At 38.1% G+C, this 71,870-nt stretch overlaps 4 protein-coding genes across 5 annotated transcripts in view; 2 read left to right on the forward strand and 2 right to left on the reverse strand.

The window, feature by feature from the left end:
- Positions 1 to 3,431: 3,431 nt before the first annotated feature.
- On the forward strand, positions 3,432 to 12,632 carry LACTB (lactamase beta; the record flags this gene model as incomplete). Of its 2 annotated transcripts, XM_084293189.1 has the most annotated exons (7): positions 3,432 to 3,686; positions 4,225 to 4,291; positions 6,544 to 6,734; positions 7,075 to 7,420; positions 8,991 to 9,156; positions 10,439 to 10,529; positions 11,996 to 12,632. In XM_084293189.1, 7 exons carry the CDS (start codon positions 3,432 to 3,434, stop codon positions 12,068 to 12,070), a joined length of 1,191 nt encoding a protein of 396 aa, XP_084149315.1. In that variant the 3' UTR covers positions 12,071 to 12,632. The 2 variants fall into 2 exon arrangements, with proteins under 2 accessions (XP_084149315.1, XP_084149314.1); XM_084293188.1 differs by having other exon boundaries at positions 10,439 to 12,632.
- A 2,158-nt stretch (positions 12,633 to 14,790) lies between these two features.
- Positions 14,791 to 18,066, reverse strand: RPS27L (ribosomal protein S27 like). Its single transcript, XM_084293192.1, has 4 exons — positions 17,999 to 18,066; positions 17,763 to 17,871; positions 16,048 to 16,158; positions 14,791 to 14,966 (listed from the first exon to the last, which is right to left on the reverse strand). Exons 1-4 carry the CDS (start codon positions 18,002 to 18,004, stop codon positions 14,938 to 14,940), a joined length of 255 nt encoding a protein of 84 aa, XP_084149318.1. The 5' UTR covers positions 18,005 to 18,066; the 3' UTR covers positions 14,791 to 14,937.
- Positions 18,067 to 24,187: 6,121 nt separating this feature from the next.
- On the forward strand, positions 24,188 to 50,523 carry RAB8B (RAB8B, member RAS oncogene family). Its single transcript, XM_084293190.1, is given in 10 exon segments — positions 24,188 to 24,382; positions 38,682 to 38,742; positions 39,962 to 40,022; positions 41,350 to 41,427; positions 42,511 to 42,600; positions 43,394 to 43,459; positions 45,531 to 45,581; positions 46,013 to 46,037; positions 46,167 to 46,240; positions 46,242 to 50,523. Coding segments are annotated over 10 exon segments (702 nt in total). The 5' UTR covers positions 24,188 to 24,258; the 3' UTR covers positions 46,314 to 50,523.
- A 15,353-nt stretch (positions 50,524 to 65,876) lies between these two features.
- CA12 (carbonic anhydrase 12) overlaps positions 65,877 to 71,870 on the reverse strand; it is a gene marked incomplete at both ends in the record, with an annotated part of 23,393 nt that continues 17,399 nt past the window's right edge. The window contains 2 exons of the mRNA XM_084293186.1: positions 65,877 to 65,961; positions 66,974 to 67,055. Coding sequence (XP_084149312.1) covers positions 65,877 to 65,961; positions 66,974 to 67,055 — 167 coding nt within the window. The remainder of the gene's footprint in view (positions 65,962 to 66,973; positions 67,056 to 71,870) is intronic.

The raw sequence follows: 71,870 nt of genomic DNA on the forward strand, positions 1-71,870 counted from the left end.
ATGTGTTCAGGAAGAGATGCCTGGTTTTTGGCTGGGTCTAACTGTTTTAGTGTTAAGGTAATGGTACATGTACTGTAATCAGGCAGGTGTTACTTTACTTTGTAAACAAATAATATCCCGAGAACTGCTTACTGACCAAGAGCGAGCAAATAATGTAAATGGGTGAGGACTCTATAAGAGCAACTCTGTTCTGTAAGACCGACCGTGACAACCACGAGAGATCCAACTGTAGTGGAACTGTCCCTTTTGCTAGGTGGTTAAACTAATAAAGTTTCTTACTGCCATCTGCTGTATGAATGTGTCAAAACAGAGGGAAATAAAAATTGTCTTGGTTCTCAAATAAATGAAAATGCTTCTGAAATAGAGAGAAATCAGAGCTTGATTTCTGTCTATACCTAATGTTCCTCTTATTTGTCATCTTTACAAAGTTAGATTTTTTTAATATAATCTTTAGAAACATTGTATGATCAAGGGAATCATTATCCCTTTACTCTGTACATGTATTTTCCATCAACATCAACTTCACCTGTATCTCTGTACGTATATATAGATGACTTTTTTTAATTGCTGCTTTCCTGTTTTTCTTCTTTTTATTGGACACAAATGCAGATTAATTTTTTGACAATTTTAGCTTTTGCCTGCTATTTTTCATGTGATTCAACGTTTTTAGATCTAGAAGTTAATCGTTTAAGTCTTTACAAAACTTAGTCTCAGGAGATTAATGAAAAACTTCTATTTCTATTAGTGAGTGTAGAGACTTGTCAACACCTTAAAACATTACCAAGATACAACAGATACGGGCAGGCCATCTTGTGCTTCTGGATTTAATGCAAAACTCTGCACTAAAGCAATCAGAATAATGACAAGATCTATTTCTGGCTTAGGCATATTCAAAAGTGTGGTGTCAAAGTTTTCCTGCTAAGCAGGTTAATTAAGAATTAAGAGAATCATCCTGCTGCAAAATGCTATCTGGGACAGTTCAGTGCAGCAAAAATGACTTACTAGAAAGCAAATACAGCATCTTGGACCATTTGAGTATGAATTTGTACCATGATAAACAACTGCATTTTACTGAGAAACAATAATGAGAATAAATGCCTGCAGTGAAGTCTGGATTATCTGGTGTACATTTGACTTCATACATGAAAGCTATTTAGCCTGACTTCTTGCAACATTCTGCATTTTTTTGAGATCAGCAGACATGAAGAAGGACATCATATGCCTTAGGTTAGCATCTCAGAAATTTCTTATAGCATATGCAGAGTTCTAGAAGGACAGGTTACCCACTTTTGCTTACAACTCCTTTTTTCATTTTTTTTTTTTTTCCATTTATAAGCACTTTTATTCGTTGTCAACATTTATAACATTCAGGGAGTGGTCCTATTAAAGATTGTTAGCTGTTGTTCAACAATCCTGTAGTGGGTATATGTGTCTGTTACTGTCTTATGTAACAGACACATGTGTCTTGTATATGTGTCTTGTACTGTCTGAGAAAAGCTCCATGAGAGAAATGGCAAAGCAATGCACAATCCGTCAAACTAGATGCTGGGTTTGCAGCACAAGGACCTTTCTGCATTGCTATGTAATGGTAATTCTGGTCAATCTAGTTTGTATTTGCAAGGTTTAAGGTCTTATAACAGTCTAGTTAAAGGCATTCTCTTAAAACGACTCACTTTGAACAGCTGAAAACAAAGGTCACTGATCATTTCATAGAATCATAGAATCATAGAATATCCTGAGTTGGAAGGGACCCTTAAGGATCATGAAGTCCAACTCTTGACACCGTACAGGTCTACCCAAAAGTTCAGACCATGTGCCTAAGTGCACAGTCCAATCTCTTCTTAAATTCAGACAGGCTCGGTGCAGTGACCACTTCCCTGGGGAGCCTGTTCCAGTGTGCAACCACCCTCTCTGTGAAGAACCCCCTCCTGACGTCCAGCCTAAATTTCCCCTGCCTCAGCTTAACCCCATTCCCGCGGGTCCTGTCACTAGTGTTAATGGAGAAAAGGTCTCCTGCCTCTCGACACCCCCTTACGAGGAAGTTGTAGACTGTGATGAGGTCTCCCCTCAGCCTCCTCTTCTCCAGGCTGAACAGGCCCAGTGACCTCAGCCGTTCTTCGTACGTCTTCCCCTCAAGGCCTTTCACCATCTTCGTAGCCCTCCTCTGATTTCTCAGCTGTTTGTACACCTCTGCATTTTCCGAAGTATGTCAGGGACCCAGTTACTTTCAGTATAAGCCTAAGGACTTTCTACACGTCATGGACAATATCGTATAACATCTTGGGCATTTGGGACTATATTGTATAAATCAGTCCCTCACTGTCCTTCCCTATTGCTTTTGACTCTTGGTCTAGGTGGTCTGCTATTGTAAAGAGCAGTAATAAGTGATTAAAAAAAAAAAAAGACTGAAATGAAATTGAAGGAGGGAACCTAACATCATCTGCTGTAATTAGTAATTTCACAGCACTGTTGTATAGGAAGGTGTATAACTGAGTATCTTCATGCTAACAGAGATGTTTTGATGACCCGGTTAGAGATGTGGACTAACAATTCCACAAACACTGTTGAGTGGTTCTGGATTTGCCTTTGCACTAGGCACTTAAACTCCCCTTAATTGCGAATGAAGGGCTCCTCTGAGGATCCCAAATCTGCAGACTCATCCACTTGGCAAAGCTCATAAGAGGCCTGGTTATAGGACGGGGCTTGCATCTAGCTGGTACGTACAGTATATCAATCACAAGCTGCTGATACAATGAAAATCCTCCTGCTTTCGTGAGTAATAAATAATATTATGATTTGGTCACCATTCGGTCCAATTTGCTATTAAGACAACATTCAGATCATTAGAAAGACAGCTATTAAAAGTTTATTGGCAACCAGTATGGAGCAAGTTTAGAGGAAGCTTGTCTGAAATACTTTAGAAGTGTAGTTTGGAGGGCACTTGGTATGTCTCTCCGGTCTTTGAGCAACTACATCGAAAACCTTCAGTGAGCCCAGCTCTCAATGCTGTTAGCACTGTCGTAGGCTGAAACTTGACTCTAAACCTGGCATTTGGAAAATCTACGCTTGTTGGTAATTTCTTATTAACTTAGATTAAATTGCTCATCTAGCAGTAAAACGTTTTATCTCGGCGTTACTTCCTGTGAGGAGGGGCCGAGGACCCCTGGTCTGCCCAGCCTGGCCAAGAGGAGGCTGAGGGGGACCTGGCGGCTCTCTGAGGCGGGCAGCGGGGCCGCCCTCCTCCCGCCCTTTCTCCGCCCGCTTTCCTGCCCTAGTCCGGCGGCGGGGCCGGGCTGGGGAGCGGCCCTGAGGGGCAGGGCGGGCGAGGCGGCCCCGCCGGGGCTCGACGCGTTCGGAGCGCGGCCGAGCGAGCGCTCGGGAGCGGCTGGAGCCGCCTGGGCCGGGGCGGGCCGGGGCGGGGAGGCGCCGCCATGTACGGGCTGGCGCGGGCCCTGCGGCGGGCGGCGGCCCCCGGGCGGCTGGCGGCGGCCCGGCGAGGGGGCGGCGGCGCCGGGGGACGGCCATGGGGCTGGGGGCTGGCGCTGGGGCTGGCCCTGGGGGTGAAGGTGCCGGCGGGCTGCGAGGCCGGCGTCGGGCAGGAGGAGGAAGAGGCGATGCCGGCGTCGTCCCCTCGGGGCTTCGGCGCGGCCATCGAGAGGAGCCGAGACCTGCTGCGGAGGATCAAGGTGCTGGGGGTCGCGCAGGGCGGGCCGAGGAGGGGCAGGGGCGGTAAGATGGCCGCCAGGGGGCCGGGCGCCGGAGAGCGGTTCCTGAGGGGAGCGAGAAGCCGAGGGGGCTGCGGGGGCTGCGGGGGGGGCGCTCTGGAGGAGCTGCCCTGCTGAGGAGGGAACCGCAGCCCCTGGAAGGACTGCGTGCACTCAGGAGGTGCTGCTGGGCACGGCCTGCCTGTGGACTCTCCTCTGAGTTTTGTGCGTCCTGCTCGTTAAGTTCGTTAAATTATGAAGTAAGTTATTTTTATTAAGTTGTTATTACGCTGATAAACGTATTTTTCAGAGCTGCTGAATTGAAGTCTTTGCTTTGTGAAAGCAATTTATACCTGTTCGGACCGTCTAATACTTAATAGAATTTAAATTATAACGTTGCAACAATATGCAATCGTATTTGTAATAGTAGATGCGTTTGCATCTTTAGAGCTTGGGAGGTGTTTAAAAACTGTAGAGATTCTTTGTTTTCACTCTTTTTTTTTTTTTTCTTTTTTGACAGGATGAAGCAGGAATCCCGGGTATACTGGTTGGAGTCTCTGTAGACGGCAAGGAAGTCTGGTCAGAAGGTCAGTATGTGGGACTACCAGTTGTGTCTGTTCCCAGGAAATGGTGACCAATTCAGACACACCATCCAGGCCAGGATTTCATCCACTTGATGTCTTGTCTCAGGGAAGTGGTCAGAGACAGGTGCTTAGGAAGCATGAAGTGGTACTTTCCTTGGTAAACGCTGTTAACATCTAGGAGTCAGTAACATACCAACTTCACGAGTATGCTAGTGTATATCAGTGGTTATGTTTAAGAATGTTTCTTTCATTAATTTGTCAGATCAGTCTTTCACTGTACACGTACTCTAGGCATACACCTGTAGTGTAGTCTGCTGGAAGTGTGATGGGAGGTTAAAAACCTGGTTTCTTCCTAGGAACTTATTTGATAGTCAAAGTAATAATAACTTGTAGTTGGTGATCTCTCTCCTATTTCTTGGCTGAGGTGTAGATTGTTACTAGGAAGGCACTGAGATTTAACAACTGTCATCCTTTCAGAATTTGCAAGTGATTGTTCTGATTATACAGGTTAGTTTTAAATAGTCTGCAGTTTTGCTCATCGTAGATATTTGATATTCATTATAAAAAATACAGTGTTTTTAGAAATATTTTCATAATCTGTTGTATTTTTTTTTCTTTTTTGGACAAATAAGGTAATGGTAGTAAATACAAATGTATTTCATGTAGGTGGTAAAGAATTTGAAAAAAAAATCTCTGTAAGTTTTTAACTTTATTCTGATAGTGTTTTAATTAATATTTTTGTAAGTGTAAAGCTGATTATTGTTCTCCATTTCTCTTATTGTGACAGAAGTGAGTAGCAGAATTTCTGGTGCCTGTTGTAATGTGGCCTGATAAAGACGATTGTACTACAAACTCAATTACAATAGCTTTCAAATAGGATAGCTTTTTCTTGTCTCAGCTTACATGTAATGAAAGCAGAGGTTTTTTTAAGACTCCTGTGGAATCTCTTCCTTGACATTCAGGAAGGTGCTTGAGGGAACTTGTGCCTGGGTTGTGGTTTATCACCCTGACTGCCATATCCCATAGCAAGGCAACTACATGGGGAAGTATAAGCCATGATGGAGGTTTCTGTACAGTGCTGTGTGTGGATACAGAAAAAGGCACTGCCTTGAGAAAGGCAGCTGGGATGTGGATCACATTGCTTTAGTAGGTTTCTAGCTCATTTTGTTTTCCTCCTCCCTGCTTCATGGGGGGAAAAACAGAATCGGGTATAAATCAAACGTATGTTGTGACTGGTATCAAACCTGTTTTCTTGCTAAATTGGTGAGAGTGATTTAAGTTTCAGAAGGTGTTTTCCTTAGCAGTATGGCATTTACATTCACAGATACAATGCAAAAGCTCAAGTAGTAATTTCACATAAAAGGAAAGAAAGAAAATGTCTTAGGCAACTGATATAATTGGTTTTATTTCTTGTATTTTGGCAAGTTTTGTTGCCGAGTAGTTTACTATTAGACTATTGTGTTATATAGCCAGACAATGCATTGCTTGCGGGTTTTACAAATGTGCTTGTACTGAAACCTGCAAATGTATCATCACTGTACTTCATAGCTTTTTCTGCTGAAACATCACTTGCACGTTTTCTTCAAACCCAGCTCAAAATGAAGACTACTTTGGGGGTCTGCTAATGCTTCATTAATTCCAGTTAGTGCCACCAGACTTATGTTGGTTATATAGGGAAAACACTGATATGGGGATTCTGAAGTTGTCTTTTCATTGAAGTCAGGCTAGAAGGTGGTGAAACAGACTGTTTTGTGAATCTTTACAGCTTATGTAATTGTTGCAAGGTTTTTGAGTAATTTCTTAATTTCTATATTGATAAAATAAGACCTTTTAGTTGTTTTTAATATTTAATTAGAGAAATAAAAGAGTATGTAGGACTGTTGGAGAATTATTTTACAATCCATGTTTTGTTGTCTTTAGTTTTTCTACATTAAATATTTGACCTCAGGAGTAAAAATTTTGGCTTAATCTTCAGTCTTGTTTAGGGTTAAGTTTGTTTTGTGTGCTTAATCATTAATTTGGGTTGATGCTGGTTAATACCATGGGCTCTGATTAACCTATCCTACTAAATACTGTTATTCATTTAATTGAAGCAGGAGCATGCTTCTAATGCTTCATTTCTCAGTTCAGCTAGAAGAAATATATTTTGAGGAGCCAGTAAATCTAGTAATTTGCAAATAATTCAGCATGTCTCTGTGTAAAAATATTTACCACTGTTTTTATGTATTAAAAGTTTATGTCTTTATGTCTTAAAGGTTTGGGTTATGCTGATGTAGAGAATCGTGTTTTATGTAAGCCAGAGACGATCATGCGAATTGCTAGTATTAGCAAGTGTCTTACCATGATGGCCATTGCTAAATTGTGGGAAGAGGGGAAACTGGACCTAGATGCTCCAGTGCAGAAATACGTCCCTGAATTTCCAGAAAAGGTCTACGAGGGTGAAAAGGTGCGTAGTTGTTTATTGTTAACACTTGTTTGGATTTTGTTCCTGTGATTGCACAGCCATATGTGTACAAGTGCTGTATTATCTCTTCCTATAAAACATCAGAAATCATATAGACAAGTACTGATATTTGTTGCTTGAAAAAGAAATGCTGGAAATTTGGATCTTCAGTTTTATAGTGTGTGGTGTGCATATATTTATTTATTTATTTTAACTCCTTTTAATACATGATGCTTAAAAGCTCTTATGTCTCTGTCCCTTCCTCATGTTGAGTTGTACTTTCTGGTGAATCAGTTTGCATTGTGTGTTTAATCACAGAGCTCATGTTGTTCATTCTACCTAGGTCACTATTACTACAAGACTGTTAGTTTCACACCTGAGTGGGATTCGTCACTATGAAAAAGATATTGCAAAAGTAAAGGAAGAAAAGGAAAAGGCAAACAGAGCATTGAAATTAACAAAACCCAATCAGGATAAAGAACAAAAAGAGAAGGATGGTAAAGGCATTGAAAAAACTGATTCTGTCAAACCAAAGAAAGAACACGAAGGTGAAGTAAAAAGCCGAAATTCAAAACCTGGCAAGAGAGACAAGGAATTTGAGCAAGAAGAGTATTATTTGAAGGAAAAATTTGAAAGTGTGATCGAATCACTGAAAATATTTAAAAATGATCCTTTATTCTTCAAACCAGGTGAGTTACTACTCCTTTAGACCAAAATATACTTTTCTGGTGATGTTTTTTGTTTGTTTGTTTGTTTCAAGTTGTTTTATATGCAGTGAGGCTAGTAGGGTCCAATAAGTAGAACTAAATCAAAACACACAAAAACACTGGTTATTTTTTTTTCCTGTGCCCTGATAAAAGCTCAGTGGAGAAATATTTGGGCTGATCTGTACAAACTGTATAGTCATGTTATTGTCCTTCTACCGACAACTTTTTTGATGACTGAACTGATCAGGACTTCACTAGTTCAATTTGGATATCTATCTTGTAGAGGTATCTTAAACAATATGCTGACTTAAAAAAATTATGCTTATATGGTTATGTTTCTAATGGTGTAATTCCAGTAGCAAGCAGGTTCAAAAAATGATGTAGGTTAGTCCTAAAAAGTAAAAGGTAATACAAAGAGTCCAAGATAGTGCAAAGGTGGGACCTCAGGTAGAAATAAAACTCTTAGGAGCTCTGAGTAATGCAGTTAAGTGCTATGAAAATACAATTTCAAAGTATATTCTAAACACTTTATATCTACAAAGTATTTTGTAAGCAGCCACCAGCTTGCCGTGTTCATGTTCTGGAGACCTTCTAGATGTGAACCAAAAGCAGCATTATTGAGGCAACAGATCAGAGCTAAATAATTATATTGAAATACCATGGAGTCATAGAACTACCAAAGTTTGTTGTTACTGGAATTATATAATTCAATTGTAGAGAGGACTTGGAAGAGTTTCAGGTGTAAGTTCTAAATGAGTTAGGTTAATAGGCAAATGATACCCATTGCTGATAAACAGTTAATAATGTGTATTTATGAGGCGAGGGATTGGAAGGCTGAGAAGCTAACACGTACCATCTTGAGGGTTCTAGGAATCATATCAGGTAAGGGATCTGTCTTGACTCTGGACACTTTGATGAAAACTGTTGCTTGATATATAGATGTTTGATAAAAGGTGTTACCACCAGTTTAGATTAAAAACAGGATACATCATCTAAAATAATACACGTTACTGTTCATATAATATTCCAGGATATTCTAGAACTAGAAACCTAGAACTTTAATAGTGATAAATATGAGTAAGGCCTTGGAAAACCTTGACTGAGTATAGTGTTGTCTTTCTGTCTTTATGGTACAGATGCTATCAAGTTAGGTAGGTCAGCATCTCTTAAGTAATTTCATGGTTTCAGCTCTCCAAATACAGGTATCATTGTTAGAACTAATATGGCAAATGGCATGTAAAGAATGTTAAATGTCAGTCTTTATATCTCAGCATGAAACCTGGTGGTACATGCAGAATCCTGGAAAACATTTAGTGCTGCTCTCAGAGCTACCTGCACTTAGCAAGTGTCTGTCTGCTGCCATACAGCAGTTTCTAGGACCCAGTATCATAACCAAGTGTTTTACATGCAATTAAAATTGGGGGTGGGGTCTTTAAATTGATTGTTTATTGCTATACATAGCTTTATTTGCACGTGTGATTACTTAAATAGGATGCCTATGGTATAAAATATAAGCACCATGAAACTAAACTTTTTTCCCTTTTTCTTTAAGGTAGTCAGTTCTTGTATTCAACGTATGGCTTCACCCTCTTAAGTGCTGTTGTGGAGAGAGTTTCGGGACAAAAATTTACAGATTATATGCTAAAAATGTTTCGTGACTTGGATATGCTGTCAACTGTACTAGATGACAATGAAGCAATGATATATAACAGAGCAAGGTAAACAAGGATGAATTTTTACTCTGCTCTTCTTACAGTGATCATTGTTCTTTCTATCTTTGAGCAAACTGAATTAAGAACGTGCGATTTCTTTTTGGTTGGGCCCTTAAAGAAGTGGCTCGTGTTATTTCAAAGTTAGTCATGTAACTAACTGATTTTATTTCTGCGTTATGGTATTGGTTCTGCAATTAATGTGAAATTATGGGATGGGAAATAAGTTTTTCCTATTATAAGGGTATATATGGGGCAGGGAAATGGCAGAGGTGACTTGGAAGTTTGCATTTAGTTTGGTTACAATTAAGCAGGTAAGTGTAAATAGATGAAAATGGAGTAATGAGGATTGAGTTTCTCATCTGTCTTGAGCCTTATTTTACTGAGCCACTGTGATTTGATGACTCACCTGATTTGTTAAATTTTGGTGCTGGAGGAAGTTTCTAACAATCACAAAAGCAGGTTATAGACAAAAAAAATCAAAATGAGGTTCAAACTTCATAAAAGTTTGGATTTTAAAGTGCTCTTATGAAGTAGGAGTGGTTATGAACATATTGTATTACAAGGTTTATAGTACTTACATTTCAATGTCGTTAACTGTTGTAAAAGCGATGCTTTAAATATGCAACAGCAGTTGGTAATCTTTTAGGGATAGTTTTACTGCTGTATTCTAAAATGCTTTGAGCTGGTATTAATTTTGCTTGCAAATTTTCAGAGGTTCTGTACTCCTCTTTCGCTGTTCATTCTGCATTTATAGTTGGTAATTTTCCAATTTGCATTTTAATGAAAGGTTTTGCAAAAATGTTTCCGAATGTTCAGTTATATATAGTAACTGTAATTGGGTGAGGGGAGAAATCAATCACAAATGGAAACTACTGTTTCAGAACAGTCCATATAAAACTTGCTGAAGTTTCAGTTTTGTGTGTGATAAGCGCAGTGTAGTAATAGGATTCCTCTTCCTTGAAACACTTTAAACGTAATACAGAGATTTGAGAGAAGTCCTGTGCTGGCTGATCTACAGGTTTCCATCCTGTCTCTTGTATATTGCTTTCACTCTTTGCGTAACCTAATAAGAAGTAGAAGGATTAGTACTTACATTGAAACTAAGCTTCTAAGCTTAATTTTTGTTTTTCCCATCTGAATTTTTTGTTAATCTTCCTACAAATGAAATACACTTAAGGAAAATGTTTTAAAGACAAAGTTTCATGAGAGAAAGTTAATACATGCTCAGTATGCCCTTTTAAGGTTGTATTACATAGTATCTGAGATGACGAGTTTTCTTGAATTCTAGGTGTTACGTTTACAACAAAAAAGGACGTCTGGTAAACGCACCATATGTGGACAACTCTTACAAATGGGCTGGTGGAGGCTTTCTGTCATCAGTAGGTGACCTTCTGAAATTTGGAAATGCCATGTTGTACAGTTACCAAGTTGGACAATTTAAAAACAGTGGTGGCAAACTTCTTCCTGGGTACCTCAAACCAGACACAGTCGCAATGATGTGGACCCCAGTGCCAAAAACTGAAGTGTCATGGGACAGGGATGGTAAATATGCAATGGCTTGGGCTGTAGTAGAGAAAAAGCAACAATATGGATTTTGCAGACAGCAGAGACACTATGCATCTCATACAGGTGGTGCAGTGGGGGCAAGTAGCGTCCTCCTGATTCTTCCTGAAGATCTGGACTCCAAAGCCATAGACACTGCACTAGTGGCACCACCTAGAGGAGTAATTGTTAGTATTATTTGTAATATGCAGTCAGTTTCCCTCAACAGCACTGCCTTAAAGATTGCAAGGGAATTTGATAAAGAAAAACGGGCACAATACATAGATTAAAAAAAAAAAAAAAAAGATGTGTGACTGAACTCACTGTACTGAAACATAGAAAATGGAGAAGGAGATCAAATTAGACTCTGAGATATGTAAGAATACATGAGGAAAAAGTATCAACAGTACACTTAAGTGTGGCAGCACTAACAGAACCTAAGCGTAGCTGGAATTCATCTCTCAGGGAAGTTCCTAACTGATAGAAAAGAAAAATGTAACAGTCAAATTTGACTTCCTGCATTACCTGTGTAAATTATCACTTCAGTAGCAGGTTTTCTTTCCTCATCTACTTAAGTACTTAACAAAGATTAAAAAAGAAAAAGAAAACAAAAAAAGGATTTGTTTCTTGTACTGAATACAACAAAAAATTATCTACCTTAAATGTTAAAGCTTTTGAACAACTTGCACATCTTGATTTGGGCACGTAAAGACTGAATTTGTTATTTTCAAAGTTCAGGTCTGCCAGACCTGTTCACCATTGCTTCAAAATGGTTTTACTGTTGACTTTTGTACTTTTACATACAGCTTTTCTTATTTGTCTGAAAAGCAAAAAACAAAGCTACCTCCAGAATGAAGAAGTACCAGGAGTACGCTTTTGTCGGAATTATAGATTGCAAAGAATTAGGAAATGAGCCTAGAATAATATGTGTAAATCATTTGTTATTTGGATGTTCTCACTTCCATTTTTATTACACAGAGAACATGAGATTATTGTACCATGGAAATAAGGGTATTATTTCACAGTTGAATATGCCCAAATAGCACAATATGATGAGCTGTCAGTCCCATTGTTACTGGATGATACACATGCTAACTTCGGTAGTAGAAATGGTGGCTAATAGCTGGAAATGGCACTATGTTCTGGAACATAGATATTCCTTCAGATACAGGAATAAGGAACTAAAATCAGTAAAATTTAAAGCCCAGTATTGAAGCCAGTAGTAGAAGTCTTGAAGATTTTTTTTTTTTTTGAGATTTTGTAATTTTTTTTTCCCCAAACCATCCTTTTCTCCATTTTGAAGACCTGCCTCAAGGAGTTACTTCTGTACAAAGCTGAACAAGAAGTTGTTGTAGACTTCCAGATAAGTATTATCTAACTTTTTTAACTTTTTTTTTTTTTTTTTTTTTGAGAGAGAGAGATACAGTAATAGCTGATTATATTAATTTTATATATTCCATAATGGCATGGAAGATCTCCATAATCACCAAGGCTTTGTTGCTTATTCTACTTCCCTTGTGGTTACATCAGACATTATTTCCAGGTGGAGACAAAACAAAGCATTGTTCAGAAAAGGTTTGAGTACTTACGTCTCTGCACCATTTAGCAGCTCTGCTTTGCTGAATAGAAGGAGACAGATGTCTTGGATAACAGTTGAAATAAGGTAGCTTGGGAAAGATGCAGGTATGACTATGCTTTGGCATTAACTTTGTAGTTGATGCCTGCTATTTGATGAAACACCAGGTTGTCAGCTCTGTTCCCTGTAGGCCTGTGATTATTTATTTTTTTTTGGCTAAGACAGACAAACCAAGAAATGTATTATTTTGAGGTGTCAGTGCTCTACCTGCATTTTTAATTGACAATAGGGCTCTTCAAAATTTTAATTGTTCTTGTACCTTAAAACAGTAAAAAGGTACACCCGAACTATTTGTTTTTTTTTTTCCCACCAAAATTTTACTTTTGTATTTATGAATTATTGGTTGTCTTGGTATCTTAAGAATATCAAATCAGTAAAGACAGGCTAGGTAAACCTTTCTCAACAAAATTGCCTTTGGTGATGCAATGTATTCAATTACGCCCATTTGAATCTTTAATATTGTTTGAGAGTTCAATACTGGAGATACTCATCTTCAATGGCAGCATTTTTTTCCAGTCTTCAGCACCAGCTAGCTGTGTAAATGTGCAGCAGCAGAAGTCATTGCCCATTTTACACAGGGAACAAGAGTAAGTAGTTCTGAGTTTCCATGTTCAAGAACACCTGAACAGAAGTTGACCAAACACAATATTTTAAATATAGAAACTCTGAAAAGTAATGCTGCTACTCCAAGATCCATTGTACTTTAGCAGACTTTTCTTGTATGATGCATTTATTTTGCAAGTAGTAGTTATTCTCAAAAGCTTTGTGTACTTCAGAAGCAACAAAGTTCACTTACTGACCATTGTGACTGGGTTTAGACAAAAAATAAGCGTGTAGAAGGTATAGGTCTATTATTATGCTTGTCTACATATGACTGAACAGTAATGAATGCAAATGTTTGAAGTATGTAAGAAAGTGGGTAACGCTAAGAAGTGTTTTAAGATACTTGTAACACTAAGATACTAACAGTCTCTTGTTCCCATCATAGAATATGTTTAGCCACCAACTTCTTATATGCGAAGACCACATTGTTTTAATCTCCTGTAACTTAAGGCTTTAAAAGCCTATTATCGTATCTACAGTACTGGAAATGTTATGGAGTCTACATTTCATCTTCTAACACCTGTAGCAAAATGGGTCAGTAACTTTCTCTGATGTGGTACTTCATCATAAATCTTAAGTTCTTATATGTTGGGGTCAGGGTGGGAAGAGAAAGCAGGTACATGTGACTAGAAATCAGTTTGGCTGTTAGCACGTGTAGTCAGGTCACAAGTGATTTAATATTGCTACTGTCATCTTAGATCTGAAACCAGTTATTTGATAAACTAGCAAGAAATGGGGGAAACTGGTAAATTAAGAGCAACTTAGGTGACTCACATGCTCTTAAATTAACTTTTGTTGTGAAAACAGTGTGGTGCTGACATAAAAGTGTACTTCTTTTAAAGGCATGTATACAAAATTGGTGCATCTATTTCTGTATCAAACACCTACTTTTTGCATTGGTAATTATCAGTGTTCGCTATGTGAATTAACTGAAATAAAACATGTTGCAAATGCACTGAATTACAATATCATTTTTTTTTAATTGACTAGAAACTTACCACTTCTTTATGAAATGAACACAAGTTGATTAGAGATTCTCAACAATAAGGCCACCATGGCAGGTGATGTTCTGAAAGATGTTGTTGACACGTAACTCAAGACTTCATGTAGTAAAACAAGATAAATATAAGGTGGCATGCTTGACGGGTTTATCATGGTTTTAAAAAGAAATTTAAATTTTTGAATATCCATTTAGACAGGGATTGATTTTTAAGAGCTAACTAAAAACCTGCTTCCTTATTGCAAAAAGGTAATTATTTCCAACCTTAATACTGAAAATAAGCATGGTTTTGCTGTCTTAGTCATTCACAGCTGTTAGCGTAGTTTGTTGACTTACTGTTGCTTGTATGCCATATGCTTTCTTTATTCTGAATGCTTTCAGTATTTTGCAAAACACTTTCTTTTTTTTGTGTGTGTATGTGTAGGAATCTCAGTATAGAGTGCAATTTCTAGACCAGAATAGAGGAAGAGAAAGCCATGCATTCCAGAAAAACATCCGAACATAAGTGAGTAATTTCGTATTTGAGATTAACTATCACCACATTCTACAACATGGTAAAGGGGCTAAATCATTGGTGAAAGGAAATAAGCTGCGTGTCCTTCTTAAATCTGTCTAGCCTTTGTAATCCATGCAATCAGAGCTGCTACAGTGATAAAATGTACCAAATGTACTCTTACAGCAGTCTGTCACCATATGGTAAACGCTGCTGATGATTAATGTAGGGAAGGATGCAGCAAGTCCAAGGTTCAGATTTTTATATTAATTTTTATATTAAATGACAACACCCAATTATAATGCACTGTTTAAAACTATAGAAATAAAGCTCAGTTGTCCGCAAACTTGCACTTCAAACTGTTTATTGAAAAAGATTCCAGCTCATCAGTCACCAGTACCATGTCATTTTTACAAAATCAATCATAATTACATTGTTATATTAACAGACATTTTCTTAAACAGCTAAGGCTTTCAGGAACACAGATCCAAAGCCCTACGCTGAAAAGAATACTTAGTGTTGCTTTCTTCTAAAGGAGCAGCCTGCAAAGAAATGAAAAGTAGAAATATGAATAGTCTTAAATTGCTGGATGACATTGAAAAATTGTTCACCCAACTGAAGTTGGGAACTTGCATAGTAAATTTAAACTTTGTGTACCATAAGAGGTAACTAGCTAGCACATCGAGTCTACTCTAACCCAACATGGTCATCTTGAATTCATTTTATGCTAAGGCTCAGGTGTACTACTTTTTTTGAGATGTCTTTTAAAATTCTAGTGTACTGTTCTATCCCTTAGTGGTACAAATCCTAAACTGAAACAGCAGCTAGGAGTGTTGGTACCTTTTCAATTGCTCAACAGCCTCATTTCAGGTATCCTATCCTCATATAAACTACTGCTGTATAGTATTACGCAGTACAAGCAGTACTATATATAATATGTATACTAAATTTTGTCCTTTAAATGTAAGGTGAATGACGTCTGGATTCATTCTTCAAATTTCTTGAAACCCTTATGTGTTTCCAGTGCTTTTCATATATCCTAGCTGTTGGATTATGGTTCAAGACATCAGTGTTATAACGAGTTATATGCATGTAATTAACTGTAGTTATTTGTTCCCTTAAAATTTATATAAATTTCAATTAAGTAATGTGAACCAGGGAACTGCATTACAGCACCTCTATTTAAAAATAAACAAGCAAGCCACCACTGACTAGCAGAGGCATGGAATCATGTTAACCTAGCCCAAGTACCCTACTCCTTTAATGGTAACTTTTTTAACCCTTTAAAATTAGTTCAGAAATAAATAACCTTTAGCCTAGTGTTAGCCTGAAAGAAGATACAAATCCAAGCATCAAATATCAAGTGTGCTTGATCAAAATCTAGCTGCCAAGTTCCCTCGCATATTTATCTGTGTAGCCATTAAAAAAAAAAAAAAAAAGTGCAGAAAAACTTGCAAGCTAGGGCCCAGTAACAATGTTTTTACTAGTTAAACAAAACATCTTGAAAAATAAGCTTTCCGGTATCAGTTTCCACAAATCAAAGCTAAAAGATTTGCAGACTATCACTACGTAAATGCACAGTATTAACTGGAATATTGGGATTGCTTAAACAGTACCCCTTACCTTCTGTGAGCCTAGCCTTTCCCCCAGTAGGCTGACACAGGATGGTTGAGCAGCCTACACACAGAACTACTGTCTGAGCATGGCTGAATACAGTGGTGATCTTGTAGCACCCTGGAAAACAGCATTATTAAACTTTCCACTGAGTGTTCTAGCATGTTTTAAAATGTATGTGTAATTGAACCAGATACTCTAAATATACTTGTTTCAATTTAGTATTTTGTTACAAAGCATACCGAGTAAAACATTGTTACTGTAGTCTGAAACTCTTATATGTTTTTATTGATACGCATAGAAAAGCAAATTAGTTAACTGAATGAAACTGTTACACCTCCCCATGTGAAAATCATCAAGGGAGCCTTAGGGCTGACAAGCCTCAATTTACCTGCAGTAGGTGTTGTCTAAAAAGCAGGAGCTGGATACCTTATCTTCATCCTAGACTAGCCTTCTGTGCTGATCAAAAGAATCTTCTAGATAAAGAAATAATTATTTGTTGTACTAGAACATTGCTGAGCGTTGATCAAGTTTGTCAGCTGTGAATGTGAGCACTGCTGCTCAAAACTGTTTGCTTTCTGTTTAATAATTAGTGCACATAAGGCACATGCTCAGTCGTACTGTGTAAGGCTAGTGCCATGTTTATGTAAGGCTAGTGCCAAAAGACGTGCATAGAATAATAACTTCAGTGCATTCCAGATTCAAAACAAGCATCAGGAAAACTTTAACTTCTAAATTCTACAACTTTTGGAAAACATGAGATCAATCTCATAAACTTCTTATGCAAAAGAATTTTCATGTCCTTCATTATTTGCCCTTGAAAGTATTTTAAGTTAGGAGGAATAGGAGAGACAATTTGTAATGGATTTAATCCAGATGCAGATATAGAAAATAGATGAGGGTGAGCACAGATTCCATTTTCAGCATGTATGGCCCAGAAAGATAGGATAAAAGTATACGTGTCACAAGGAAGGTCCTCAGAAAGCTCCTTGATGAGAGGTTTTTTATTTTAAGTAAACAGTTTATTTGCAAACAGTTTTAATGACTTTACCTCACTTTCAGACATTGCTTTCCATCTAAGAGCTACTTAGAAATCTAAACTATTAAGAATAGGATAGTAAGAAAAAATGAATACAGAAAAATTCCTTCTAGTCAAGATGACTGCTACTGTAAGTCAATCTGTGTATGCATTTCTCTGTTGTTTTCTTACTGTTACCACTTTCTACTGTTGCAGTGCTGTCTAGGAGGTAAGGTACAACTTTTGATTTCTGCACCTTAGTATTGCTGTATGTGTACACTGCGGCTGTATGTGTCCTTGTGAAGTGTCTTTCTGGCTGTTCTGGAACCAACCAACTTACAAAAGGAAGAAAAAAAACATTGCTTTTATTTGAAACTCGGGCCATGGATGATTTAAACCACCCACGTCATCTCACTTCTCAGAGCTGCAGATCTGAGGGGTTGTCCCCCGCCCCTTCCCCGTGCCAGGTTTTCATTAAGGACTATGTTGTTTTTCCTATTTTAGATCTCTAGAAAAATAGATAAACGGATCGCTTCAGTAAATTTTTTTAAAGGTGTGGACTAAAAGAGTTCTCAAGAAAGAAAAGTACATTTTTTCCCCTACGGAACACGTACACCACGTTTAGAGAACAAGCCTCCCCTCTGCGGTGGCACAGTGCCCCAAGAAAACGCGTGTCCGTCCTCCTGCCCGCCACACAGCCCTTTACCTGGGCACTTGACGTCCATGAAGTAGGAGTTGGGGCTCTGCACCAGCCGCTTCTTCTTGTGCTTCCTCTTCTCGTCCTCCAAGGAGGGATGCACCAGGTCCTTGGCCAGCTGCGGAGGGCAAGGGCAGAAACGCACCCGCGGTCAGACCCCGCTCCCCGCCGCCCTTAGCGGGGGCCCGAGCGCGGAGACCGGGACCCGACCACCCCCCGCTCCCCGGCCCCGGGGCGCCACTCACGGGCATGGCCACGCCGCCGCCCCTTCCCCGCCGCGCTTCCTCCGGGCGCTCTTGGCCCCTGCTCGGTGGTTGGCGGCGGGCGGGGCGCGGGGCGGCCGCCGTGACGGGGCTGGGCCGCCGCCGGCCCGGGAGGCGCTGAGAGGGGAGCTCCGGGCGAGGGGCTCCCACGGGCTCCCGGGGACGGGTGTGCTGCTTTCCCCCAGGCAGCAGCGCCTTGGGATTCAGCTGGAACCCGAGGAAGCAGGGAGGAAGGCAAAAGCCGCAATACGGTGCCGGGTCTCATCGACAAACCTGCTCGTTTTCCCTTTTACAGATGACTGTGGCTCAGAGGGAAAACATACTTCTAAAATAGCATTCTTATGTAGCCACGTGTAGTTGCTAGAAATTCTAAAAGAGGGTTTTTATATAGTTGAATATAGGTGCTAGAAACAACATCAGCGTTCAGGTAGTTCTCTTTTTACAAGGCATATTCATACCTTTGTTGGTGAAGAGATAAAGCTCTTAATTCTACTTTTTAGGTAATAAATAAAATCCAGAAGTCCCATATGCTTTTATTTTAGATGTTGACTAAATCATCATGCACTGTGATGCTAAATTGTCATTTAGTGTGCTAAATGATGTGTTACTTGAACCTGCATATTCTTTTGCAGTTTCCCACCCCAGTCAAAAAGAAAAATACAGAGGAATTTCTGTGCTAACTGCATTTGGAGAACATATGAGAAATGAATAAATCACAGTGGGAATGCAGAAACATTTTTTCATAAATTCTGTTACTAAAAGGTTGAGTCATTTTTTTTCCCACGTGTCAGTAAAAACAATCATAGATATAATCTGTAAAGACTGCTGGACTTAATTGAATCAAATCCTGAACATTTAAAATTGTAATTCATTAGAAGCCCAGTAAGTGGCAGAAATAGACCTTGTAAAAATTGCTTGGTGTGAAAAGTCTTCTGAAAACATACAACAGGCAGCATGTAGAGCCACATCCCTTTTGAAGAGAACTCACACATTTAACAAAATTTGTTTTAAAAGTTTGCCATGTGAACAAGTGAAGCTGTGAATTTCATGGAGGCATACCTTTCTCACAACAGTATTCTCAAAGCTGGCATGGCCTCTCCAGTGCTGCTGCTGTACACTTTCAGAGTACCTCCTTCCATGCCCCAAGCCCTGCGTTATTCTGCAAGAATAGAGCCATGCGTTGTAGCGCTTCAATACATTTCATTGGCTCCTAGTGTCACCGTCACAACTATGGTCTTGTAACACTAATGTTACGTTAGCGTTTTCTTGTTACGCTCCTGAGTGATGATGACACAGGTAAGTATTTCGCAAGACTGTTTTGCTTTATCATGGGGACTTCAATATGAAAGTCTGTGACTCATGCTGTCCTGTGCACGCTGTCCTGTGAAGCTAGGAGCCTAACCCAGTTAACAGCACAGCCGGAGAAGGGAGGTTGAGTTAGAGTCTGAAGGAGAATTACAATTTTCTTTGGTTAACAAAATAACTTCACGACATATAAAGCACCACCAACAAAAAAAACTAGAACTTCTGAAGTGTGGTTCTCCTGCACCTCTTCCTCCTAGCTCTCCCTCCTTAAATGTCTATCATGCAAGGACCCTGTAGTGCTTGAGGACAACTTTAGATTCACAGTTCACATGAAAGGTTGGTTTCTGTGGAAGGAGGGGCACACAGGATGATCTGAAAACAGGATGTGTTTTGGACACATCCCTCTGTTTGGTTCTCTATTTTGGTTTTACTGGGAGATTCATTTCCTTTTCATAGCTGTTTGTAGTTCAGAGTGACCTGCTAAATGACTCAGTTATAACACATTACCTTGGGTGTTATGACAAAAAGCTTTTTATATATATATATATATATATATATATATATATAAGTACTATTAAAGTATACTGTTTGGAAAACAGAAACACAGCACTAAGTTTAGGTTGTAAGTTAACCAGGAGAGTAATGCAGTCCATCTCTGGTGGGTTTGTACCACAATGGCATGGCATACAAAGATAGAGATTCAGGTCCAAGGGAATGACTCTGATGACGTGCCTTGTGGTGTTCTTCTGCTGGGCTGTGCCTGGAGGCCCTCCTTGTGTCAGGGAGGTAGCACTGGAGCACCTGTTCGCACCCATGCCACCCTGTTCTGTTCTATTTGTGGCCTTCTGCATCTGCATCTTGGGGTTCATTGTGATTTGCCCTCTGATGCTGCAAAAATACAAGCTTTTTTGTGTTTTCACTACAAAACATTTTTTAAACTGGCTGTGGTCACTGAGGAAGTGAATATTGATGGATTTGTGAAAAAAAATAATCACTTGAATAATGCTTCTAGTGGTTTGTCTAGTGTAATAAAATGTGGATTGCTCTCTCTGTAGTAGTATCGTTAAGACCATTTAGATTTCCACACACTAACCAGGTCTAAGTTGCACCCAAAACAAGGTTCACTTCAAGTGATATGTTTGATTTGGAACGCAGACTGCCTGCAGTTTTGCCTGTACTGCAGAATTAAGTATAATAACTTTTAATTAGTTATAAATTAATGTTATAATCCATGGTGTACATAGTCGGTTTAAATATGCTTATGCTGTGGTAGTTTAGTTTAACACTGGAATTTGAAGAAGGTCCACATTTAGCATTATCTTAATGGCAAACATTAAAATTGATGGAACTTACAGATAAGAGTCTTACAGAGCATACTCTAGGTAATGACTTGATTTAACCTCTGCTATCTACAGTTCTGCAACATATAAATGTGGAAAAGTCAAACATTTAGATCACTAGTGTGAAGTACTGTTCTTTCTGAAGACCCCCAAAATTAAACCAACCTTGTTAAAACCACATCTTAAAAGTGGAACATAACAACATGTCAAATGCACTAAGCAAAGTGTAGGATGAGCACAGAAGTATCTACCTGCAGAGAGAGGCATATTTACTGTAACTGGGGAATAAGTGACATTTTTGTAAAGGAATGTCATGTGATAGTCATCGAATGGTAATAAATTGCAGGGACATCTGCCAAAACCACGGTTGTTAAAAGTATATTTCAAAAATATTATCATATTAACTATCAGAGTCCCATAGCTAAGGAGCAAAGTTCATGTTAATGATTTGTAGTTATGTGGCATTCTGGGAAGGACTGCCTCATAAGCTTATCTTTTGTAGGACTTGAACCTGTAGATTCTAATTAGTGCCAGGATCTTAGTTCTACTGATGTTTCAAACTTTTGTTTTTTGAAACCTTGTACTTACACAATTAAGATCTAGAATTTCCTATAATTTTATATGCATTGAACAGAAGAGATTGAATAGAGGAAAATTTTCATACAGTTCTCTTTGTACCTAGCTGGTCTCACCTTTAAGCAGAGAGGAAAAATGATTTTTGAAAGTTAGTGTATCATTTGAGACAGTAAAATGAGAGTAGGAATGAAGGAGCAAGTTTGTAATCTGGCACTCTCCTAAAATGTGTGTGTTGGTTAAATAGATACAAGTATTTTCTGTTTTTTTGTTTGTTTGTTTGCTTTTTTTTTTTTTTTTTTAAGGTATAGGTAAAGATTGTATTTATTGCATATGAATAGCAGGAGTAAATATATTTTGCTATTCATTTTGATGCCTTTCTTAAACTGAGTGCTTTACTAGATGCACTTTACATACACGTCAGTGACTAATAGCATTCTGCCATTCCTTGGTTGGGACTTGGTGGGTGTTTTCTGGATGAGTTTCAATAGTGATGTTCTGGCAAAACTGTTATGGCTGTTACTTAGTGCTTGTAAAAGTTTTTAAAATCTTGCTTTTTTGAAATCTCGAAATCAACATTATCATCGACATCTAGTCAACATTGTTATGGTGTTTTACACTTTTTCATAGTGCCAAAAGCTAAAGTATAATGTCAACCTTTTTCTACTTACTACATGCTCAGTGTTCCCCATAGTGGTTGTTCCATGTCATTAAAAAAAAAAAAAAAGTTTAATTGCAGCTGATCTATTTGACTTCAATACAGCATAATACAAATGTTGTCTTTTCTAGTTTAGTGCTCTAACAAAGATTAGATTTCAAAGTATTTTCATGGACAGGTATAGTGCATTGGCTATTGAGCCTAAAAGCTTAGATACATGTACTGGAAGGTGTACAATTGTACAGTTAAATTTTTTTTGTGCATCTTATCAAATCAAAAAAAAAAAAACTTTCAGATTTTATATCTCATTTTTTAATGCAATTTTAAAGTTCATGGTTAAATAAACATCTGTCCCTTGAATCTGGCAAACTGGCACTTTTCCAAATCACAACAGAACACAATATTGCAAAGCACCAGTGTAATTAAAGAGGGAAGTAATTTGCATTATTTTTCTATAAAACTACTCTTGAGTAACAGATGGTGATCACAAACATATTGCTTCAGAGACATATGGAAACCTATTTGTTCCACAAAACTCAGGAGCGAATATTAACCCCAAAATTACTCTCTTCATTGCTGAAATACGATGTAGTAATCTCCAGTATGGCCCTAATTACAGTACTCATGAGCAATTCGTCTCTGGAAATATAGATATATGGAAATGTGTCAGAGATTAGGTTTTCATTTGCAGTTTCCTATAATCTGATTATTCATGCTAGTCTGAAACAATTGATAAATTTGATTTGACTGCCTCTATGCCAGGTTGTCATTATCATTTATAAACTTAAATCTTGGGTTAAGTATAGTAACAGCCCACCGTAACATGTAAACAGCCCAACTCCAAATCATGCAGTAAAAAAAAGTTCTTGTATTGCTGCCTTGGTTCTGCCCTATCAGATGATATCTGTGTCTCCCAGTGGTCTTAAACAAGGAGTGACATTTTTACTTGAATTGCAACATGGAATCTCTGTTATAAAGCTAGATTTCAATACAGTTAACTGGAAGTTACATTAGCAGTTACGCCAAGCTGTAATTGAATTCACCTTGTACAGAGTTTTACATCAGATCTGTCATGGGATTATTATTTTTTAAGGTTTGTTATCACAAACATATGGGCCAGGAACATCACCAAACTGAGGCACTTAATAAGGAAGATTTTGAATGGTTCATAATTAGGAATTTATTAGCTTTTGCTTTTCCAAGTTTTATTATGACTGACGTAATTTATTTGGAGTGACTCTTCAGAACACTTTGCGTAAGTACAGCAATGGCCAGCTGTTAGGATAGCCCGCCCTACTTTACCCCATCAAATTCTAGGTTGGGTGCTTGGAGTATGGAGGCTACCTGAGTGTGTATGAGAGAATTTTAATATTTAAAGCTAATTCTGCTTGCTTCTAGACTCAGCATATACGTTTGCCAAATTCATGAAAAAGTCAGAGATATTTTACACCTCACTCTGGCCTGGCTCCCCAGCCTCTGCCGAGCCGCCTGTGTGGGGGAGGCCGAGCCTCCTGGAAGCAGGGCTGGAGCGCTGGCACATCAGGCCTCCACGGTGCCAGTCATGCAGGGAATGGTGTGGGGCAAACTGCCCTTCTGCCTTGGTGCCCCTGGCAGGGATGTGAGAACTGTTACGGGGATTTATAGCGTTAGGCGTTTGTGTTTAGAGCTTGTCTGGAGGCTGCGGTTTTTGAATTAAATTAAAGCAATAGCTCTTTGCTGCTATTTTAAAGCATTTCAGTGATGTTATTTATTTTTATAGTGCCTTGTGACACCCTGTGAGAAACACATTGTAATAAATACATAATGAGGCTGCCTCACACCGAGAGAACTGTCAGTGGAAAAAAAAAAATGGGGAAAAGCGCTTATTCAAATGCTGTAGTCACATCTAGAAAGGGTGCCACGCTTCCAGTGCTACGCGAGGCTTTGTGAAAATACTTTTCCTTTTATCTGAACGAGCTTCTTCCTCACTTGCTAAAGCAGAGGACGTAAATACACCTAAATAGTCGAGGCATTTGAGCGAAGCGCAGCGTTACGCCAGGACCCGCTGTGCCACTTGCACAGACGCACTGCCCCATGTACAGCTCGGGATGGTTTCTCAGAGAGCTCAGCGCCCTGCGGGATGAGCCCGCCCGGCGCTCCCCCGCCTCAGCGCCTCAGCAGCGCCCCGCGCCCGGACTCCATCTCCCGCCGGCCCCCGCGGCGCTGCCGGCGCTGCCCGCCCTGCACGGGCGCCGGGCGGGGCGGGGCGGGGCCGCGCTGCGCTGCCCGCCCCTCCCGAGGCTGCCCCGGCCGAGCCGCGCCGAGCCCAGCCCAGCGCCGAGCCCAGCCCAGCCGAGGGGAGCGGAGCGGAGCGGCGCCGCGGGAAGATGGCGAAGACGTACGACTATCTGTTCAAGCTGCTGCTCATCGGCGACTCGGGCGTGGGCAAGACGTGCCTGCTCTTCCGCTTCTCCGAGGACGCCTTCAACACCACCTTCATCTCCACCATCGGTGAGGGGTCCCCGCACGGCGGCGGTGGGATGGGGACGGGGACGGGGACGGGGACGGGGATGGCGGCGGGGCCGGGGCGGCCGTTGCGGGGAGCCGGGGCCGTGCCCGTTCCGTCGCGGTCCCGCCGCCCTCCTCGCAGGGCCTGCGCTCGGCGCTTCCGTGCGGGCGGCCAGAAAATGGCAGCAGCCGGGCCGCGGGTGAGGAACTGTTGCTGCGGGGCCGAGCCGCGGGCGGGCTGAGCGGGCACGGGGGAGGGGGGGGGGGGGACACGGCCGGGGCCGCGCCGGTCCCGCTCAGCGCCGCGGCGGTGCCCCCGGCCCGCAGCCTCCTCGACCGCTGCGTGGGGGGCACCTCCTCGCCAAAAATGGAGTCGGGTTTCGCGTTCGGTGGGGAAGAGCGGTCAGAAGCTGTCTGGTCTCCTTCGGCGACACCGAGCGCTTCTAAAGCGGGCCGCCGCGGCGTGTTCCTGGGGGGCTCGGCGCTCTTCCTGCTGCTCCACGGAGGCGCGATTTAAAAAGGGTTTTCGGAGCCAGTCCTCAGTTGAAATTGCAGTTCGGGAAAACTTGAGGTGTCCGGGTAACCAAATGTAGTTCAGTTTGCTCTTTAAAACAAAGTATGGTGTTTTGGGGATGAAGCGGTAAAACGCAGGGGAGGTTGCTGGTATTTAAGAGAGCAAAAGTCAGGCTGGCTTGGAAGAATAGCACGAAGAAAAGGAGTAGACTTTGTCATAAGGAAATTGATTTAAAGATGAGATAGAGCAACGTGTCACTTGGTTCATGTTCCGAGTGCTGCTGTATCCTCGCTGTCTGACTCCGCTGAGCACCTGATGCGTGGGGAAGAAGTGAACTTTCATTCAGGCAGATGTGACTGGCTACGTGAGATATGGCTGGCATTTCTAGTGCTTCAAGAACAGAAGTTCTACATTTCCAAAACAAACAAACAAAAAAATTACTTTTCTCTCTGCCTTCTCTTTGCAACCATCTTCAAAGTGCTGTATTAATAACTCCAGCTAATCAGGGCCTGAGTAGCAGTTTACTGAAAAAAAAGGTACTTTGCTGTATATGTGGTCGATTAAAAGGCTTAAACCTTAATAAATGCAATATAGTTTTCAAAAAAAGCCTGCAGTGGTTCTGTACAAAGTATAAAATGACTCTTACTTAGAAAGAGATGGCTAGCATAAATGGCTGCCTCTTGCTTTCAGTGATCTTGTCATTACTTGAACTGCTTAGCCTCTTGATGTTTCTTTTTCTGTCTCACTTGATTCACTTTGAAGTCTCAAGGACTGCAAATATGATTCTGTTTTTTTTTTTTTTTTTTTTTTAACTTATTCAGTAATATGGGGTTTGTTCTCTTGTTTCCTTCCTTTATGTTTGCTTTTACGAGGGTCCTATTATCAACACTGTTCATTTTAAGAAAGATGTTGATAATTGAGGTGTACTTATGATTCCATAGGTAGTGATTGTGATTTAATTTCAGTTGTGTTTTCCTATCCTTATAATGTGTTTCTTTCAATCCCTTTCCTTTTTAGCAAAGGACCTACAAAGAGGAAAGTTGACAAGGCAGGAAACAGTGAAACTGCTCATACAAAGTGCTGACATGCTTAAATAAAAGCACTCATTTTTTTCAGTGTTCCCCATGTTGGTTGTATAACTTTCAGGTCAGTCATGTAGATCTCCTTTGTATTTTCTTGTAAATGCTCTTTCTCTTTTTCTTTTTAAAGAGTGAGTGCGTGCTGGCTGGTCCATGCTAGTCAGTTGTACAGTCATAACTAATACAACTGCTGTGCTTAGGGGAATTCCGTTTTTAACAGTTCTGAATTTATTCCTTGGTGGGTAAAGCACTGGCAGCTGTGGTGCAGGGGAGAGAGGGATATGATGCTTTTCCCAATTGTGCCCCTGCCAGTTGAAGCTTTAAGGTCTCCACATTAGCGTTCTGAACTGGGTATGCTGAATCTTCCTGAAGTATAAGCTGCTAGGCCATTATTTCTATAAGTAATCCCAGAAGTGGGTTCTACAATATGATGATGCTTCCTGTAAAGATGCGTATTCAGTCATGGTGATTTTAATTAGTACCCACTATATTATATGCTCTTAGAGGTGCCTGTCTTGCTCCTAACAGGACTGAAGTTGCTTTAACTCTAGAGTCCTGAGAAAGCATATGTGTGAGGTGAGCTGATGACAATTGTTTGTTTGTTTGTTTAATCATCTGTTGAAATAGTATTTGTGGGTGAGGTAAGGTGAAGCATTTAGAGGCTTTTCTTAACTATATGGTGATAAAATGTGAGAAAGAATATTGAAGCAAGTTTGTCTAGAAAATAAAGCAAACTTTATTGCCATGATAAAAGGGCCTGCAAAATGTCTAAGCACCAAATACCTTTCTTACTGTTTCCCACTCTTATTGTTGTTTGTTAGTTTCAGTTACCAGAGCAATGGAACCTCTTTCCATCTGGATAGAAATAAGGTAATATTGGCTTACTGTAGAATACTCAAATTACTTAGGCTCAGTGTTCATACTGTAGAAATGAACTGTGGTTGCTGTCTTGTTGCATGGCATACTTGTGTTGTGCTGAACAATGTGTTCTGCAGATTCCCTTCTCTTCTGGTGTCATGTACACACAATTTTAAGGCTCAGTCCTTGTAGGTTGCTTGGAGCCTTTCAAAGGGTCTCTAGGCTACTCTGCTCAAGGCTGTTTATGCTATAATGATGGCCGCACTGCTTTAGACAGTAAGGAATCCATACTCCTATCCTGTGGCTAACAGTCGCATGAAGAATAGGATATAAGAGCTATGTACATATACCTATAATTTACTGGTTGCTTTCTTTTGAAGTTCCTTATGGCTCAAGAGTGTCTGTCTTTGTTTTGAGTACCTGGAATAGCTGGTGTCATCAGCAAACTTTGCCATCCAGTAAGAGAAGTGAACCAGCTATCTCTCTCTCTTAGGTGATCCTTTTGGTTATTCTAAAAGATCTGCTTTAAGTCTGTGGTTTGCAGGTCCTTGGCCTTCAATAACTTCACAATTTTCGTATACGTTATTAGGAAAACTTCTGTTATGGTTGACAAGTCATGACACTGCTGTGCTCCCTAGTGGGGATCAGCTTTTCACTGTTGACATGGGATCACAGAATCATAGAATTGTAGGGGTTGGAAGGGACCTCAAGAGGTCATCGGGTCCAACCCTCCTATGCCAAAGCAGGTTCCCTAGAGCAGGTTGCCCAGGTAGGTGTCCAGAGGGGTCTTGAATATCTCCAGAGAAGTAGACTCCACAACCTACCTGGGCAGCCTGTGCCAGTGCTGTCACCCTTACCATGAAGAAGTTCTTTCGCATGTTGGTGCAGAACTTCCTGTGCTCTATTTTGTGGCCATTGTCCCTTGTCTTGTCCCCACAAACCACTGAAAAGAGTTTGGCCAAATCCCTGGATAAAACTTAAAAAGTGGAAATATGCTATGTAAGGTTATGTTATTTAGCTTGCTTCCTGAGTGGAAACTTCTGCTTTTGCACAGTTCTACATGGAAAGTAAAATGCAATTGTGTCAGCTAATTTTCATACTTAACAGCTCCTAAAGCAGAAAATCTATCTTGAAGTATCTCACGTGCATTTTGTTAGTATTTTCAGTGGGGTGTATGACAAAAAGAAGCATTGATTTGGAAGTCTTTGTGCATCTTAACTTGCCATTTAAGTAGTACTATCTGAATTGGGTTTATCACTCTAAATAATAAGGTTTATTGTTTGCATTCCTTTCAACTTCTTGTTTGAGCAGTTTTCTCTAAGCGTGAAGTTGTACCTTCAGCTGATAGTTGTTCTGACTAGTACAAAGCCTTGCTGACTCTGAAACAAAACTTGTTGTATTTATTTTTTAATCCAAGATAATACGAGCATTTGACAGGAAGTTGCCCACACAAGATAGTACTGTATCTGAGAGTTGAAACAACTTGTTGATTTTACAGAAGTAACTTTTCCATAGCCTTCATCTTGCAAAATAGGACACTACTCCAGCAATCAAGCACGTGTATGCTGACCTTATAACACTTTGATGAAAATCCTTTGACAAGCACAATTATCAACTTCCCTTTTGCAATGAAATTTCCATGTCTGTAATGTGTAATGGAAATTGTTCTAGTGTACTCAAGTCAAATTATGTCTCTGAGTATTTCTACTCTTCCCTGCAGTTACATGTGTGATAGACAAAAAGTAACTGAAAAGAGAGAGGTCATGGTGGTGTGGTTTTTTTTGTTGTTGTTTGTTTGTTTGTTTTTGTGTGTGTGTGTGGTGGTGCCCTTCACCCCCATTAGGCTTCCGTATTCCCATCTTCATTCCATATCTTTTTAGGCTTCTTCAGATGGTAGGAGCTCTGGAAGAAAACAAACATCAGTGATAGACAAGCAAAGAGAAGGATAAGTCAGGAAGGAGTTGTCAGTGGTACTTTATTAATAGTAATTATAATAAGGGAATCGAAGTGAGTGAGACTAGTGCGTCTCAGCTGGTGCTGTGATTTAGCTCTACAAAATGGAAGTGCACGTCCAGGACTTGATAGCTGGGTATCCTTGCAACACCGTGTGAGGAGGAGGTCAAGCGCTTGTAGTGGAATATGGGCAGACAGCGTTGTGGAGGTAAATGTGAAACTGAAAGTATGATTCAGTTTGCAAGGTAGGTGATGGGTGATCAGCAAGATGTTAGCCTGATGTTGAGCAGACAACATTGCAGTCAGAGATACCACAGGTTAAAAACCTTAAAATTTGTGTCTCTTCTGACTGTAAATCTGATAGTAACAACGAGTTGGTAACAAAAAGCATCTTAGACTTTTATTTTCATCTGCCAGTGAGATTGCCTTGCTTGCCCTTTTGTATTCTGCAACAGGCCAATATGAGTGGAATCATTTTGCTTTTATTAAAAATACTGTTGCAGCGTTCTTGCTGCATGTTACTGTGAAACAGTGTGGCAGATGTCTAACTGTTCTCTGCCTGTACTTACCGGGCAGATGGAGCTCTGTCTTGGTTATGTGTTATCTGGTTATTCAAGTGACAGGAGGGCAACTTAGAGCTGCTTTTGTGACTTGGTTTGAATGCAAAGTTAAGCATACAGACTAACATGGAAGGACTATAGGAACAAATGTATTGTTTGATACAGGCTTTGAGAGAGGTATTGAAGGCACATAGCTTTTGTTTGGGAAATGTTTTTTCAGGGACTTCCTAGTCCTTCTGCAAGAGGGCATCCCTTACTAGAAGTAATTCTGACTTCTTTCAGAATTTAATGGAAATTCCTAACATGATGAAGAATACAGGCAGTTTTTGTAATGATACTTTATTTCATGTTTTATGATTGAATTGCAAACAAGCGTGATTTCCAGTAATATTCTGTTTTTTCACCTTTAATAAGATGTTGTGGTATCTTGAATGTCTGATTCATCAAGGTGACTGTAGATCTATAAAATGGATCTGATCCTTTTCTAATGTGAATGAACTGTGAATAATACTGCCTTCAATAGAGTTGTTCTGTATAAAGATTTTGTATGAGCAGGGTTGATCCAGAGGCTTTTAGTTGCCTGACTTGCAACTCAAAACTTGAGATAGCAACTTCCTGTTCCAGCTGGTGTTGCAGTGGGAGGTAATTTAGTACCTCTTTAACATTTTTTGACCAGCAATTGCATCTAATATCAGTTTAATCTTGTGGTTTATAGTGAGCTTTCCTCTGACATGTAAGCTGTGACACTTCGCTTTTAAACTATGTACAGTCTAATAAAACTGAAGTACTGCATGCTTAGAAGACTTATCCTCTGCTCAGGAGAACAAACAGTCAAGCAAGCTTAAGATGATCTGTATTACTTGGCCTGCTGTTGTACAAACCCTACTCTTTCGGGCACCGCAGGGAAAAAACAAACAAACAAAACTGATGCAGAATGTTAGTTGCATTCTCGTGTATGTATGGCAGTATGTGTGAAGAACAGTGGTCACTAATAGCAGTCAGGCACCAAACCTGCACTTTAGGAAGAACAAGTTTAGTCTAAGAAATTTGGGAAAGCTAAGCTGGCTACCAGCCAGGGAACATATACTACCACCACCCCCTACACACATGGTTAAAAAAATAAAAAAATAAAAAAAAAATCCTCCTTTCTTTCATCTGCCAGAGAGAAATAGCTTTCATTTAATGAAAGTGAATTTGTCTGTATGGTGGGACTTCTTATGGAATCAAAGATGAAGTAAGGTGTCTGTGTCAACCCAAGCATGGAAGGAAGGGGTAAGTCAGAGTAACTGCTGGCTGGGAGAACTTCTCTGGCTTAGCAGAAGTGACTGTAGAGGAGTACTTAGAATATCCAGTGTGGGAAAAGGAGGTGAAGTGGCCATTAAAGGAACCTCGCATAATGTACAGAAAGCAAATTGTAATGGGCTAGAAAGACAAGTATGGCCTTCATTAATAAGTTAGGTGGTTTTGCCTGTTAATTTAGGTAGTAAGAGCCTTTCAAAAAGGCCTATTTAACTGCCTACATGAATAAGGAAATAAAGCAGCCCTTCTTTCCCCCATGTCTTTTGCTTCCCGAACAACAACAAAATCCTCATGCAGTTACTCTGCATAAAAGCAGGGGGTTAAGAAAACATCTTATTTAAAAGAAGAAAAAACAAACAAACAACAACAAAAAAAAAACTGGTTCCAAGGTCTGTTAAGAGGGCCATCTTTATAAAATTAACTTTAGTAACTTTAAACCTTCTGCTTTGTCTTTTGGCCTGATTTGTGTTGCTTCCTTTTCCTACCTCCTTTTCCTATACTAGGAAGCTCCATTATCACCAGTTTATGCTGCTGGTGATATCCATATGTTATGTATTGGTATGGTCCCAGATGTTGACCTTGCTCAAGATAGTCAGATCACAGTAGATATTTGGATCGAGTGGGAGTCGTCAAACTTAAAGGTTTTTTTTTTCCAAAAAGAAGCAGCTTCTCCATTTCTCACTGGATAGTTATATAGATTCACCTAGACACAAAAGTTACTGGAAAAAAACAAATCTCACCTTCTCGGCCTGTTCTTATAACAACTGAAACAGTGTATGAATAGTGAATAATGAACTTTAAATCACGGTGGCAAGGATACTATTAGATTACCTTTTTTTTTTTTTTATTTCAATAAGGAGTTTTTGAATCTCTGGGATGCTTAAGATGCCAACTTTTCGATGAAAAGAGATTTTGTTGTTATTATTTAGTTAGAGTCATCTTGGTTCAAGAAGGCATTTTGTATGATTTCTACATCTACAAACTTACCTGACTTACTGGCAGGAGATTTGGGATCATCTTTTTCCTGTTTTGAGGGGATTTTTCTTTCCACTTTGAAATACATCTTCCATTGCTGCATTACAGGTTAAGTCAGTGTGGGGCAGAGTCCTTGGCAGATAACTGCAGCCATTTCTGTTCTGTAGCTAGCCATAGCTTGAGAGTGGACTTTAGAGCAATTCCTGCGCAAGCATGGAGCTGCTGCTCGTCAGGTGATATCCTGGTGTGTGATCCATGGGAGCTGCTTAGAAGCTACTTGAAGGCCACTTTTTGGTCTGTATTAACAAGGGCTTTAATTCCATGATTGATTCAGTGGTATCTGTGATCTGGTGCTCAGAAGATGAGAGCTGTGACGGTGTGAAACCTGTTCTTTTAATATATGCCATCAGTTGCAATTATAGATGGTGGTAAGCTGAATTACGGAATTTACCCAGATAAAAAGAAACCTGACCACAATAGGAAAGGATTTGGTCATCACTCTTCAGTGGCAGCACCTACCCTAGTTTCAACTAGCTGTAACACTTTAGCCTCAGCTCGAGCCTCTTGGTAGATTTTAAATATTTGCTGTTCTCCAGTTGCATATTGGCCTGAAAGGAATATGTTTTTGAAGCAGCTCAGTTAGTGCATTCCTCTTAGAGTCAGTCTATAAATAATCCTTAAAATAAACAAACTTTGCTGTCTGTATTGTAGGACAATTTTAATCTGTTAGAACAATTTTAGATGAAACTGAGTTATCACCGAGTGTAGTTTATTTTACATTGAATAAGTAGTAGATATAGACTAGATTTTATACACTTCATAGACCCACCCCTTCTAAAGCTGTTGTGGAAATCTGTTAATTTTTCTTGTATACAGCAGTAATAAATTTCTTTCTACTATGTTATTTTACGGTTTTAAAGTTCGACCAAGTGTTCTTGGTGTTTAAAATCATCCAATTCAAAGGCTGCTCAAAGCAGTCTATATATTCTCTTTTCAGAATTTTGAATACAGAATTTGACTTTGCAGAATCTTCTAGCATTTGAATGCACTGTTGTGGTGGCTGAGCTCATAGGAGCACTGTTACAAACAAGTGGCTGAAGAGCACTGGATTCAATTCTTGGTATGATAATCGGTTTATGCTATAGGTTGCTGAGCTTTCAAAAAAAAATAAAAAAACACAAAAAACTGTTCTGAAGTGTAGGTTGGCCTAATTTTGATAATTAAAAGTTGTTTTCTGAATGTCCTGTTGCTTTTTTTAATAACAAGTAATTTATCTTAAATGAAGCTGTGTGGTAGCCGTACTGCAGCTGAGGAGGTGCACGCTGAAGGAAGCTGCAGTTTGTTTAATATTATGAGAATCAGATTTTGGTAATAAGTTTCAGGTGCCTATGAGCAACAAACCACTATATGCTATGCATGCGTGGCACCTCCATTCTTCATTGCCTTACCTCCTTGAGCCATTTGGATATATTTATTTTACCAGTGTAGTGGTTAAAGTTTCCTTTAAGAACCTTATTGTGGTAATATATTTAAAGATGTTAGACACTTCTGTAATCTTTGGGTAGGAAAGCAGTATCAGATTATTTGTGGAGGTGAACAATGAGATTAAGAAATGCCAGCTAACCCAAAGGATTCTCTGAATTTGTTAGTATTTCCTGGATTCTTATGGGCTGTTTAGAAGGAATGAAATACAGATTTGTCCTCTGAAACTGTGGAAGGATGAGAAAAACTGGTTGCACTTGTGTGTAATTCTAAGATAATCTTACAACTTCTCAAAAACATTAACAATCAGCAATGCACCAGGGTGAAGGTCAATCTGCTATATTTTTCAATGGTTGTGATAAAAGACTACTGCGTCTTTAATTGACATAGCAATACAGACATTGCTGAGATCATCTGAAAATGCCTTGCAGATGTTACTAGGGACTAAAGCCAAATGTTCAAGTTCAAAATGATTAGACTTTGTTCTTTTGCATTAGGCTGTATGACACACTGGTATGTTGCAAGTGTTCCCCACCCTGCCTTTTATACTCTGATCTTATTTCTCACTTGGTCATTTCTTAGGTTTACTGAAATCCTTCAAGAAATATCTAATACGAATGCAACTTTCTGAGGCTTTATAGACTTAGAGAGTGCACTGATGTATTACAATAAAACATTCAAACATTCCCTTGAAAACACCACTTGGAAAAAAAAAAAAAAAAGTTGTGCATTTAATCCCAAACCTACTGCTGAGAACAGAAAATAGCAATCCCTGCTGGTACTTCCTACAGCTAACTGGTTCGGATGTTCATCTATGCAACGTAATCACTGTGTAGCTGGAGAAAGCTCAGCTTGAAAGTTGATGTGTAAATTCCGGTTGGTCTGATGCTCAAAAAGGATAAGGAGACTTTGTACCTTGACTCCTTTTGCTGTCTTACAATGAACTCATTTTGACTGTGACCTGTGTCCAGTGGTTATAAGTGTCACAGCCATAGGAAAAATCTTTTTCTAAAAATCTAATTTCCTTTTAGGTTTTTGTTTTTTACTACTTCTGCTCTTACTTCAGAAGAGTAAGACAAGATTTAGTTAAGGAGGATGGTAACTTATTTAAGAGAGTGTTTGTTTTTTTATTACATGCTCGTCATGCAAGGTGGGTCTCTTAGTTTTTAGTGGGGTAAATAAGATTTGTTAGTGTGGTACATTCTTTGACAGACAGTCTGAAATGAGACTCTTTCTAGCAAACAAGCCATGTATTAATTTTTCACTGCTGCTTTGCCAATTCTTGCCAAAGGAAGACCTTCACCTCTTTAAATCACCTTTATTTTTAAATTCCCTTTGATTGGATATTAAAAAAAAAAAAAAAAACAAAACACTTTTTTAAATGCTATACTTTGAGTGCTAATACTTGTGTTGTTTTGTTGTTTTTTTTTTTATAAGTTGCATCTTGCTTTGTCAGAGATGGAGAAATACTGTACTGTGGAAGATATCCAGTCTACTGTATGCTATCATAGATTGACATTTATTTGCACCCTGAATGGTTTAATTTCCTGGTTAATTTGTTACTACAACTGCACACCCAAAATAAGTTAGTTGACATAAATATACAGACAATATGGACTGAGTGAGATAGGAAACCTATTAATTAAACTTGAGTTCAAATCAACAAGAATTGTCAACTGATGTAGCTTTCTGATATGTGAGGTCCAGCACTGCAAACTGCATGACAAATTAAGCTAAAATACTGTAATATAGATAAAAGGAAGGATTCTAATATGTACCTGCTAATGGCTACTAAGTTGTTGTTTTTTTTCCACAGTATTTGGGTGTGCTTGTTGATTCTTTTTTTTCCTGTCTTTTAACGGCTTGTATAATTCAAGAATATGACCCTTCCACTGCCTTCTGTGTAAGCAGACTGAAGACCAAAGAAGCCTTTACCTGCAGAAATTATTTGCTGGTACTGTTTTAATAGTTAACTTTCTCCAGCCAGAATACTTTGTTTTGGTTTCATTATGTTGGAGCATTTTCTGCAAGACTTTTTTTTTTTTTTTTTTTTTAACAGAAGAAACAAAACAAAATCTGTAAGCCCCAACAGTGGTGCAACACAGGGAAAAGTTGTAGTGCAGATCCAGCTCAAACTGCTCCTGTAGCACTGAAAAACCTGTAAGGTTAACTCTGACGGGTTAAAGTCAACTGAGGGGAGAGCAGGAGTAACAGTTATGCCTTGAGAGTAAGCTGCTGCTCCAGAAACTAAAGTAGCATAATAAACTGTTTCAGCACCTCTGCTCAGACCATTCTCAAAGTCTTGCAAGAATTGCATCATACAGGTTTGCAGTAGAAAACCACTGGTACCACTACGAGCATTGCATAGTGATTCAAGGTAAATACTGCCACAAGCAACTCTCCTGTTTTTGCGTGCAAGTCTTTGTATGGCGCTAATGACGCTGACTCTTCGTAGTGCACAAGTTTCTTGTTGTGTGAACATATTCTTGACAGTTTTGTTGGAAGTTGCGGAAGAAAATACGTTCATCTTCAGTAAAGTGAGAAGATGCATCCTTGGTCTGTAGTTAGCAAGGATCTGAAAATGATTTGGAAGAGCAGTAAACCCTATTCTAAACCCATGCTACAGTGGAAATGCAAGCAGCTATAGTCCAAACTAAAACATGATTCAGCTCTCAACTCAGACATCCGTGCCAACTGGAAGCTTGTGATTCCTGCAATAGATGTTTTTCAGTCCGTGTCTAATATCTATGGACTTGCTAGGTGGAAATACTGGTATCAGGCTGTTTTGTGTGGCAGTTCTACTTTGGCCATTAAAGGGAATTATCCTGTTTGCCTTTGCATCCGAAGAATGAGTCTAGGTCTGTATTATGTAGAAACTTATGAAACAATTTCAGATGTACATCCAAATGATTCTGGGCGTTTTCATGCTTTTGGATAGAAGACCATTGGGTATTGCATTTTAAAACTGGGATCTCTGTGATCTTTTGCAATCAAATGAATTATTATTTATTAAACCCGAATATCATTTCAAGCTCTTGTATCCCACTATGTGATTATGTACAAAGTAAGAATTGTTTGATAAAGTAAATTCTCCTATGTCAATAATTACTTAAAAAATGCCATTCAAATGTTTTATGTGGCATAATTTAAATTTAACTCTGTAACCAAAATGTTGTTCATACTCGGCCATGCAAGTGTCCTTAGCAGGAAGTGGTAGCACATGTCACTAGGCTTGCTCTATGAATGTGTGCAGCTCACCACTTCCTGTTACTGAAGGGAAAGAACAAAAGAAACTTCAGTTTCTAGTTCATTTTAGCCTCTTAAAAAGTTGCAGTTGCATTTGTTAAACTTCTTTGTATTGTGACAGATATTTATGGCTTTCTGCTTTGTTTTTCTTTTAGCTTTGAAATTTGTCTTTTTTCAGGAAGAATTTTGGTGAAGTTCCTACTAGAAGTCTTAAGTTCTGAGAAGTTATTTTTTGGGCATATCCTGAATTTTAGAAGTAATCAAAGGAGTGGTTGTATAAATCTTGTTGGTGCTGTAAGGGAAATGACTAACCACAAGAAACCACTCCGTGCAAAGCATGGACTGGTGCACATAGATACCTAACTGCAGTGTAAGCTCACTTTTTCAGAAAACCATCCCTGTAGGAGTCTCTTACTCTTTACACTGATGGGTCTTAGTTTCAGTAGTTTACAGTACGTGCAGAATTATCTTGAAACTGTGATAGTCTCTGAACCTAGTTTTCCTGATTGTTGTTAGTCTCAATGCTAAGACTTCAGGCCCAGAAGTAAATGAGCCCTTTTAAACTCATTTAACTTGCTGTCCATGATACAATACTCTTTACAGAAAGAAAAAAAAGCAAAACAACAACAAATAACAACACATGTATTTGTGCTTTTATCACCATTGAGGCCAAAAAGAAAGTCAAGGTCATTCATTTTCAGACATAAGTACAATTAAGTGTGATTTCAGCAGGTGTTGCACCTATTTAGAAAAATCTTTACAGCAAGACACAAAATTATATTAAACATACATGTAGAATAGAAACACCTTCTAAACTTCTGTTCCATACTGTAAGGTTTCTTTTTTTGTGAATAGGCGTCATTCCTATGCTATTTTTTGGAAGAATGCAGGTTAATGAAAAGATCTTTCTGCCTGTACATACACTAGTGAATCTTTGGAAACTATGATTGTGGCAATAGTCTTAGCATTTTAAATCAATGCAATTAATTTCATATGGTTTTAAAAGTGCTGATGTTCTGTTTCTGCTGATAATGTGCATTCTAACTAATGGGCCAGACTGTGTATCCATAGCACATCAATATTTGAAAGTTGAAACTTAGTATTTTCAGGATATTAAAATATTAATATCACATGCAAGAAGAACGAAAGTCAAGTAGTTAATGAATGTCTATATTTCATGTTCAAATGCTATTATAGTAAATTAAAATAAAAATATTGTAGCTTATTTCCAGGGCTTCCTGTTTAAGCTGTGGATAAATTAATGAAGCTAGAAACAGCATTCTCCCAGTTAAGATACTCTTGATAATTGCCACTTAAATTACACTTCAGAAAAGAGGAGAAAGGAGAAGGGGGGGAAAAAAAAGTGTCTTCTACAGATTATGTCTAGATATCAAGTAGTTGTTTAAGATCCAGTGAAAGAAAAATGGGCCATTAACTTCAAATCAGATTAACTAGGGGAGGAGACTGCCCTGGGATTCAAGAATCAGTCAGACAGTGGAATTTGAGCGATCTCAATTTGAGTTGTATTACAGTAAAGGTTTAGATATGCGAAAGTTAAAATAGCGTAGTTAAAATGCTAGTCTGTTTGGAAATCTTGTCCTTGTTTCATAAATTAGTATGATGATCCCTCTAAGCCTTAAGAGATATTAAGCTCTTCTGAATTACTGCCTTCTCTCTGCTCCCCACCACTTAAAATCTGTCTTCCAAATCAATCACAGAACTGATGGGTACCATGTGGAAGAGTAAGGGGGCAAAGGAGAGAAATACTTTCTTGATCGTTTCTGAAGCTGTCTAGAAAATCTGAGTTATTCGTGCACTGGTATCCTTGATATCCTTGCTTTGGTCATCTTCAGTAACTATCTGTATAGCTTTTATTTCCTGTGATCCTTCGCACTTGACTGTGATGTCTGGCTGGCTTACATAAAGTGTTGCAAGAAAAGCAGCTAAAGAGCCATAGTATATTGTTTTTTCTCAGAGCTAGCAGATGTCCTAGGGATTCTAATTTAATTGTAGGGACTAGTCAAAAGTTGAGAAAAATACACATTCAAACTAATGACCTTGTTGGAGGAAAGCAGACAAGTTTTGAGATTAAATCTTCCCATAATCCTGACCGATTTTATCAGTGATTCTGAGCTCGGTGCGTTTTCATTAAGGAGAATAATTTTGATACTTTGGATAAAGCCGAGGACGTGCATCTCTCACTTCCTAGTGTGTGCAAGAAATGACCGTTTCAGAAATATTTTTTCCCTACGTTTGCACTTACCAAATTGCCCAGAGAAAATTGAATGCTTCCTTTTCATTTATTGCAAAATTCAGAGTGTTTTTTTCTCTGGCAGGAATTGACTTTAAGATCAGAACAATAGAATTAGATGGAAAGAAAATCAAGCTACAAATATGGTAAGTACTCCAAAGTAATTTAAGTTTTGAGTGAGTATTGAGTGCTTTGTATTCACTAGTATTGAATACTTGGAGCAGGAATACTTGGTAACTTTTGAGCATGGTTGTACCAGAAGTTTCATACCTTTTATTAATTGCCTTTAAGTCTTGTGATTTCTTCTAGCTTGTTCTTTGAGTGGCTGTGTTTCATTAGCACAGGAAATAGCCTGTTCACATGCTAGTGTTATAGCAACTTCCCATTTTATCAAAAGCTGTCCTCTTAAATGCACTTTTAGTTTTTCCACATGGAAGAGAAGTATTAATTACATAGTTATAAACCAGAAAATGAGACCTAATAAAATATAATCTGAATTCTTTGATACTTTAATACCTAGTTATAAAGGCAGAGGTGAGTGATAATGCTCCCATTTCTTGCATGGTGGCTTAGCAGAGGCTGAGACTACTGATAACAGTAGACGGGTACTTGGAGTAGCATTACTACACATGCCAAACTCTTAAAATGCTACTGGTGAATGTAGAGCTCTTGCTGATATCTGAAGTTCTGGCAAAGATAGCTGTGATACTTGCATGCAAGCCAAAGTTCTTGTGACTGAGGAAGTGAAGTGCCAGAAGTGGTTGGTATGAATTTTGTATTGGTGATGTAAGTCAAAAAGGTGTTAGCTTTTTTTTTTTTTTTTTTTTTTTTTTTCCCCCAGCCCTTTTGGATTTAACATCCTGTAGGTCTGACTAGTATCCAAACATGTTGGTTCTGTTGTTCACTTGCAGACAGATACTGCTTTGAAGTTATCTAGGATATAAAAAAAAAAAAAAAAAGAAAAAAAAGGGGGCACACTAAGTTATAGTGGCTGGTTTTAATAAATAACAGTATGTGAAAATCCATTAACCCAAAATATTTTACTACTGCATGTTTTAAATTTTATTAAATGCAGGACTCGGATGCATCAGAGCTGCCTTTGTTAATTCTAGGAAAGGCTGTTTAACATGTGAATGAAAATGTAAATGCTTTTATGCCATATTTATGGTGCTACTGTTATCACTGATAGAAGTATGTTAGCTTGGAAGTGAGGCCTGAAGAAACTTGTGCAAACAGCTTCTAAATTGTATTTTTCTTTAATGAGTCAGTATCAATACACCGTTGTTCTGTTTTTAAAAGGCTTTTCCAAGTACCCAAAAGTGTAAAGACCACCTCAATCAAATGTTTGTTTTCACTGAATTTTAGGGATACAGCAGGCCAGGAGAGATTCCGCACGATCACAACAGCTTACTACAGAGGAGCCATGGTGAGTGCTCTTATTTGACAAAGCTAATGTACAACTAGTGTAACTGGTTTGCTGCTCTTTGTATTACATCATGTAAGTCTTCAGCTGGAGAATTGGATAATTGTTGCCTGGACCATGGGGAATAAAGTGTTTTTTTTTTTTTTTTTTTTAAACCTGCTGGTACTTTATCTAGTCCTGTTTTTTTGTGGTGAAACTTGAAGCCTTTTTTAATGTGATTACAATTTCTGCAGAGTGTAGTTAAGAAGCTAAATAGTCATGGTTTAATATAGATAATTTTTTTAATACAATCAACCATTTATACATTTGAAGTGTTTGAAAAGTAGGTGAAAAAATTATTTTAATACCAAGAATATATTTCACTGAGCTGCTTTTCCTTCTGCTCTTCATTACCTTCAGCTGGTAGACAATGCAAAATCTGGATTAGAAATGCGATCACCTACAAAAGCTAATGTTACTTTTTCCTTCATTAATAATGACTCGAAGTCAAATACCTCACTTGGAGCCTGAACTCTTTGTGGTACATCTACATGTAATGACTCTTAATGCTATGATTTGAGATGCTTGAGGTGGAGACTGTTAATTTAAGCTTGCAGTTGACTAGCTCTGCTGCTACTGTGTGTTCTCATCACCTTTTACAAAGAGATCCATTCATACTTAGGCTGGCTGTGTGTCCAGATAAACCCACTATTACGGAATGTAGGTGGGGAAAAAACAGTAGTCGTTGCGTTTCTGGTAGAGCATTCATGGCCAAGGACTACTTTGTCTTTTGAGGAATGATTGGACAGACAATAAGAAATGGAGGTGAACCTGGCAATCTGTCCTTAATACAGCTGTTGTGTGGTTCCATATGGTATGTTGCTTGTTGAAAGTCCATGCTAGTTCACATACATCACTGTTCTCTGAAAGAGCTATAGCTTCTGTGAGAGCACCTGGTAGATTCTTTCAGAAAGGATAACACTGGCCCCAGCAGGCTGAATCTTACAGGTTTTGTTATCCTTTGACTGCTTAGGGCTGCTGCTTCTAAACTTGATGTGAGCATTGAAGTCCCCTGCTTGCTGCTGTAGTAGAGATTGTGAACTCTTCCTAACTATAGGCTAGTAATTTAAAGCTTTCTATTAGTGTGTTTAATCTATCTAGCAGTACCACGAGATGTTAAATAGTAATATTTTGGGTGAATCTTCAGCAAATGCATAAAGCTTTCAGAAATGGTTATTGTTTGTAGGTGTTAATTCCTGTGTCAATTTTTTTTCAAGAATAATCAAACTAACAGCATACATCAAAGTCAACTAACGTTGCTACCTCGTCTAACAAGATTTTCTTTATTTAGGGAATTATGCTGGTGTATGACATAACAAATGAAAAGTCTTTTGACAACATAAAAAACTGGATAAGAAACATTGAGGAGGTAGGTACTTTGGAAAGTACTTCTTACTCGTTCCATCTTATGAATTCCCTGGGAAAAATAATAATCAAATAATTCAATTTCACAATAGCTGCCAACATATGTGGCCAAGTTAGACTATACAGTGAAAGGAGTTGCGTAAAGTTTTTTGAAAATGCTCTTCTTATGGCTTTTATTGCTCTTTTTTGCTTTTGGGTTTGTCTAAGGAATGGGAAGGAGCTAGATTATAAGGTGTCAGCCTTGCACTAAGATGACAGATCTGTGTGTTTTCAGTTGCTATTGTGTTGTGTGTTTGTCGAATTAAAGATTTTTGTCCTCTTCATTTGGTCTTCAGTAAGCTTCCTTCCTGCTAGCCCTATTGTAAATTATTTAACAGGACATGCTGTCAAGTAGGGAGGGGTCATGAGGTCATTATGAAGTTAGAGGAGAAGCCCTAATTTTAGTGAAGCTGTTGTTAGGTAACAGATTCTTGCTGTTTTCTCATTTCTTTCTTGTTGTTTTTCTTGTGTATGTTCCCCCAACCCCCCAACCCAGTCTAAATTCCATAGGCTTTTTTTTTTTTTTTTTTTTTTAATTTAAGTATTATTCTTTATCTAAGCAAGAGTATTGTCGAAGTGACCAATTTGACCCAATAGAGACTAGGCTAGAAAGGTGTTCTTGTTGAAGTTCACTTTGTGATTACAACTTAGACATTTATTAGTAATCTATTTTAAAAATACAAATATGTTGTGTAATGATACCTTAACCAAATAATGTTAATGGTATGCACTTTATTTCAAAGTGGTGCATAGACACTTCCAGAATATCCAAATGCCTGTGTATGCATGCAAAGTGGTGCAGAGTTTGTGGCACTGTAGTTGATTTGTGATGATAGGCAAATTGAATGTGGAAATCTTTATCCAACCTATTTTAATAGTTGAATATTAGATTGCCTCTTTCAAAAGTTAGTCCCTTTCTCAGTAATGCCTTTGCATTAGATAATTTTTGGAAAAGAATATACTCGTTTGTGGATGAGATTGACATACAAAAATTTCTTGTAAATCATGATTTAATTTGTTCTAAAAGATTACCTTTTCCCCTCTCCAGCATGCCTCTTCAGATGTAGAAAGAATGATCCTGGGTAACAAATGTGATATGAATGAAAAAAGACAAGTCTCAAAAGAAAAAGGAGAGAAGGTAAGCTTTATGTTGACTTAATTTACTTGGAAGCGAAATGTTCTAAGGATTTCTGCTACTGGGTATTTGCTCTCTTTAGGTATATGAGAGATAATGAGCCTCACGCCTCCATTTAAGAGTTTTTTTTTTATATAAGATGCAGGCTTTTTTTTTTTTTAAATAGCACTTAACTGTTTAGCAGTTAATAATGTTAACAGTTTAATAATGTTAACATTATTCTTGTCTTGTGGGGAAGAACCCCTAAATAATGCCGACCTTTGCCATAGTATAAAATATCGTAAGTCCAATATAAAGCTTTGTATGTAGCTTGATCAGATTGTACCCAATTCACCATGGTTGTACTCTTCTCATAGGTATTGTTATTAAAGCTAATGTAATTAGTTGCTCTGCAGAGCAAATGAGTAAGATTACTATATGATAAACGTCATCATGTATGCAGCTGAAATAGTATAGTTGCTGGTTACACTGCTTGAGGGGTGGTTGCATGTAGTCACCTCGTCAACATATCCATATCAATGAAGATTCTATCTCAATGAGCTTTTGGGTCCTAAATAAGTCTTTGTGACAAATTAATATTTTTGTAGGTTTTGAATTTACATGAGGATATGGAATGCTTTAATATTTTCTCTAATTGTCCAGTAATTTTAATGTTTGTAAGAGAAAAGCAGAAATTAAGCTCTGTTTTTTAAAGCTTGCTGCAGTCTACAATACCTGTTCTATCATGAGCTTATGTAAAACATTCCTTTTGCAAAGGAGCTTCAGAATAACTGAAAAATGTTAACCTCTCTTACAGTTAGCAATTGATTATGGAATCAAATTTTTGGAGACAAGTGCAAAATCCAGCATAAATGTGGAAGAGGTAAGAGATAGCTGTTTATATGCTTAAGTATGTTTCATGAACTATTACTGTAGCGGCATGTTATGATCTGTAACTACTGGGCTTACTGACCTGAAATCACAACTGTGCTCCTGGGTCACCAATCTTGTTCTATTTAGAATGCTATTTTAAAACCTAGCATTTCTTGTTTTCTGGTAATACCCAGAATTGTTTTTAAATGGCTGATAACAGTGCTATTATTGTAACAAACAGTTCTTTTAGGTTTCAATTGCAAGTGCCTTTGGGCAGGGAATAGGTGTAATTTTAGAACAAAGCTTTGTGCAGGAAATCAGATGCAAGTTTCTTTACTTCCAGAATAATGTGCTACTGTGTCAATGAGCCTTCAGGTTACTACTAAATATGCTGTGTAGATGAGACTGAAGATTTGTATGTAAACCTGGAACATCAGCATAGACTGTCATAAGTTGATCTTAGAGGAGGAAGAAAGCAAGTAATACTCAGCCTATAGACACTAGACCTATAGAATCTGTTTACCTACAAATAAATTCTGTGCTAAAAACACCATCTTGCTATTTGTGAGAGCATAAGGAAATAGAATTGGAAGGAAAAGTAGCTCAACTCAAATCTATTTTATCATGAACAACTATCCTCATCGCTGGGAGGGTTGAGGGAGGATGTTAACTATGAAAAGAGTGGACAAATAAATGGTATGATACGAAAAGGAAGAAGTTACATTAAGATGTATTCATTCAGATTAGGCAGACATTTTTGAATGTCATTCTCAATGGTCTAAAAGCCTTTCAGTTTGTATTGATGGAATACGTTTTAAAAGTCCTCTAAACATGTACTTAATTCAGATTGTCCAGCTGACATTAACAAAAGAGATTGTTCCTGTATACTAACATGACCAGTACTGTGCCAGCAAAAACTTTTTTCTAATTGCAGGAAGGTTGCAATACAATATTTTTTAGAATGGACTTAGTGGCACTGTTCTGCATCAGAAATAGTGCTTGACCTGATGGTCACGTTGTCATTATGATTCTTATAGCAGACAGTAGAAGTGTGAACATTAGCAAATAATACCAATGGTGGATAGCAAGTCTCCTAATAAAAGTACACATCTTCTTCATTAGTTCTTCCAGATGGCTGATTTGCTGTTTCATGGCATGCCCTGCAATTTCATTTTGACTCCCATAGGAGTTGAATTAAATTAATTTGTGACTACTCCAAACGACTTGGCTACCTGAGTATTTTTGGAAATGTTGCATGAATTGTGAGGAAAACATAAATGTGGCTGGTATAGGCATTTAGCAAGTAACAATTTCTTTTTATTTCCACCAAATGTTTAACTTGTGGGGAATGCTGAAACTGTGATGCTGTTGGGATCAATAGTTTATTATTCATTTGCATTAAATGAATATGTGTCTTTGGGTGTATTCAGAACACATTTACATTTTCTCCATTTATGGAACTGTCTTTGGGGTGTTGATATCTCCGGGTAAAAAAATCCTAAAATCTTCTTTTTTACTAATTCTGGGAGAATTGCAGCATTTTCCTGCTACAGAAGTTTCCCTTCTCCTTTGTATGTTGAAGACTGAGATGCTGAGGTTTGCCAGAGTGATTTATTTTTTTAAAATGTTTCCCCCCTTAAGGAATGTTAGAAGCATAAAGAAAAGGCTATAGGTAACCCATGGGTAAAGCTTTTGGAGGACAGAAAGAAAGCTGACTTTGATATGAATTCCCAGGCATGCCAGCCTCAAAACTCTGTGTAGGTTTCTAGTTGTGATGTACCATACAGCTTAGCCAAAAATAAATAAATTAATGTATGCAGCCTTCTATTCATCAGATAGTTTTTCCCAATAAGTAAGCAATGGGAAAAGTCTGTTCACTTGCTTCAAAGTTGAGAAAGATGGAAATTATTTTCTTTTAAAGCATGCTTATTGCAGTCAGTGTTAAACACAGTGCCTTGCAATATGAAGTGCTAAGTGGCCTACCGAATACTCTATTGTTTGCATGCCAGACTACTCCAAATATATCTTGTCTTTTAATGTGTCTTGTGACTGATTCCTATTTTTTTTATTTCTGTCACCAGGCTTTTTTCACGCTTGCACGGGACATTATGACAAAGCTCAACAGAAAAATGGTTTGTATTTCGAACTATCGTACAAATTAGATATACTGAAATTACAGTTAAGATAACTGGCTTGTTTGAAGTCCTATCAAAAAGTTCCTGGGGATTGTGCATTTGTGTGAATTTTTTTTTTTTTTTTTTTTTTTTTTTTTTTTTTTTTACTGAGCAGCCTGAAACGTGTTCTTTGTCAGTGTAACAGTATGATCCTTACTTTATTAAATGTCAAACTGTAGTCACTCCCTGAGCTAATAATTGAGATTTGGATTGCTAGATAAATGCTTCTTGTAAAAATAGGCAGTTTTATCAAGTTATTAACAGTCTGGTAACAAACCACTGCTCTGGGTTATTGTTTGTGTGTGTGTGTTGGGAGGAAGTGTAGAGGGAAACTAGGAAAGCTGAAGTTGTTTTTTTCCTGCATTTTATGATACTTTTTTCTTTTTCAGAATGACAACAGTTCGTCAGGGGCAGGTGGGCCAGTAAAAATAACAGAAAATCGGTCTAAGAAGAGCAGCTTCTTTCGATGCACGCTACTTTGATGAACTTCTAATGATAGACTGCAGCACACTTAGAACCTTTTCTGCTTCTTTGAAAGCACAGGGTCACAAAGCCTCAGAAATAATACCACCAAGCTGCTGCTGAGAGCTCCATTGAACCTAGACTGCGATACACAAAATACCAAGTGGATTTTGCTCACTAAGCCTATTGACCTGTCAGGCTACTCTTTCTCAGATATGGAAGCTATGAAGTGGAGACACAAATGCAAGAGTTAACTTGTTTTCCTTTTTTACTTTCTGTTTTACTGCCTGTTGCAAAAGCTGCTATGTTTCTTTTAACTTTGCACATCCATATTAGCCTCTTACTGCCTGTTACAGCACAATCTTACATTTGTATTTGCACAGTTTGACTTGTAAGTAAGATTCTTAACAGATTTGTGCAGGTTTTTCCCTTATTTTTTTTAAACAAATTTATTATTTTAAAGCAGAACAGCCATGGGACAGAAAGTCTCACTTCCATTATTTTCCTTGCTGTATATTTACGGCCATGACTGCAGTATGGATGTTGTCACTCTTAATGATGAGAATTACTCTAACAATTGACATTTAATAATTTGTATGGGTTTTTTCTCTTAGATGCACAAATCTGTTCATACAGAAGCCATGGCTTGTATTCTGAATGTAGTGTGTTGCTTTTCGTTCTTTACCAGACTTAGCAAAGTTGTGTTCTGAATTGCCAGTCACTGTCTGATTTCACATATGCACCTTTCAGTTATTTTAATAAACACAGTGTCTTTCCTCACTTAACTTCCTTTGGTAGCTCAAACTGTCTGCACCTTTTTTGTTTCTGATGAGGAAGTGCACTCTGGAGTTGAAGTCATCATCACAAATTGGCCTCATCACTATCACTTAAGTGGCTTGTGGAACCTGAATGCATGAGTTTTGAGTAATTGCTTTGTGGATTCATTTGCTCAGAAATGACTGCTCTAAAGGTGACTTTGATTTCTAGTGTAATACTAAGGATAGTCTGTTAATGTCTGTAAGCATTGGCCCTTGGCAACAGAGGTATCCAAAAGCTAGCTTCCTGTGCAGTTACTGAAGTTTTTCAAGTTCTGGCACTGTGGAAAATGTCACACTAGGGCTATAATGTAATATTAGTTATGCAGTTAATTCTGAATGTATGAAGCCCTCTTTGGTCTGCTCAAGCAGTTAAACTTTTTTCATCATGAACTTTTACAGTGACCTGGACTGTTAGAAGCAGAGTTGAAACTTAGTTGCCTTTTCTACTCAACTGAGCATTGTATAACCTAGTCTTTGTTCTACTACTTTTTTATTGTCTTCTGAAAAATTTCCTCAATGAGTGATTAAAACAGGTGCTTTAGTTCTGTTCATGTGCCAAACTTGGACCATTGTAAGCTTTAACTACAAGTTTGTGTCCAGTATGTTTGTTATTAGGGGATAGGTGAATTCTGTCATTGTCCGAGTAATGTCTCTGACGTGTTTGCTTTTGCTTCACTACGTTATCTCAAGTTGCATACAGTGAATTGGTTGCTACTGCAGATAACTGCTTCATTTGTGGTGTCAGATGCTGAATTTGTCATCTTGGGTCTGTTAGAAATACTTTGAAAGCGAACAGGCCAATAGCATTAGATGTGAAGACTTTTGATTTGAAAATATTTAATGTTAGTAGCTGGTTCCATAAAGTTTTGGGTGGTTAACAACCTGTCACCACATTTAGTTTCATGGAAATAGTTACTTTAATTAGATGGTGAATCTCAACCTTCTGTTGCTGCACTTAAAATAAATAAATAAATAAATAATAAAGAAAAAAATCATAATGGCAACAAGGTTTAGTGGAAAAACAAAGCAACCCTAACTGCTCTGTTGTCTACCCTTGATGTTTTTCTTGGACAGGCTAAAGCAGTTATGCTTTCTGTATGGTTTAAAAAAAAAAAAAAAAAGTGCTTCTATACAGAAAGTGTTGTGACACCAATTATGAATGTTGTTTATTTTCAGTAATTTACCTCTGACTTAGTTGGTGTCGTAATACTTTGATTTTTATCTCAGGGGTTGTCTGCAAACCAAAACTGACATGTTCTGTGTTTGGCACCGTTTACAGAATGCTTTGTGTTGTTTTTCCTGTCTTCGCTGTGTGGTTAAATGTATGTTCAATATTAGTCTCCATGAACTTCCCTTTGAAAGAGCCTGTAAGTAGTAGAGTCTATGAAGTGCTTCTTGAAGCAGCAGCGTATTGGGGTATCTGTTCTGTATTGGGGGTGGGAGGGGAACTTGCTATTTTCTTACATTTAGCTGTGCTAAACTGTACATAAATGTGAGGTAAGACCATAGGAAATTCACTTTATGCATGATAAAAGGATGCAGTAAATATTTCACTTTGCTTAATGTTCATGTAAAGTTCATCTTTTTCTATTTGTAGAAGAATTTAGTGCAATTTTGTTGTCCCCTGCTGAAACTGAAGAATTCTAATTTCATGTGGTCTTATGGATAAGGTAAAACGCAGATTTCTCTCTCTGTTTTGCCCCCACCCCTGTTCTCCAGCAGTATTAAATGGCTGAGTGGCTGCACTTTATCAGTGTGCTAACTTTTGGTCAATATAGACCTATTTCTGTGTACAGTCTGCTTTGTCAGACGGAAAACTGTGCTGTATCTTAGCGTGCAAATCAGCTGTATGTTTTACTGGGATTTTTTAGCTATATTTTGCTTTAGACAAGCGGGTGATGATAAATGGTATGTTTTGCCTAGGCATCAGATGCTGGGTACTACAGGCTTTTCTAATATCAGTATGATTGTTTTGTGCAGTCTCTGTTGCTACGTTGCTCAAGTCTATATAACCTAAATTTTGAAGGACTCAACTATACCTCAGTCAACTAGTTAGTATTTTCATGTTCATTAGAGTGAAAGTCAGAATTACTCATTAAGCAGCAAAGGTATTTCTGTTTTGATCCAGAAATCGACATTAACCTTTTTAGGAAAGGCAGGTGGTTTTGATGGATTTTGATAACAAGAAAAAAACACTGTTTATGCTGTTGAGTTTTTTTTTTTTTTTTTTGAAATATTTCTTTCCCCATGCCTGTGCACTATATCTTGACCAATATTTTTCAAAGTGGTTTAAAAAGAAGAGAGAACCCGGTGTCAGTGCTTTGCAATTTTAGCTTTGTCTGCTCAGCAAAACATGCACAAGAAGTTTTTGTTGAGTGTATATAGAATATTTGAATTACTTACTGTCTGGAAGTTCTATTATTGTAATTGCTTAAACCACTCTTAAAACCCAACATAGCTGACTTTTCTATTTGGGGGACAGTCTCAAAAATGCTAATTGACGTTTCAGACTTGTAGTTGTAGGGTGTTGTTGTTTGTTGTTGTTTTTTTTTTTTTCCAGAAAGTATTTTCCATTGTAAGTACATTTCCCATTCTAGTCTGCTGAAGTTGAATTAAGTCATTTTCACAAGTGAAAGGAGTCTTGAATATACATATTGCATTAAAATATCGTGAATGGATAATGATTTGAAAGTACATGAATTATATGTAAAATGCATAAATGTTATTTGTGGAAATACACCTGTTATTTGGTTATATATTAATGTAACTGAAATTTTGCAATGTTGAGGATTGATTGGTCTGTAGGTGATAGATTTTTTTTTTCTCCATTCACTGAACTGCTTATGCCATTCTCATTCTTATAAATAAAATTTGTATTTCTCTCTTCCACAAAAGCAGAATTTCCATTGATTTTTCTTGTTTCTGGCGAATTTAAGTATTTTAGTGCATTCCTATGGCCTTACAAACATTTTTGCAAATAAAACTTCAATTACAGTTATTTTAATGCAATGTAGCTACTAAATTCAGACTAGAAAGTATAGCCCTTGAGAAAATGCTTAATTTTGAAATAGAATTGTTCTACTGTGTGTGTTTAAGCACATTTTTATCTTTGGTCAAAGGTGTAATGTGAAAAGCTCCTGCAGATAAAGTGATCTTGTCATGTGATTAACCTGTAAGCCTAATCATTAATTGTGTTTTGACGTGTATAGATGAAAAAAATAATCCCTCTCCAAAAAAAAAAACACAAAACACTTCAAATTCCAATGGTTTTATTATTCCATGTGAACTTTTTTTTTTTTTTTTTTTTATAATAACGTGTCTCAAATAAAAGTTAAATAATTAAAAGTTATTTGGAGTATTTTGTATGAAATATTCCACATAGTTTTTAGATGGTTGTAATTTCCACTCTATTTTCAACATATCTGTTGTGGAAAGGTGTCCAGCTGAGTTGCGTATGTAAAGCTGTGTTTAACTTAAGTGTCAAACCACAGGTATTTTTTGTATGGCTTTCCTTATACCTAAACTTCTGTTCTTCAGGTGTATCTGAAATGTCCCTTATTCCTGTAGTGATGACTTTTCATATAAATTAAATCTAAGTATATTATTTCAATGACCTTAAGCATGCTTCATAAGGAAACATTTTTTCCAGTGTGTCATGTAAAGGTACTTCCCAAGTACCTCCTGAGCAGCACCAGCAAAGATACCTTGAGAAACAGTCTCCAGTTTGACTAAGAATTATGTAGTCATTTAAGCTGTTAAACCTTTTTTTTTTTTTTTTTTTTTTTTGTAGAAGGTAAGATCTTACTTTTAAGTAACCTGAGGTGCAAATGTCATTAATACATTAAATATTGTTTGTCCAGCTTCATTCAAAACCATATAGAGAGGGATTTAACAGAAATGTTTGCTATAACAATAGTTCTTGGCTTGTAAATTTGTGTGGTTTGGAAGGAAGTCACAATTGGTATGAAAATTTAGAGAAGTTAAGGAAAGAATGGTTTTGTCTACTCAAGACCAAAGTTGATTAATGGTTGAGATGCCCAATTGGGCACTCCGAAATATATAGGAGTAGTACTTCACCATGGATTACAAGTAGCTTCTAAAATTTGTGCTTTCTACATGTTCCTGTAGTAAACTGCATTTAGCTGAAAGGATGTATCACGTCTTTTTACCTCCAACAAGAGCAAGCTGTAGATGCCTATCCTTACTTTGTTTGTTTTCTTTAATCAGACTGCTTCTGGTAGACGAGTTTGCTTTTTTAGGACAAACTGTTCAAACACTGTCTTGCAAATCCTCTTTATCTGAACTGGCTCTAGATACTCGGCAATCCTAAAATTACTTCTGTGAGTCCTTCAGTTCTCACAGAAATCAGTGGCATGCATCTACATCTCAATAACATTTCAAATAGATTTGCGTTGTCCATCTGTTAAAAGGAAACAGCAAGCATACTTACACTGCACAAAACTGGTGATTTATTACAGTTCCTGCATCTCTTTTGATTGTAGACTAGGAGTTACCATAAAAGTAGTTCTAGCACACTTACAGACTAGGGGCAAGTTGTTGGTATACATGTAGAACCTATCCAGTTTTTTATAATTCAGTAAATTGCTTTTTTCTAACTTAGTTGACTAGTGGCTCTTCAGATTTCCTGAGTTATATCAAGGTCATCAACACAATATAATATTAGACTCCTTTCTAAAGAAATTATTTATAATCATTGAGATACATACATAAAGCTTTTATGTTGCATAATGTTCTTGCCATCTAGTGGTTTAAAGAAAGGTCATGGAAGTATGCAGAGAATTTTTAATGTTCTAGGATATTTCATTGTTTCTTCATTTTTATTTTTTACTCTGTCTTCAGAGCACATGAGCATTAAATTTCTGGTATGAACAAGAGTTAACATATCCTCTGAGCAAATGCTTAGTGCATATTATTCCTTCAGTCTGAAAAACAGTTTTAAATTTTAAGCAGGATATAAGCATCTCCCTCATCCGAGGAATTAACATGTTTAATGAATTGTGGAAAATGTGCAAAAAACACTAATATTGGATATGTTGCATTGACTTCAATTCTGTAAAAATTATGTACAAATTCAGTAATTGTTCAGCATTTCACTCTTACTTAGTCTTAAACATCTTCCTTGAGGAGATGACTGAGATGACTTTCTGCAGTTAGAACTTGTGGCAGCAAAGGGGTGTCCAAAATACACAGCAGTAACTGGAATCCCCAGGCCGTTTGGCAGTGGTCTCTGAGACTGAGGTAGTAAAAGATGTTAGTGATAGATAAACTTGTTTCAAAATTGCTTTTGATTTTTTGGGGAAAGTATCACTGTGGCCACCAACTTTTCTGACTTGATCAGACACCTTTTGTGAAACAGCATAGAAAAGATTACACTGCTGTAAATGTACTTACCTTGTGACAGAAAATGTCAAACTCAAGAACTGCTATGCTGACACCTTTCTCAACTGCTACGTTCGTGATTGGAGAGTTTTCAGCACCATTTCACGTACCACTGGCAATGTGCTCATCTCGAAGCTCATCTCTAAAGGAAACAATATTTAGCCAATTATTTATGGTTTACTTGTAGTTATGTTAATACATTTTTTTAAAAGGAAAGGTTGAATGTTTACTTTCAAGACTGTTTTCAAATCTCTAGGGTTACTTTTCTTTTTTTTTTTTTTTTTCCTCCAGGCACCATAGCAACTAACTAGTTCTGGTATGTGTTCTAGATGAAGGATGGCACGCTCTCCAGAAGTCTAAGCACCTTTTATCCATGAGTTTAAAGTCTCATGCTACTGCGTACTGCTTCTAAGCTTCTTCACCTGCAATGCACTGACTTTGTAAAACCTGCGTTTATGCTTTTGAACCAATAAAATACAAGGAAGGCGCAAGCGTGTGTCTTAGTTTGTAAGTCGTTTTGCACGGGTAAGTGTACTTGAACTCAGGCCATGGCTAAACAAATGTGTAAAATAGGGGCCACAGCTCCCCTTTGTAAGCATTTCCCTTCCACATCTATCTGACCGCCCTGTCGCCCCGGCCCCCACCCGCCGCGGGGCTCTGTCCCTCACAGGGGCGAGGACCCGGCCCCGCTGGGGGCCTGCAGGGCGGCCACCAGGGGCGGCTCCGCCGCTGGGCAGGGCCGGGCCGGGTTCCGGCCGCGGGCACCCGGCAGGCCCCGAGGCACGGCCGCAGCGCCGCCTCTTTCCCGCCCTTTCTCCTCAGCGCTGGGCGCGGCCACCGCACAGAGCCTCCCTCACAGAGCCCGGATCCGCTGCGCTCCGGCCCCGCGGGCAGGGCAGGGCAGGGCAGGGCCGGGCGCTTTTCGCCTTTGGTGCCGGCGGCAGCTCGTTACCGGCCTCTTCCCCTGCCTCTCCTCAGATGTTCCTGCGGGGATGCGTCCCGGAGCCCGCCGCCCAGAGGTGCCGCTGCCGGCCTCCCCGCGCGGCCCCGGGGCGCAGCGGCTCCCCCGAGCCCTCAGGCAGCTCCTCGCAGCGCTCTGCAGAGCCGTGCCTCGGCTCTAAACGCCCCGAGGCGGCCTCCCTGGGCCAAGCGCTGGGGTTGCCAGGTAAACGCTGCACCGCTTGGATGCTTTGTCGTCAAACCGAACTGCTGCTCGGGGTTAAACAAAACAGGACAAAACAAAACAAAAAGGGCGGGGGGAGGTACTGGGGGCACCTCCAGGCCTGGAGCCCGCCCGCGCCCCGCTCTGGCTCTGCCCTGAGGTTTCGTGTAACCCTTCAGAGCCGTGGTTTCGGCCTGGGGGCCTGGCAGGTGTTCCTGGAGCCACTGTAGGGGACAGACTTCACAGAAAACGTTTTCAAGCACTGGTCTGCTGTGTTTTCTCACACGGTGTAATCAGGGTACTTGTTCCTCCCTCTGGAGAGATGTACTTTGCATAAATCGCAAGGGTAATTTCACTGGTTTTAACCACGTCAGAGATGAAATTGCTGGTTTAATTTTGAAAGAAAAAATCACTTTTTGCTTATGGGAAACATACTTTTATTTAGAATGCATTTCTTTTGTGGTATTCACTCTGCAACTCCCTAACCAATGTATTTGCCTCATGGAGATCCTTAATCAGATTTCAGGTAGAATTTTCAAATGCTGGTGAGAAACGCAATATGAATTATAGTTATGGGGTGGGTTTGTTTGGTTTTTTGTTCCTCTTTGGTTCAAGGGAATTCATTTGGCTGGTGTCCCTGCTGCTGCCTTCCCTTTTGTGGTTTATTGCTGTGCAAATTCATGGTAGCCATTATGCAGCACTACAGAAAAACTGGCCCTTTCCAGAGGTGTTTTGTGTTCTGCCACAGAACTGTTCCCGTTTACCTACTACAGACTTTCACAGTAAGCCGTCTGACATCTCCCATTTGCTGGAGATCCCTTAAATGTGGAATCATTGGGCAGATAGCTAAGAATCAGCAGTTCTCTTGTGGCAATAAACTTGCTCAAGAGTTAGGTTGAATAATAGAAAATAGAGCAATTGCAGTCTTAAAGCAATTAATGAAACTTAAGAAATCGGGGTCTGTGATGCAAATTGGAGATCAATTACAGCTGATAGGGTTAACAGAAGAATTAACCCTCAAACTTTCTTCCATAGTAAGGGCCGCCTCCTGGAAAGAAAGAGAATTTAGAAGTATATTGCATTTATCATGACTCTTCATTAAAGTCAGTTAGAACAAACTCTGTTTCGGCTATATATTTGGAAGTTTACATGAGTCATTGTTATAACTGCTTGTGAGTTTTCTGCAATTTGTGACGCCATAGTTCTTTATGTAAAGATCAAAGCGATTAAAGACAATACACTTACCAAACTCTATTTTGCTGAAAGATATGGAATCAAATACTTAATTTGAACTTTAATAAGATTTTCCCCTTTATTTAAACTCCATCTAAATGAGAAGACAAAATTAATGCAGTCGTAGGTTTTCTGAGAAGTGGGCTGCAGCGTCAGATAGTATTATATCACGATACGTTGCCTCATGACAGCCGTATGAGATGTCAGATCAGTGAATATAGTTGCGAGCAAATGCTCACTGTGCTGACCTGCGTTTGCACACACAGCTTAGGCATCCAGCACTCAGTGATACTTATCTGACCACACAGTCATCATTGTCTTGACATAAATGTCGTTGTCTTTTATGGATAGCTTTCTATAGTGAGGTTGTTTCTGCCAGTTAATTTTAGATACTAAACCAAGATTTTTTTCTATTTTTATTTTATTTTTTAATGCTCAGTTTCTAAATGACAAGTGAAAACTTTGACATGCTCCAGCAAATCTTTCCAGAATCTTCTTTCTTAGGGGAAAATTGTAAGTGATACTATCTGTTAACAACATTGCTTAATACTTCTGATTTTCAGCTGGTGAGCAAAGCTCTAAACAGCCCCCCTACCCTGATAACATACTGCCACAATAACTTGCTTCACTAACTCAAGACCTAAAGATTCATGAGCTTTCTATTTTTAAAGATGTCGGGTGTTCCAGTGCCAAGTCTCCAACACAAGTTTGTCATTCTTGATCTAGAGCAGTGGTTTCCAACAAGTGATGTCAGCCTCCTTGCAGAGGTTCATCCACATCACAAGTCAGACTTACTGTGCAAGCAATAAAAGAATGTATGACGTTACGTGACATGGGTGTCCCTCTGGAGCTGATATTTCGGGGAATCCGCAGTGCCACAAGGAAGCGGCAGCAGGCAGCTGGGGAAGGTGAAATGTAGCCATAGAAACCTTCTCTCACCTACACTTGAACTCACTCTTCATCGTTTCCTCTTCTCTGGTCAGCAGTAAGATGTCCCAAAAAAGGCTGTGTTCCAGGCTTCTCCTGGGGCAGGAGGCTAAGAGTTAACGAGTCTAATTAGCTGGCATCATGTGGATGGTGTGAGGAGGTGACCTGAGTGAGGTCTTCCTGAAATGGCTGGAAATCGTTCATCTCCAGTAATGTTTTTTAGCAGCAGCTGAATACTTGACTCTGAAGCCACTTATTATCAGTCTTTTCTGAAAAAGCAATTCTGATTTTTTTGAAAACTTCAAAAGGGGATTGTCACAGGGTCGCATTCTGAACAGAGCTTATCATCCCTAAAGTTGGAATTTGAATTTAATTATTGAAAACGCGAAATATTTTAAAGCTCTGTATATACGTGTGTGTGTGTGTATATATGCATGTGTATATACTGTGTATATATATATATATATATATATAAAGCTCAGTATATGCTGGATTCAGAATTTCTGCTTTCCTCCAGATCACTAGGTCAGTTTTTTTTTGCCTGTTGTGAAGTGTGGACAAAAACTGACCCCCTCTTAATAACATTAAAATTAATTGTTTGTTATAAAGTCCCAGAAAATATGTAAGTATGTCATGTATGGTTGCTGATAAAATTATAAATAAAATAAAATTAAAATAAAACAAAATAGTTTGCTTTAGGTCTTCTCTATTTTTTAAAATTAATTTTAATTACTTTCTTTTTTTTTTTTTTTTTCAGAAAAGATAGCAAAGGCTTCATAACTATAAGCCAAGAAGAAACTGTATTTGTCTGTGCTGCACAGTTGTCCTATGGTAAGTTGAATGGAGTCTAAGCCGCTTAACAAATGTTCAAATGAACCAAATTTAATTTTTTGCATAAATGTTAGACATTTAATGTCTTGTAAGACATCAGATGATTGATTCTATAAGACAAAAGTTATTTTTGCTGGTATTAACTCAAGTTGTTAATGAAAACACTGCAATTGCTAGGATTATCTTTTTCAAATTGTTTTGCAATAATTGATTATTTCTTGTAAATAACACTGTGGTTATTAGGTATTATCATTTGTACTTTAGAAAGGATGGAAAATATGTAAATAGCTTTCTGAATAAAATACATAAAACACCATTCTGAAGGTCATCTCCATAGGAACTGAAAAAAAAAGGGGGAAATTTGATCAATTAGTTAGTAAATATTACTAAAAATTACTTAAAATTCAATTTTTGTTGCTCTTTACACCTATGCATGAACAACCAGTTTTGTGGTGAAACGTCTGGCAGTGTATTTTAATACATTGCTCTGAAGCGTTATTCCAAACCTACATATTTATTTCTGTGAAAGTGATATGACTTTTGGATGGATTTACTGTTCTACTGTACTCTATAAAAATAGCCTTTAATTACTAGTCGTTGCTGGCTGAAAAATGTTCTTCTTTCTGTGAAGAGATGTGGTTATAATACCGTCTGACTTTTTAATAAAGTTGGATCTACTCTATATAAGAATATATTTTTAATGTCTTTTAAAGTAGGAAGGTAGAAGGTACGTATTTGCTCCAAATGGGATTCTGTGGACTTCCACTGATATCTCCATGATGGTTAAAACATCTGACAATAATATTTTATGAATAATACCCTCACATATTTGCAAATAAAGTTTTCAAAAATCACATTTTGAAAATCATACATTTTTTTTGTAAAAGTTATGGTGAGCTCTGCTGGGAAGACCAATTACAACAGTCATGTTTTTACTGTGTGTCAGCTGGAAACCATTCTTGCAGGCAGAACTTTCAGCTTGAAAAAAAGTTTCAAAAGAGGAAAGGCAGTCTATTCAAATATGTATTTCTGTGCTTTACTTGGTATCTGTGTGGTGAAGTACTTCAGAGAAATAGAGAAATGTTTTTTGTAGGTCAGCTGTGTATGTTGAAGGTAGTGGATCCAATTAAATAGTTTGACCCAATGCTGTACTAACCAGAAAGGATTTATCCTGAAGGTCTTGGAAAATGGTCCTTACCTGTAGTATCTTGTAGTAGCTGTGATTTCCCAGAACATGAGTTCTTTTACTTTCTGTTGCTGCAGATTGCAGCAGTATGGAGCGATGCCAGCTCTCCTGGCCGTTGCTTTTCTTAACACCTTTTGACTTCATCCCAGTAAGCAGTTATTCTTATTTGTCTTCATTTTTATTAAGAATAGATAGAATTCTTTGTCCTGTCATAGAGCTTTGGATAAACAAGAAGCCAGCAGAGCTAGAGATCACTGGAATGTTCTTCACAAGGTATTTCCAGTCTCTCAGTTTGTAAAAATATATAATTCTCTGATGTTATAATTTCAACCTTTCCCACTTTTTAGGGTGGGGCACCCTGACAATTCATTTGTGTTTTTGTTGTTGTTCTGGTGTTGGGTTTCTTTTTTTTTTTTTTTTTTTTTGGAGGGGTGGTGGTGTTTTTTGATGTTTTTGTTTGTTTGTTTGTTTTGTGTTACTGGAAACTAAGTTTCTTGCTTTGCTAGGAAGTTTATTCTTTGTATTTACTAAATACAGGGAAAAAAAGAATGAGAGGAAACTTGAAAAATGTCTGAAGAGTATAAAATCTCCACTGCACATCCTCCTTCACCTTTCCATTTTTTGTATAGCAATTTCTAAAGGAAAGGCCCTCTTTGATAGCCCTGCAGAGGGCATATCACTTCTTGTTAAGGAAAAAAATGATTCAGCTTCTAAGCAGTCTTCTGGAAATATGAATCAGTGAACATAAATACTTAGGATCAAGGTGTCTGTGAAAATATGGTGTGTTATTAGTTGAAGAGAAAGGGCAGCTTTACTTGATTAAATCAGGAGTGAGTTAGATCTATGCAAAGTTACTCAATTTTTATTCATAAATTTTGACAACTTTGTGTGTTAGCAATAATTGATAGAAAATGCATTAATAATCTGTTGCTGTCATAGCCTAAAAAGCCTTTGGCTTTCCTAGAGAGACGTTTGGGTTGGGGGCTGTTAAATTTATATTGTACATACCTCCAAAAACATTTTAATATGCTGAAGACTATAAGTACATAGTTCAGTAGAAAAATAATCCTTGAGTAATTCCACTTGGCTTTTAATTCCTTGTTCCATAGTAAGCGTTCCAGCATTCATGTTTATTTTTACATTTCCTTTTGCTATTGTTTCCAAACTCAAATGCATGGTGTTGAAAGGAAGTACAAGACGTAACAACTTTTCTGACTCAACTTTCTGATCTGTAAGTCACTAGATGGTGCCATTTCACTTCTCTGGAATCATAAACTGTCTTGCGTATTATTTTTAATAACAGTTGATAATAATGTTTTGAAGAGGAAGTAAAATAATTTTACTTTGGGGTTCTTTTTTGAGACTATTTTTTGGGCCTATACAATATACGCGTATTTTGTACAAAGATACTGTTTTAGTGAAAATGTGCAAAATTTCTAAGTTCTGTTCTTTTAAATTGTCATAAGCTTTTAGTTTACATATATTTTGCTGACTTTGATAATGAGACCCATTTTGATAAAAATGCCAATCTTAAATTTAGAATTGTTTGAGATTTTTTTTTCCTTTTCTTCCTGAGGGTTATATACCCTCAGCTAATGTGAATTAAGATACAGATTACTTCAGTTGAGTTATAGCAATTCTTGTTCACAGACAGTTGCTTCCTAGATTTCTGTGACTGTAATAGGATTTGAGAAGAGGTTAACAGTGACACATTTATGTTTCTTGCTGTGGGCCTTGGGTACCACAGAAGCAGCTTTGTGCAGCGTAGTGTAACAGGCTGAAAGTTGTACAGGGGACTTTTGCATCACAATTTCATTTTGGAAAGCTACATGGTAATTTAGTGAATTGTCACAACAGGTGTGCTAATTAAGAGCTAGGTAGGTACTAGTTGTGGGTACTATTTCCAGCTTTAACCACTGACTTCTGTTTATGTGGTCAGAAATAGGAAGGATTACAAAATCATTTTTGCAAGATGTTTTTGACACATTTTTTAACCACTTAAATGGAGAGAAAGGCAAAGTAGAACTTAACATTCATGGGAATGATTTTTATTAATGAATTTGAATGATCTTAGTATCAGCTGATGATTTGCTGGCCAAAGGTCGTCTCTAGGTGAGGAGCAGTCTTACAGAACTGTAGCTGCTATATTGGGACAGAAAATCTTTTTTTTTCTTTCTTATTTTTTCTAATGAGTGGCCAAGAAGAAATGAGATAGGCTAAGTATAGAACAATTTTAAGGGTTTCAGAAAAAGTCTTGAATAAATAAGTTTTCTAAAGCTATAGGGTAAGTCAGTTACGGTTCCAGGTTAAAATGTGTGCAGACCTGGAGCCTCTGGGAAGGTCAAGAAAGGCTTCTAATCAAATTATCTGAAATTGCCACCACCAAAACAATCAACTGGCAGTGTTAGCTGCTTGGTTCCCCGAGGCTTTCAAGCCATGATGTCTTTGTTACTCCTTACTTACTTTGTTAAGGGCAAGGCATGTAATAAACATTCATGTTAAAGAAATTGAAAGCATCTGCTGATGCTTGATACTTGCTCGTGTCAGCCTACACTATTTCTGGCAGTCAGACACATCCACTCGAAGTGCTCTACAGCCATGTAAGGCCATCCAGCAGTCAATGATGTTTTCTCATGGAGTCTGAAAGCTGAACATGATGGGAAATTGTATGTGTTACAAAGTCTTCAGTTTGCTTTTACTGGGCTTAATTACAGTAGAGGGAATTTCAAATCTATCTGTAAATGTTTACTTGTTGAATAGGCTGCCAAACTGAAACAGGGTGTCAGATTTTACTTTTGTTTAATGTTTCTGATTATGTGGCATTTTTGAAATGTAGAACATGTAAATACTGCCTTCTTTTAAAGAGGTCTGTAGGGTAGGTTTACATTTTCTAGTAATGAAGAAAAATGTTGGTCTTTTTAAAGTAGAAGGAAAACCAAGGAAAAATAAAACAAAGTGAAAGCACTATTAAGATAGGCTTTGCAGGTTAACGATGGAACCCTCACAGTGTCTTTCTGAATTTTTATGTCCCAAACTGTATTAATGGTAAAAAAAAAAAAACTGCTGTTACTAAGTTTCTGCTGCAGGTAATGGTCACCAAAACTATCATCCAGCCCCACTGCAAAGAGAACTTTGTCTTGGAGCTTGTACAAGAAACAGCATTTCCCCATTGCCTATTTTAAAACACAGGTGGTGTCCAGCACTGACAAGATTCTTTGGCTGCATGTGATATCTTTGGGAAAAAAAAAAAAAAAAAGGAAAGCAGGGAAAGCATTATCTATTTGTAGCCTGTTGTCTTTTTTTTTTTTTTTTTTTCTCTCAGATTATGCTTTATTTATCATACTACTCTCAGTTTATGCCCAAAAATCTTTGAAACCCATTGGCCAATTTCCACAAAATCAGGCAAATGATTGAATCATTACAAGTGTCTTCTAGGACAGAAGAGCTCCAGTAGGTAGTCCCCACTGAGGGACAAGCATTGCCTTGTCTGGCTGACGGGGAATTTAGCCCACAAGCATTGACCAGCTCATGAAGGAGTGTATAGAACCAGACTGGCCACGTCTTCTGCTGCCTTACCCACTCAGGAGGCAGAAAATATAGGAGACAAGGAAGGAAATGAGCTGTTGCAGTGAAATCCTGAAATCCCCTGTGGAAGATGGTGATGAAGTGAGAGTTAATATGGTTTTGGAAGAAAATGTTGAGACTTGAAGTGCTATGGTAGAGAAGCTGGCAGAGTTAAGGGATGGAAAGTGAGAGGAACTGGAGTTACCCCTGTTGGGGCATATAGATTCAAGTTAGAACAAGCTATTCAAATCTTGTATGAATGGAAAGAGTAAATCTTGGGATAGGCACAAAAGGACAATTATTTAGATGAAAGCGTGTGTGTGGCAGGCAGTTTGCAGTGTTTCTGGAGCCTGCATTTGTGCAGATGCACGGGTGAATGGGATTCTGTGACCACTGAAGCAGGCCCTTAAGAGGTGCAAATCACAGTATGGTAATGGGATATGGATTTAGGCAGAAGGTGGTGCAGAATAAATGGAGATAACCTTTAGAGTTTGTACAGTTGATGCCTTGCTGACTCTGGAGTCCAATGATACACTTTCTTTTGGCATTCATGACTCTGGCCATTATTTGGTGCATATTTTCTGGGGTGTTTTAGGTTTTGATGCTTGCAAAAAAAAAAAAAATAAAAAGGAAAGAAAATAAATGGTTGACAGTGATGTTGGTTGGTCTCAGCCACTTGATGATATTGGATCTGGTGGGCTCACCAACCAGTTTCATTTTCTTAATGTCTCAACAGTAGGACAAGAGGAAGGTGGGGCAGATGGAAGATCAGGCCACTAGAAAATGAGCAGAGGTACAAACTGATGATTTATATGTACTATGAAAGGAGAATATTCCACTCAACAGTTGTCTGATTCCAGGTATCCAGCTACTCAGCTGTGAGATGGCAAGTAATTTCCCTATGTAGTTAACTATGCCCCTTCACTTTGGGGTTATTGCGTGTGCTGACCACGAGCACTGCAATGGATAAAACCTCTGGGTCAGCCCGCTGTGGCTAACATGCTGCATGTTACAGGATTCTGGGATTTTTGAAAAGCTCTAATTTCTTTCAAATGTCATGCCTTTCATTTCACTCCCCACTAGCTGTTTCACGCCAGCTCTCTCTTCTCATGTGAAGAACTCTGGTTGTTATTTACGTTCCTATTACTTAGGTGAAATAGCTTTATATTTTCCTGGCAAATCTTCTTGTGTCCTTGCTGTGAAGGTAGTACAGTAATATCCTATGTTGTCCTGGTCCTCACGGGGACTTGGACTGACTTTCTTCGCTGCAAGTAGATCCTTTAAAAATATGAAATGCTCCTTGTTATGAAGAAACAATGACTTCCCTTTAGCCCACCAGCATTCCAAGTAATGTCTAATATCATCTCTCATCTCTCTACACATTTAGAAAGAATAACTGGTGCCTTCTTGAATTTAGGGGAAAAAAATCAATATTTGTTTACTTCATAACTTGGCTTTTGTAAAGCAAATACACAACTGAAACCTCATGGACACCACACATCTCAGCTTAGTTGCAGCTTCCTAAAATAATAAAATAAATGATTAAATATTAAATTTACATATTTAGTGACAGATTTAAAGTTGAGGGCTATGTGTTAAATTTAGATGAGAATTAATGTTGATCTTGCTACAGCATTAATAAAAATAATATTTTACCTTAACACAGTAAGCTTTGCATGAGCAAACAAAATCCATTCTCTTCCAGCATTTTCGCTGAAGTTAATTCTTTTTAAGCTTCTATATTTCACAGGCTTTGTCAGAAATTAAATTTTACTTTCCTTGAAGTAATCCTTCAGGATATATTTTCAAGCATAACATATAATACATACAGAACTTTTTGTGACTTAATGCTTTATGAGCATATTTTGAAATAGTTGTGCAAGATGTGTTGTACCATTACACTGCTCACACTAGAAAAAATATAAAAATAAGATGTTTGTCATGATCCTAGTGTATAATACCTTTTAGTAGAATAGTCTTAAGACTAATCTACCAGTTGAAACAAACTTGTTAGAAGTTGACCTTGTTATATATGCTACAATAGGATGTCATAGAATAACTTATTTGTGAAGGGGAAGAAAATAAGATCAAAACAGGTAGCTTCTATTTTGGTAACCTCATCCTGAGAGATTAAATGCCTGACTAGACTCAGAACAAAGACAGTATAGTCCGTAAGGCACTTCTGTGATGATATCCATGTTTTCTTACAAGAAGTGAATGCTCTTGAGCTTGGACATGAGACTGTACAGTTGCTCTGTAGGTGCATTGTTACATGAAGGAATGGATTTCCTTATATCACAAGGAAATGCAAGCTCTATGGAGCACAAGGAATGGGAGCTCTACGCCCCTTGTGGCATCTAACACTTTCATTTCTTTTTCTAGCTTAGTTACTTAGGCTTCGTTTATGCTATTATAGTTTCAAAAATGGATACTTCCACTTAAAAGAGTGAATTGTTTTAAGTTTATTGTGGTGGTGTGTTAACTACACCTGCTTTTGTGATCATGTTTGATTTTCCAGACATGAAATGTTGTCCGTGTGAGAATGACAAAAACGTCCTGAAACATATTTAAAACATATACTTTAATAGGTTTGTTAAATGATAGCAGCTAACGGAGCCCAGACAGCGCAGTTTAAGACTGCTTCAGCTCAGGAACCACTGGCAGTGTAAACTGGTAATACGATGTTACTTCAAATCCACAAATTCAAGTGTGCTTGTGCTTTCAAAGCAGCATGGATTTCTTAGGAAGACTCTATGAATTAGAGAACCTTGAAAGTAGGAGTAGCAGCAATATGATTTGTGATAGTCCCTCTTTGGTTTGTTCTTTCTAAAGAAATAGTTCTAAAGGACACGCTTTTTGCCTAATGTGTAACATGTTTTCTGTGGTGGTAATGTGGGAGTTTTTCTCACAGTCAGTGTATATTACTTGGCTGAGGTTTTGTGTTTTTTGTGTTGTTGTTTTTTTTTTTTTTTGTTAACAGATGCCAAGGATGTTGCATGCAAAAGACAGTGATCAACATTTGTAATTAGCTAAGATGAAGATTAAAAATGAAATAAGAGAACCTGAAGAAACATCTTAAAATATTATCTGTTCTTGTCTTTAGAAACCTGTATGTAGAGAGTAAGTAATACTCCCTTTCACAGACAAATGCTACTTTTGAAGTAATTACAGACATTTCAACAAGATGATCTCTGTGTGCTTATTTGTGTGAGGCAAAAATGCTGAAAAATGCAATATACTTAGTTGTGAAAGTATGCTCCTAAACTTCATGCAGAGTAAGAATTAATAAGTTATTTCTCCTTTCACTAAGCAGCGTACTTTTGTCATTAAACTTTCTTTGGGGTGGAAAGAGTCCAAAACATAAGCATCCCTCTACTATCTTTAAAGGAGAAGACACGTGTCAATAACTATTTATTAATTTATTTAAAATCACAAATGTGATTTTAATGTGGTGCTACTGAGCAAACACATAAATACGAATATAGAATGGATCTAAGTGTAAAATTCGGTTTGGCATTTCCCCAGTAATTTGAGTTTAACGGCATTCAGACCTGGAATTATTTTAGGCATGTCCCTGTACTGAATCATTTCCTGTCTGTCTCCTGAAGTACAAGCGTTTCAGACCCTTCACTTCACATGTCAAATTCAAGAAGAATTCTGTATACATCTGGTGCTAGACTGGCTAAGCCCTATTCTTTCTGAAGTCAATAAAAATTTCACATCATCTTAAATGGAAGCATGCTTCTCACTCTAAAAAAATGCATAATGAGACTCAAAAGCATCTAGCTTATGAAATTTGAAAATATACTTTTATTTACCTTCTTAAATTAGTAGATTCAGAGAGTTAAATCAGCAAAACTGTCGACTGTATAATTGCATTTGTAATATATACTCTAAAATCAATCAAGATTTCATGATCAGATAGGAAGTGGTTCGCTTAAAAGATGCAGCAACTACATTATTTCCCCCCATTATTCATACACACTATAAATAAGATTAGGATAGTAAGACAGGATACCTTTGTGACAGATTTGTGAGGTTGTATAATATCTGGAACACAAGCTGTTCCTCAAGTGTTTTTTAGTACTGGATCCTTGGGTTTGAACCCCATTAATAATCCATGTGAATCCCATTGCATTTACATTTGTCTTTTTGTGTAATGTTTCTGACTGTTAGAGTCACTGGTGAATGTACTAGCATCATTTGCAGTCAGCCTCATTCAAATCCCGATCTCAAATATGTATTACCCTTTATCTTGTTAACATTCATGATGCTGTTCTTGGAATACCCTAAGACTAATACATCTATTTAGCAGGGAAGAGTGCTTGTACCTTGATGAATGTCTTCATGTAGGAATACCTGTGGGAAAATCTGTGCTAAACAAACCATAAAATTGGAGTTTAGGATTAACTGTAAAATCAATTAAAAGACCCAGACTCACTAAGCAGCCAACATGAAAAGAATGTGGTAAGGAATTAAGCTCTCAGGAACATTCACTGATCGTATCTCCCTGCAAAACAAGAGAAAAAGGGCTACAGAGAAGTTTTGGCTGGTACATTTTGAGAACACTTTTGAGGCTAGTCATTAGCCAAGAATGAGAGGTGGGCTCCACCAATGCAAAATAAGTCAGTGCTATGAATGAAAAGGGACATTTGTGACAGAGCAGGGCATCATAGTTTGGAGATATCTTCTTCCTCTTTCTGCGTTCCTTGTGTATAGATGACTTCTCTGTTGTCTTCTCCTCCCTTTTTGCAACTAAAACAAGACAGATGTATTAAATATTTGTAATTGCAATGAAGGAAAAGCACCGTTGGATATTTAATATGTGCTATTATGCACGCATGAGATTATTTTTCTCTTTACGTGTGCAAATGCCAGAACAACTTATTGTTACATGTATTTCAGGAGAACATATTCTGTCTGGCAAAGTCAGTGCTGAACACAAAGGGATATAAACAGGCTGTAGAAGAGTTTGTAATGTTAGTATTTTTTTCCAGAATTCAGCCTTGGTGGCAAAACAGTCTGGTTAAATGATCTCTTGTCAGTGTGGATTTCTTCCCCTTAAATAATGTGACCTTTGGGAGAGATTTTCTCTAAAACTATTCCCTTCTTGTTTCTTTTAGTGTTCCAGGAAAAATATGAAAAGATTCAGGGAGCAACTAGGAGCAGCAATTCTAGCAAAAAGAACAAGAAAAAGAAGAAAAGACAATTGGAAAGACAGAAAAACTGTGTATGTCAGTTATTTAGCCTATGTGCTTGTCCTGTTTAGTCTGGAAATGGAGTCTCATTTCCTAACTGCTTGTGGGAGTAGCTGAAGTGTGATGTGTGAAGTGTAATGTTACTCTCCCAGGTACTCATAAAACTTCCTATTTCTTGTCCCTGTATCTTTTAAGGATTTATATTAGCACTGTTAGAGTAAGTAACTATTGTGCTGTTTTTCATTAAAAAAACAGCCATTCCTACAGTAGCAGAAAGGTGGCCACTATGTCACAAAACTTGCAGCAAGTGAGTCTTAGCGATATAAACATTTTGCTGAGTAAAATAGAACTACTTTGGAGTATATGATACAGGAAGAATAACACCTACTGTAATATGAAAAAAAAATAAATCAAAGCTTGTAGGAAAAGATCATATCTCCAAAAGATCAAATGTTACCAGTGTAAAAACTATCACTGTTCTAGGTTTCAGGCACATGAGCGCTTCTTTGTATTAGAACAAAAAAATGGTTTGACTTCTTTTCCTGTAATATGGCAGCAGGACGTCTTACCTTTTCCTTTTGAATAGCCAACAGGCTACTGCAAGAATGATGAGAACTCCCAGAATGCAGGCTATCACAACAGAAACAACACCTAGAAGAGGGAAAACAGTACAAACCAGTTGATTTAATTTACTTGACAGCAGAGGGTTGGTCTTTAATCTGTCATAACATTTTCATTTTGCATCCTCAAATTTCCTACAGTCTGCTTACGTCCCTTTGCAGTCATGGAATGGATAATTTTGCATAGATGTGTACCAGAAGGTCCCAATCTCACAACTGAATCCACAGTTTACATCATTGTCAATTTAGAGACACCTGCCAAGGTCGCAAAACCAACATGCGGGCAAAGGCATAGAAGCAATGAAGTCCAAAGAGTTTCTGGTTTATAATGTATACGACAGCATAAGCAAAAATAAAGAACTAAACCCAGGCAACTAAGGATTCTAGATTTGATGCCTGTTTTTTTTTCATAGCAGAAGGACTCCATTGAAGATGGGCAGCTGAAGAGTGATGTGCTTTGTCACTGAAAATGTTGCATAAAGGCATCTAAGAAGGTAAGAATGAATTCAGGATAATAGTATAAATAGTATAAATCGTAAAAATGAGCGATCTCACATTGGCATTGAGATATTAAACATTATAATACAATTCTTGATATTCTTGATCCATATGTAATTTTAGCCATGAAAGTATTTTTAGTTATTTTGGCCTACCCTAAGATCATGAAGATGAGTATTCTTTTCTTAATTGCATTGTCATGATTCGTTTACACTTTTAAATATTTTTTTCAAATGGCTATTTGAATCTAAGCAGTATCAGAACTCTTTCCGAGTGAAGCTGGCAGGTTTCATGCATTCCATCTAAAAGTTTTCTGTTATTAAATAGACTTTTGAGAAAGCAGAATGGAGTTTAGCCTTACGCCATTTATCCCATTGGATGCTTTATTAGTTTTAAGTCTAACTGAATAGAAGAAATGCGATTAATGGATCTGAAGAATAAATGTATTTTAGAAAAGGTGAGTTTTGCTACAGTAAATGTGCATCAAATGGGCTGCAAAACATAACACCAAATAGAAAATTGTGGAACAAAACCTTGTCATTTAAAGAGGATAAGGAGAAGGAGGGTTAAAGTTCATGTGTTATATTTCTGTATGATGAAAACATCTTGGGAAATTCAGTTAGAATGTACTTCAGTTGTAATGCTAAAATCAACACTAGAGACCAGTTCCCCCTTAACTTGTGGGCAGTGGAAGGTTTCAACATTGTAATAAGTTTCAGCTGCATGTATGTGAAGCTAATTTTATCGGAATAGATTGCTGACAAAATACATTATAAACATGTTTGACTTTCGCTGACTAATCCTTTAAGGGTCGAGACATTTTAAAATGCAGTACTTGTTAATAGTGAGCACGAATTTAGATTTTAAGTATTGGCATCCAAACATGGATGACCTAGTACTTCAGTTATTTGCATTCTTGACACAAAACACAGCTCAAGGGCCCCATCTTGTGGCGTTTGGGCTCAGATGAAGATTGCAGCCTTGAGACTTGATACTGAAAAAGCAGAGACGTTGCTCTGAACACGTTGGTTTTTTTTTTTGGCAGGGGCACAACGTTTGGAGCATGCACAACAGGATTGCTTTCGCACGTGTGTGTAGTTGCCTGTCCCAGCCCATGGTTCAGTGTTTGGCCTTCCCTTCTCAGCAAGTGCTCTCTGTTCCTGCCTGTGGTACATCTGGCAGCATCAGGCTGGGCACTTGCAGCCAACATCCAGGTGCACTTCAATTGTGCTTTTGCAGGAAAGCTGCTTTTTTTTTTTCTTTTTTTTTTTTTTTTTTTTTAGGTGAGAGGCTGCACCTGTGAGGGAGCTTTTGTGTCTGTAGTAGGTGGAATGTGAGATTACAGGGATGATGATTACCTTTTTTGCAATGGATAGAACATTTTGCTATGGTTCACCGATAGTCAATGAGCTTTTGTAATTAAATGTACTTAGACTGAATAGGGTTTCTATTAAAGTAGCACTGAGCAATGCCTTCTGTAGCCATAGAGACCGGCTCTTGGGTGAGAACAGCAGGGTGGGCAATAACCCGTACAATTCAACCCTGGTAAGTCATGCCAATTTTAAGGATGTGTTGAAAATGCTTTTATAGTCGGTATCACCTCTGCAGGGGAGGTGAATAATGTAGCTTAGTAGAGGAAGAACCAAATGCTATTCTTGGGTTTGGCACTGGTTCACTGCAGCAATTTTAAGAATGTCATATCTGAGTCAAATTTGACCCCATAGATGGATACAGTAATACTTACCCTATTTCTGTGAAGCGTATGAAAATTATAGTGTCTGATTTTAAGTTATTGGGATCATGGATTGTAACTCAGTACCTTTTACTTTAAGAGTTAGTGTGATTTACAGAGAGAGAGCACACAGGTGCTGAATGGTCAGTTTAACACCCAGGTTGAAAACTGCATTTCTCATTTCTGCCTGACCAGTCTGAATCAAAAACTCACTGGTGCACAGATGCCATTAGCAAACCAGCGCTATGCCCTTGCTCAGTCCACCACGTATTGAATCTTGATGAATTGAGAAGAAAGAAAAAGTAGAAGTTGGATCACTGGGATTCCATATTTAAACATGGGGTAGCTGCTCACTCCAGAACTTCTGTTACTTCAGTAAGTGTTTCTACACTGACATTGCTATAGTAAATTGTGCTTGAATTTAGGACAGATACTGCAGAGGATGTTTTACTGTCTCAGAAACCTGGTAGCCTTATTGCAAAATTTTCTTCACTCAGAGGGTGGTGAGGCACTGGAACAGGTTGCCCAGTGAAGTTGTGGTCGCCCCATCCCTGGAGGTGTTCAAGGGAAGGTTAGAGGAGGCCCCAGGCAACCTGATCTAGTGGGTGGTATCCTTGCCTGTGGCAGGCGGGGTTGGAACTAGATGAAATTTAAGGTCCCTTCCAACCCAAACCACTCTATGATTCTATGAAGTCCTGATTCTGCTGCTTAAAATCATTGTATACAGTCTGACTTGAGCAGGGATTTGAAGGGAATCACTAAAATAGGCATTCTGAACACAGTTAGTTCTATAGCTGGTGATTGAGATTTGAGGTTTGGGAAGAAAGTTATAGACCTTTTCTTCCCCCGCAGTATTCTTATATGAGCAGGAATATTTCTAGTTGTCCATACCAGAAAAGCAGAGAAAGGACCAACATACTTTAGCTCTTTCCCTTTTCCACTATTTAGTCATCATTTAGTTTACTCGAAATATTTTTAGTGCAACAAATTCTAGTTTGTATTTTACTCTTGGAGTTATTAAGGGTTATTGATAATTTGGTAAACTTACTGGCAATTTTTTATCTATTTTGGTTAGACAGAGAACTACTGGTGTAATTCTCGTTTTAAAATTAGGTTAAATTCAGACATTCAGCAGGATTGCCTGAGAATGATAAAAATCTAACCTGCTACCATTTATATGCTTAAAGACATTTTCCCCCATATGGTAGTATTATGAGTTTAATATAGAGATGGCTTTGGAGCTCCTCTTTTTCCTAATGTAAACAAAACATAGCACTCAAATTATTGCTTAAACCTCTGTTTATATCTTTTGACTAATTGCAGAAACTTAAAATATAGTACAGGATGATACTTAGTGCCTTAACTATCTCAAAGTAGTCAAAGGTCCCAGTGAGTTTTCTGTTAAATGGATTATAAATTTTGCCTTAGAAGTAAGATTGGCCATCTTAACTTTTTATAAATTCCTTGGAATGATAGAGCATATGGCCTGATTTTTCATCTGACCAGAGTCAGTGTAAATGTGTTGACTTCAGTGTTAAGCTTGCCTTCATGATTTTGGGAATGTTTAAATCTGTCTTCTTAAATCCAGTTGTTTTTGAAATGTAAAGCTAAGTGTTCACTACCCAGTAAAATGAAAGCATTACCTTAAATATTTCAGGTTTGCTAAGTCTGTTTCCAGCTTTTTGGAGCCTCTAAAATGTCTATTTTCTGTTGGAATTCAGTAATACTGGTAACAAATTAGTATCTTGAGATCGTTAAAATGAATGCTGTTTCCAAAACTGCCTACTCACTGTTGGCTGAGACGCTTCAGTCTACGTTTTGCATTCACTTATTACAGCATTTCGATTAAGTTACTGTAAGTTCCTTATTGTGCAAGTTTAGTTGGTTTTGTGTTTTTTTGTTTGTTTGTTTGGTTGGTTGGTTTTTTCCTTTCCCCCAAAACTTTGGGAATTAAAGCTCTAGCAGTTTAGGACTTTCTGTCCTTAGAGAATTTCAAAAAAGCAGAGGCCACTTATTTCTGAGATTTCTGTTGTGTATGCTTGCGTCATGTAATGCATTTTGCTTTACCTTTTGTGCTAGAGATATTTCCAGTCATGATACACATAGATAGGCTCTATGTGACATCAGAAATGATGTCATGGGCTTCTCTTTTGTTACCAAAAAATAAAACTGGCTTGCCAGGGTACAGACCCACTAGTGTTTCGGTTTGGGCTCCATTCCACTCAGTAGTTAACATCATGGAAACCTTGGGGAAAGTCACTTTTGTAGACCTCTATTTGCAAACTGTAAGACTTGTGTAGACAAGTAGGGTCACTGAGAACCTAAACTGAAAGGTGCTTGATAAAAAGTCTGAAGTCACATAGTTATGACTTCACTGACTGAATTTAGCTTCTTCATCTCCTTTATTGTATATTAAACAAAAGGATATGTTATGTTGTTTCTCTGCACCTCAATATTGGGAAATATCCCATCTCTTCTTAAATTACTGTCCCTTCTTCGGTGCTGCAAGTTAAAACAGGTGTTTTTCTAGTCAGTAGCTTTCTCTAGGGTGTGCAAAATTGAGGCCTAAGAGAACCTGAAGTAGTCTGGATCTCTGAACCATACCAAAAACTCTGC

The sequence above is a fragment of the Netta rufina genome (genome assembly GCF_964035555.1).
Source record: "Netta rufina genome assembly, chromosome: 11".
Taxonomy (NCBI): Eukaryota; Metazoa; Chordata; class Aves; order Anseriformes; family Anatidae; genus Netta; species Netta rufina.

Coding starts and splice junctions, on each gene's coding strand:
- RPS27L (XM_084293192.1), bottom strand. Junction 16,159..17,762: donor CATGGACGTCAAGTGCCCAG/GTAAAGGGCTGT, acceptor GCTGTTTTCCAG/GGTGCTACAAGATCACCACT. Junction 14,967..16,047: donor AAAGGCTAGGCTCACAGAAG/GTAAGGGGTACT, acceptor ATTTCTTTGCAG/GCTGCTCCTTTAGAAGAAAG.